The sequence below is a fragment of the Myxocyprinus asiaticus genome, chromosome 25 (assembly GCF_019703515.2).
Source record: "Myxocyprinus asiaticus isolate MX2 ecotype Aquarium Trade chromosome 25, UBuf_Myxa_2, whole genome shotgun sequence".
In the NCBI taxonomy this organism is placed as follows: Eukaryota; Metazoa; Chordata; class Actinopteri; order Cypriniformes; family Catostomidae; genus Myxocyprinus; species Myxocyprinus asiaticus.
Genome location: NC_059368.1, coordinates 26,498,993 through 26,550,599, shown reverse-complemented (window position 1 = coordinate 26,550,599; position 51,607 = coordinate 26,498,993). Strand labels below are relative to the sequence as shown.

Here is a 51,607-nt window from a genome sequence, read left to right as displayed (position 1 = left end):
ATGGCTGAACAGGGAAGTACTTGTGTTGATGATGCAATAGCAGAAGTGCAATTTCCTGAAATGTGTTGGTTTATATTTCTTCCTTGTGGTTAGCAGTAATCCTGCCCTTCATAGATCATTCCTTTCACCATCATCAGTCTGAATTCTACATTAGATCCCTTGTAATACTTATTCATAAGCAGTACTTACTGTTCAATGGAGATACTAATATTTAACCCAGAACTATGTTGAATTCTCATCGACACAAACTGTCATATCTCAAATGTTTCTAAGACAACAAAAGAGATAAACAGAATTAACATCTTCAGTCACAGCTACACTACATTTATAACAAAGGGATATTGTTGTGATACAATGGGTTTTTAAGATGAAACTGATTATATATAGTGGCAAGCACATGACTGAAAACATACAGCCTGCCCCACATTAATTTCCATGGAGGCCAGACATCACTGGAAAATTGTAGTCTTGTTCAGTGGCAGGAGAGTATGTCTGAGAAAACAAGTCAATTTTACGGTAAAATCACTCTGTAAACACTGTTCCAAACAATGTAATCTCACAGAAACTTGTATAATAAAACCCAAGGCTTGCAAGAAGGCCAAAACAAGAACGGAGATGAGCAGAGAATATAATGACAAAAGTGCTGCTCCAGTTCTAAAAATAATATCACAGAATGTTTCTAGTTGGCAGTGGGGAGATAGGGCAGTTGATATTGTGTTTTTCATGAGGATGGCTTTCCTATGGCTAGAGTTGGACCTTTACCTATTTCACCTCCAAACCTACATTTACATTTATTCATTTGGCAGACGCTTTTATCCAAAGCGACTTAAAAAAAGAGGAATAATACATCATAAGCGATTCATCTTGAGACAGCGTTATGAAAAGTGCTGAATTACAAAGTTTCACTAGCATCTGAATAGTAGTATCCAAGGTAGATTAGAGTGCAACAAGAATATATAATTTTTATTTTATTTTTTATCTTTACGAGTGCATGGTTAAGTGCTCATGGAAAAGATGTGTTTTTAGCGGTTTTTTTGAAGACAGATAGTGAGCCTGCTTCACAGATGGAGTTGGGAAGGTCATTCCACCAACATGGTACAGTGAAACTGAAAGTCCAGGAAAGTATTTAGGTGCCTCTTTGTGTTGGTACAACAAGGCGCCACTCATTAGCCGACTGCAGGCTTCTGGTGGGAACGTAGCTCTGCAGAAATGATTTTATGTACGTTGGAGCAGACCCAGTGACTGTTCTGTATTCCAGCATCAGAGCCTTGAATTTGATACATGCATCAACCGGCAGCCAGTGAAGAGAGACAAGGAGTGGTGTAACATGCGCTCTCTTTGGTTCATCAAAGACCAGACGTGATGCTGCATTCTGATTCATTTGCAGGTGCCTAACTGCACATGCAGGGAGGCCTGCAATGAGAACGTTACAGTAGTCCAGTCTAGTTATGACATGTGACTGAACAAGAAGTTGTGTGGCATGTTCAGAGAGGAAGCGTCTTATTTTCCTGATATTGTAGAGTGTAAATCTACATGATTGTGCTGCCTTTGAGATGTGGTCTGTGAAATTGAGCTGGTTATCAGTGGTTACCCCTAGATTTCTGACCATTTTGGAAGACGTTAATGTAGTTGAACCCAGCTGAATGGTGATGCTGTGTTCAACAGCAGGGTTGGCTGGAAAGACGAGGAGCTCAGTCTTCGCTGGGTTAAGCTGCAGGTGGTGTACCTTCATCCAGGCCGAGATCTCTGCCAAACAGACTGAGATTCAAGCAGTCACCGTGGTGTCATTGGGCTGGAAAGACAAACAGAGCTGTGTCATCGGCATAGCAGTGGTAAGAGAACCCATGTGCTTGAATGATGGGTCCCAATGATGTTGTGTATATAGGGAAGTGGCCCAAGCACTGAGCCCTGTGGTACCCCAGTAAGTAGCAGATGTGACTTGGACACCTCTCCAGGCTACCTTGAAGGACCTACCTGAGAGATAGGACTTAAACCGGCCAAGCACAGTACCTGTGATGCCCAGAGTAGATAGGTTGGACAGTAGGATCTGATGGTTGTCTGTGTCAAAGGCTGCAGATAGGTCCAGTAGAATCAGTTTGCTGATGACATGACGGTGGTAGGTCTGATCACTGACAATGATGAAACAGCCTACAGAGAGGAGGTGCACACTCTGACACACTGGTGTCAGGAGCACAACCTCTCCCTCAACGTCAGTAAGACAAAGGAGCTTGTGGTGGACTTCAGAAGAAAAGACAGAGAACACAGCCCCATCACCATCAATGGAGCACCAGTGGAGAGAGTCAGCAGCTTCAAGTTCCTGGGTGTCCACATTACTGAGGAACTCACATGGTCCATCTACACTGAAGTCGTTGTGAAGAAGGCTCATCAGCGCCTCTTCTTCCTGAGACGGCTGAGGAAGTTTGGAATGAACCGCCACATCCTCACATGGTTCTACACCTGCACTGTAGAGAGCATCCTGACTGGCTGCATCTCCGCCTGGTACGGCAATAGCACAGCCCACAACCGCAAAGCACTGCAAAGGGTGGTGCGAACTGCCAGACACATCATCGGAGGTGAGCTTCCCTCCCTCCAGGACATATACACCAGGCGGTGTGTGAAAAAAGCTCGGAGGATCATCGGAGACTCCAGCCACCCGAGCCATGGGCTGTTCTCACTGCTACCATCAGGCAGGCGGTATCGCAGCATCAGGACCCGCACCAGCCGACTCCATGATAGCTTCTTCCCCCAAGCAATCAGACTTTTGAACTCTTGATCTCCCACGATCAAAATACATCAGCACTGCTCTTTATTACTCTTAATCTTATATCTCACACCGGACTGTCATAAATTATATTATTATTATATTATATTCTCTCTTAACAACTTACTATCAACTGACAGCCTGAATGTCAATAAAGTACAATACAACCTACTGTACATTCTATATATACTACTATATATACTCTATTTTTATTTTTATTGAATAATGTGTATCTATATTGTGTGTATTGTATACTGTACAGTGTATGTTATTATTTGTATATTGTTTTGTGTAATTATGTGTATATTAGACTTTAAATTGTGTTGTGTTAATTTGATGTTATTGTAAATTGGTATATGTCTCATCACTGTCACGACTGCTATGTTGATCGGAACTGCACCCAAGAATTTCACACACCATTGCACTTGTGTATATGGCTGTGTGACAATAAAAGTGATTTGATTTTATTTGAATCAGGACGGATGATCTGGATCCAGCTTTCGCCTGTCTCAGCGACTCAGTGACAGACAGCAGGGCAGTCTCGGTGGAATGTCCACCTTTGAAGCCTGACTGATTGTCATCCAGCAGCTTGTTCTGCCAGAGACAGGCAGAGATCTGATTGAAAACTGCCCTTTCAAGTGTTTTCGCCATGACTGGGTTGAGAGAGACTGGTCTGTATGATATAATCAAAAAAGCTGTTGTATCACCAAGGCAGTGGGATATGGACTTTTGTTTAAATTAGTTAAGCATGTGAGCAAAGGTGGAAAAGTGATCAGCCAAACCAAGCAATACACTGGAAAAATGCTGAATACAGTAAAACCCCCTATAGAATTAGCAGAGGCTCCTAATGTAAACACTTCCATTCCAGTAAGACCACATTGTCCACTTGCCAACACCGATTCCTTTGAATTTGAGCTGCTAAAATAACTGTAATACCTTTGGCACATTTTCACTGGAGGAACCCAATGAACTTCTCAGCAGTGCTGACTCAATGAATGGTTTGAGTCACGAAGCCACCTCTCAGCCAGACATGGCTGGTTTTTGGCAGTTGAACACCATAAGGTTTATTGGGGAAAATATCAGACCACCTGACTTACAGGTCTAAATATTTCACTGCACCATCAATGACAATTTAGTGGTGAGAATTTTGTTACATGAACCACAGCAGAATGGCACTCAAAACAATATCAATACTTAAAGGGATAGTTCCCCCCAAAATGAAAATTCTCTTATCATTTACTCACCCTCATACCAGATGTGTGTGGAATTTTTTACTTCTGCATCACACAAACAAATGTTTTAAGATGAACATTTCAGCTCTTTAGGTCCTCACAATGCAAGTGAATTGTGACCATAACTCAGAAGGTCAAAAAAGGCAGCATAAAAGTAATCCATAAAAGTCCAGAGGTTAAATCCATATCTTCTGAAGCAATATAATAGATGAGGGTAAGAAACAGATCAATATTTTAAATCCCTTTTTACTATAAATCTCCACCTTTGACCAGCCACAACCAGTAGGTGGCTGAATGTGTAAGTGTAGATTTAAAGTAAAAATTATTTAAATATTGATCTGTTTATCACCAACAACTATCATATCACTTCAGACAACATTGATTAAACCACTGGAGTCATATAGATAACTTTTATGCTACCTTTATGTCCTTTTTGGACCTTCTGAGTTCTAGTCACCATTTACTTGCATTGTAAGGACCTACAGAGCTGAGATATTCTTCTAAAAATCTTCACGTGTGTTCTGCAGAAGAAAGAAGTCATACACATCTGGGATGGCATGAGGGTGAGTAAATGATGAGAGAACTTACATTTTTGGGTGAACTATCCCTTTAACTTAACTTGTCCTAAAAATTGCAAATATGTTCATTATTGACCTCAATATCACTGCTACCAGAGCATGATGGCAAAAACTTGTGTCACAGCACAGCCTAAGTGTGTTTTCACACTGGGTTTCCAGTTACAACTGGTTTGGGGCAAGAGTGTAAAAATCCCTGTTCACAACGTCACTCTTTAAACAATAGAATGACTGAATAGAAAACAAGAAATCTTGATTTACTACACCCAAATTTCCCAACAGGCAATTACAGCATGAACAAAAACAAAAAAGGGACATTGAACAATATGCTATGAACAATGTCATTTTAGTCAAGCTGTATGTTGTATAAGCTGTATAGTCACTCACTCACTAAGTTGACAGTGCAGACATGAGCTCTGTTGGGTTAAATAGTATATGTTCATAAAAGCAGATTACTTCCCATCGTCTTTAGCCAACCACTTGTATATAGAGCACTGGTATCATGGTTGCTTCAAACAGAGGTTAAGATCATGCAAATAGCAAATGAACAGAGGGCAGTTAATAATTCATGGGAGGATTAGTGTGTCCACAGAGAAATGTGTCATGACCACAACCTTGCTGTTAATTTAAGGTGTAAATGATATGTTGTTTTTTTTTTTTTCTCATGAAAATTTCATGCTTCTGACTCTTGCCACAGGTTAAGCTCTCCCGATTCATTATTCAATAAACTGGACAGGTGATGCAGTAGCCTATGTCTTCTTAATGCTGGTGTTATCATGAGGTTTAGATAAACACCAAAATTGTCCTTTACAACTCTTTACAAAAGGGTTCTCCTATACAAGATGCGATAGACAAATGTCTCTTTTTGACAGTTTATAACTCAGACTTAAGTTAACAATATGTAACAACTCATAACTTAACAGCTTATAGCATTGATACAGCTCATTCACTGTAAGGTACTCAAGGTGCATTCATTTCCATGCTCATTAAAAAGCTGCAATACAAATCACTTGGCAACTGCATGAAAACATTTACTGTATTATTATCCTAGTATCAAATACAAAATGAACACTGCACAGATATAGCTGTAAAAAATATTTTGTAAGATAAGCTCCTTAAACACTAACATAAATTAAAAAGCTGACTTCCTTTCTGACTTTCCTTATAAACAGATAAGCAGGTAGGAGAAATGCATTATACCACAATAATTGCGATCGAGGGCCTGTAAAGGTGCAAATTATACGTCATCACAAGTGGATCACTTACGCGATTTGGTACGATTGTGTTCGTATCAGCAACTGTACTGGGGTTCACATGAACCGTACCCCAGACCACCTTTTCAAGCAGACCCGGTTGCGGTTCGCGGGTGCGCACCCGAGCGTTCACATTATCCAAATGAACCGAACTTTGACGTCATTCGACCCCGGGTGCGTACCAAGGCTGCGTTCCACTTCAGATTTTGCTGCAACAGCTGGCTGATCACATCACAGACACAGAGCAACAACAGCTGGACTCACTTATTATTATTCTGGGAGATTTTAATAAAGCTAACCTCACCCGTGAACTGCCAAAATACAGACAGCACATTACATGCCCCACAAGAGACAGAAATATACTGTATCATTGCTACACAACAATAAAGGATGCATATCGCTCTGTCCCTAGAGCAGCTTTGGGACTCTCTGATCACTGTCTGGTTCATCTTCTTCCAACCTACAGGCAGAAACTAAAATCAGCTAAACCTGTAGTAAAAACTGTAAAAAGTGGACAAATGAAGCAGAGCTGGAACTACAAGCCTGTTTTGACTGCACTGATTGGAGTGTTTTTGAGGCTGCAGACAACAATCTGGATGAGCTCACATATACTGTGACATCATATATCAGTTTCTGTGAGGACATGTGCATTCCTATTAGGACTTATTTAAAGCTAGGGTGTGTAATCCAGAGAGGCTAGCAGTTAGCAAGCTAGCTTTGAAAGCATAGAGCCCGCCCTCGCTTCAGAGGTGTCTCCAAAGCCACGCCTCCTAATTCGTAAAGGTACACAAACTACATGAGCTAAATACTTCATTACATTAACAAAATATATCAAAAACAAATCAAACCATGTAACTACCTGTCCAAAAGAAAAACATCAACCATGGCGTCATTTTTCAGACCCTTTGAGTCCCGCAGTTCCCTCCAGCGTGGAAAAGCAACGCCAATGTTAATTCTGCTTTTAGCACACTCTTGATCCAGACGTTTTTTTCGCTGTAGAAGTTTCTAACGCGGTCTTTCTTTTCTTGTTTCCTTTTACTGGTGTGTAAAGAGGAGGCGAGAAGCAGCTTTCCTGGTTCAGGTAAGGATTTATTTTTCTCTTTGCAATATTCACTAAGTTGAACTATAATCACACACCGCTTCACCAAAATAAAACTCTCATCATTTGTAATAACAAAACTCTTGCTTCTTGTTCGGGTCTGTGGTGCCCAGGCTCTCTCCCCTTTCTACTTGCGGTTTGGCTCTATTTATCCGCTCTCCCCGTGCTTACTGAAATTAGAGACAGGTGTTAGACATAATTTAGCTCAGGTGTAAGTGCCCTTACCGCTTTCTCTCTCTCCGGAGAGATGCTTGACCACGCCCCCGCTGCCACATGGTGGTTCAGGAGGAACATAAGGTAGCTGCGGTTCGCCTTCCATTCTCACCCTCGCTCTGCACAGCATCACGGAACCTGTGCTGATGACGTGTGATTGTCTGCACGAACAAGTTGCGCGGCGGTATGCAAATATAGACTGACAGACAGGAAGGACATTCGGACCGAATGCAATGATTGGTCGATCATTTTTTAGTCCTGTCCCTTCCACAGGAGATATATATATATTTTTTTTTACATTTAGACCACTTAAATTATTGATTGCTATCAGGATGTGAAGAGACTTTCAACCAGAATAACAAAAATGTTTCTGGAAAAGATTGCACACCCTAGCTTTAACATACAACAATGACAAACCATGGTTTACAGCAAAACTCAGGCAGCTTCATTAAGCAAAAGAGGATGCTTACATAAGTGGGGATAAAATCTTGTACAAGGAGGAGGCAGGAACCGGCTATACAGTCAATGTAAAGTTTAATGGTATAAATTAACTTGAAACAACACAGAACATAAAACATAAGACGAACACACATGCAGCGTGGCCACGTGTGTATCTCTCTCCCTCAAACTGGAGCCTCCGTCTCCCCTTTATCTCACTTTCCCGCTGATCAGCCAATTCAGCGCCAGCCATGCATCATCAAGGCCCGGCCACTCCCTCCTCCTCGTCACACTTGCCCCCTGTTCACTTGTGTTTTCATAGAAGAACTGCCAGCACAGTGCAGTTACACACTGCAAAGCTGGCCAAGACCTTCAAACTAATAGAGTGCATTAGTAAAAAACTCAGAGCTCTTAACTACGGCAATTCTTTGGTTACTCAGAAGTGACTTTATAGGAACCATATTTATAGGACAGAAGTCACAGCTACGGAAGTCTGAGATTTCCCAACATATCCGCCAAAGTCAAGAAACAGTGTTGTGTCCGTGTTTATCAAAAAGTTTAAACAATTAAATATTACAAGTCAGCCAAATGGAAAGTCTGTAAAAAATGGATTTCATTCAAGAGGTGTCTGTGCTTAATTTAATCAGATGAGGAGTGTTTTTTGACCACATATCTAGAATGAAAAATCTAAGGATACAAGTTCTTAAAAGTGACCAGTGTGTGCGGCTTTTAGAAAGCAAACATGCATCTTTATTGTACTTTATATACATATGTTGTTTCTTTATTTCTTTCATATTATTTTCTTATCCATATACAGCTGTGGAAAAAATTAAGAGACCACAGCAAAATTATCAGTTTCTCTGGATTTACTATTTATAGGTATGTATTTGAGTAAAATGATTTTTTTTTTTTTTAATTCTATAAACTACTGACAACATTTCTCCAAAATTCCAAATAAAAATATTGTCATTTAGAGCATTTATTTGCAGAAAATGACAACTGGTCAAAATAACAAAAAAGATGCAATGTTTTCAGACCTCGAATAATGAAAAAAAAAAAAACAAAGTTCATATTCATTTTTAAACAACACAATATTAATGTTTTAACTTAGGAAGAGTTCAGAAATCAATATTAGGTGGAATAACCCAGATTTTCAATCATAGCTTTCATGCGTCTTGGCGTGCTCTCTACTAGTCATTCACATTGTTGTTGGGTGATTTTATGCCACTCCTGGCGCAAAAATTCAAGCAGCACGGCTTTGTTTGATGGCTTGTGCCACCCCCCCCCCCCCCCCCATCTCTGGAGGTCCCGATCATTGCTTTGGTCAGGATAGTCCTGAGGAAGTCTTTAGCAGAGTATGTATTAATAAACTGTTAGTAACTTAGCATATTTATGCTCAAAAAGCAATGATTAAAATAGTATATTTAGGGAAAAGCCTAAACTTTTAACAAAAATATAATCAAAATTTATTAGGGAAAGTAACTAAGAATATATGCAAGCAAAATAAATAAGCCATGGCTGTCTGTTAGCTCCATCGCAGTTCTGGAGCTGTGTAGGTAAAGTCTTTAAAATCATCCTGTTTGAAAGGGAAAAGTCCATCTTCTATGGGTGTAAGAGTGGGTTCCTCTTGGGTGAAATCAGGGTCGAAATTGCTCACATCCTCAATAGATTCCTACAGAACACAACAAAGAACGGTTCTAATGGAGCATTTACTGTGTTTTGATTAATTCACAAATACTTGTGCAGTATGAAACGGTAACAGATGTGAGGTAGGCTTAGCTTACTATTCGAGGTGTGAAAGGTGGTCTGATCTCTCGTTTGTTCAGCTTATCCCAGTCAAGTCCTGAAAAAAACATGTGCCCAATGATGGCCACTTCTCCACTATCTCTTTCAATGCAGCCCAACCGGCATGCCGGATCTCTGGTGAGGAACTGGGGAGACAGCAAACAGCACTCAGTTTAAAGAGAGCCAACCATCTTTCTGCATCATCAACCTTTTAAACTCATACACAAGCTATTGCATAGCAGCCAGAGAAGACTGACCCATACATAAGGAGGATGGCAAGTTTGTATTTGCTTTCAATATTGATAGAACTAAACAGAGTAGTGTAAGTATTTACATAGCATATAATCTCATTTGTTGCACATAAAATTAGTGTATAATTGGCACATTATCAAAATCAAAACACTTGATATTACAATGGCCACAAAAAGGACACTTACACTACATTTGAAAGTGTTTGAATTTAACTGCACAAATAACAAAATATCACAAGTGCCATCTGCAAATGATGCAAGAGTATTGCTCAGAACTGTTTTTTTTTTTTTTTTGCATTGTCAATTTTGTAATCTGGTTCTAAGGTAATCTTTAGTTGATTTGTGGAATCATTTCTTCTGAAATTTACAAAGGTGTCCTAACAGGGTGACCATAAGTGTAGTTCATTACACAACCAAAAAGGGTGAATATAGCCTACAATACTGAGAAACAGATCAAAGTCCTTTTTTACTATAAATTCTCCTCCCTGCCCAGGAGGTGGCGAAATGCATGAAGAATGACAATCGGCAAATACAACAGAAGAAGAATTTACAAGTGAAAGTGGATATTTATAGTAAAAAAGGACTATTTATCTGTTTCTTACCTAGACCCATCATAAGAAGACATGGATTTAACCACTGAAGTCATATGGATTACTTTTATGCTGCCTTTATATGCTTTTTGGAGCTTCAAAGTTCTGGCCACCATTCACTTGCATTGAATGGGCAAAAGAGCTGAGATATTCTTCTAAAAATCTTTGTTTGTGTTCTGCATAAGAAAGAAAGTCCCACATCTGGGATAGCGTGAGGGTGAGAAAATGATAAGAGAATTTTCATTTAAGCCTTTAGAAAAGAAAACAGAGTTAGGGATAGTACCCCACTAATGCGAGAAAGAACTCTCTATTCAATCACATGATGTTAATCCCTATTTATACCATGACACGGCTTTTTAACCCTTCATGGGGCAGAATGTAGTCAAATCCCCAGCACAACAAAAATATACACACAATAACGTAAACATTTATAATAATATCACATCAAACAAATCTGGTATCAGCACTCTAAAAATGTCTGAAATATTTTATACTTTATAACTAGATTTAATAGCATATCAACTTTCCAATAAGCAATGTGGTCAAGTACAATGTCCCATATCTCAGGCCTTAGCTAATGTTATGTAAATGTACTGCTCAGAGCATCAGTCTGTGATACTAAGATCCTGTCTTACTGGGGACAGCAGCAATGAATGGTCTGTTTACACTAAGGGTGTGTTCACACTTGGCAGGTTTGGTTTGATTAAAACGAACTCTGGTGCGATTGCTCTGTTAGTGCGGTTCATTTGAACAAGTGTGAACGTTGCCATCCGAACATTGTTGCTCACCAAACAAGTGGACCGAGACCCCTGAATAGCGGTTCGACTGATATACGAATGCAGCATGGACCAAAGATGTCTAAACGGACAAATAACAGGATGTGATGTCACAAGATGCGACCCTAAAAATCACGTGATTTGATAACACAGAAAGAGCGGTAAGAGCAGAGTATGCAAAAATGAGCAGAGGGCAAACATGGAGCAATGAGGAGGTAAAGTTCCTTTTTAACATTTGGTCAGATGAGCATATTTCCAGTATACTGGAAAAAATGCACAAAAATGCTCAGGTGTTCAAAATGTTCAGTGATAGGTTAAGGGAAAGTGGGTCCAACGAGCACATTTAGCCCAGCAGCCAGCATTGTTTTGGATGTTCGACAAGTTCCATCGCAAAATATACATCATAAAAGCTGTCCGATCAGTTTCTGACCTTATCCTTATGCCTTTTGTTTTGTATCTTTAGATTCGGTGTTAAAAATGCCAGTGTGAACGCTAAGCGAACCAGGACTAAATGTATAATTTTCTTTTTTGGTCCGGACCAAGAGAACCAAGAGAACCGAACTACAAGTGTGAACACACCCGTATCAGTCTGTGATACTAAGATCCTGTCTTACTGGGGCCAGCAGCAATGAATGGTCTGTCTACACTAAAGGTGCTTTTATCCTTGGTTCGACTGCTTGGACCAAACCCGAGTTCGTTTCCTCCCCCCTCCTCCTGCCCCTGCTGGTCTCTGTTCACATCATATTTTTTGGGTTCATATCATATTACGTCATCAACGTGAGTATAAGCGGCAGCTGTTTACCACTGTATCTAGGTAACAACTCGAGAAGACGTCACTGTAAAGTATTAAGGTTTGTCTCTTTGGATTTACCATGAAAACTTGCCATGCACAGAACAACACCTGTGTTATCATTGAATGTGCAATGATGTGATGAATATTAGCGTTTGTTTGCCGCGAGCCCGCGGATGCGTTGCAAGAGATGTGAAGAATGAGAGCTGCTCTCTGAAGGCAGTGTATTTGGACACAAGCAGGTAGGAGAAATGCATTATACCACAATAATTGCGATCGAGGGCCTGTAAAGGTGCAAATTATACGTCATCACAAGTGGATCACTTACGCGATTTGGTACGATTGTGTTCGTATCAGCAGCAAACTGTACTGGGGTTCACATGAACCGTACCTCAGACCACCTTTTCAAGCAGACCCGGTTGCGGTTCGCGGGTGCGCACCCGAGCGTTCACATTATCCAAATGAACCGAACTTTGACGTCATTCGACCCCGGGTGCGCACCAAGGCTGCGTTCCACTTCAGATTTTGCTGCAACAGCTGGCTGATCACATCACAGACACAGAGCAACAACAGCTGGACTCACTTATTATTATTCTGGGAGATTTTAATAAAGCTAACCTCACCCGTGAACTGCCAAAATACAGACAGCACATTACATGCCCCACAAGAGACAGAAATATACTGTATCATTGCTACACAACAATAAAGGATGCATATCGCTCTGTCCCTAGAGCAGCTTTGGGACTCTCTGATCACTGGTTCATCTTCTTCCAACCTACAGGCAGAAACTAAAATCAGCTAAACCTGTAGTAAAAACTGTAAAAAGTGGACAAATGAAGCAGAGCTGGAACTACAAGCCTGTTTTGACTGCACTGATTGGAGTGTTTTTGAGGCTGCAGACAACAATCTGGATGAGCTCACATATACTGTGACATCATATATCAGTTTCTGTGAGGACATGTGCATTCCTATTAGGACTTATTTAAAGCTAGGGTGTGTAATCCAGGGAGGCTAGCAGTTAGCAAGCTAGCTTTGAAAGCATAGAGCCCGCCCTCGCTTCAGAGGTGTCTCCAAAGCCACGCCTCCTAATTCGTAAAGGTACACAAACTACATGAGCTAAATACTTCATTACATTAACAAAATACAGGTGCATCTCAATAAATTAGAATGTCGTGGAAAAGTTCATTTATTTCAGTAATTCAACTCAAATTGTGAAACTCGTGTATTAAATAAATTCAATGCACACAGACTGAAGTAGTTTAAGTCTTTGGTTCTTTTAATTGTGATGATTTTGGCTCACATTTAACAAAAACCCACCAATTCACTATCTCAAAAAATTAGAATATGGTGACATGCCAATCAGCTAATCAACTCAAAACACCTGCAAAGGTTTCCTGAGCCTTCAAAATGGTCTCTCAGTTTGGTTCACTAGGCTACACAATCATGGGGAAGACTGCTGATCTGACAGTTGTCCAGAAGACAATCACTGACACCATTCACAAGGAGGGTAAGCCACAAACATTCATTGCCAAAGAAGCTGGCTGTTCACAGAGTGCTGTATCCAAGCATGTTAACAGAAAGTTGAGTGGAAGGAAAAAGTGTGGAAGAAAAAGATGCACAACCAACCGAGAGAACCGCAGCCTTATGAGGATTGTCAAGCAAAATCGATTCAAGAATTTGGGTGAACTTCACAAGGAATGGACCGAGGCTGGGGTCAAGGCATTAAGAGCCACCACACACAGACGTGTCAAGGAATTTGACTACAGTTGTCGTATTCCTCTTGTTAAGCCACTCCTGAACCACAGACAACGTCAGAGGCGTCTTACCTGGGCTAAGGAGAAGAAGAACTGGACTGTTGCCCAGTGGTCCAAAGTCCTCTTTTCAGATGAGAGCAAGTTTTGTATTTCATTTGGAAACCAAGGTCCTAGAGTCTGGAGGAAGGGTGGAGAAGCTCATAGCCCAAGTTGCTTGAAGTCCAGTGTTAAGTTTCCACAGTCTGTGATGATTTGGGGTGCAATGTCATCTGCTGGTGTTGGTCCATTGTGTTTTTTGAAAACCAAAGTCACTGCACCCGTTTACCAAGACATTTTGGAGCACTTCATGCTTCCTTCTGCTGACCAGCTTTTTAAAGATGCTGATTTCATTTTCCAGCAGGATTTGGCACTTGCCCACACTGCCAAAAGCACCAAAAGTTGGTTAAATGACCATGGTGTTGGTGTGCTTGACTGGCCAGCAAACTCACCAGACCTGAACCCCATAGAGAATCTATGGGGTATTGTCAAGAGGAAAATGAGAAACAAGAGACCAAAAAATGCAGATGAGCTGAAGGCCACTGTCAAAGAAACCTGGGCTTCCATACCACCTCAGCAGTGCCACAAACTGATCACCTCCATGCCACGCCGAATTGAGGCAGTAATTAATGCAAAAGGAGCCCCTACCAAGTATTGAGTACATATACAGTAAATTAACATACTTTCCAGAAGGCCAACAATTCACTAAAAATGTTTTTTTTTATTGGTCTTATGATGTATTCTAATTTGTTGAGATAGTGAATTGGTGGGTTTTTGTTAAATGTGAGCCAAAATCATCACAATTAAAAGAACCAAAGACTTAAACTACTTCAGTCTGTGTGCATTGAATTTATTTAATACACGAGTTTCACAATTTGAGTTGAATTACTGAAATAAATGAACTTTTCCACGACATTCTAATTTATTGAGATGCACCTGTATATCAAAAACAAATCAAACCATGTAACTACCTGTCCAAAAGAAAAACATCAACCATGGCGTCATTTTTCAGACCCTTTGAGTCCCGCAGTTCCCTCCAGCGTGGAAAAGCAACGCCAATGTTAATTCTGCTTTTAGCACACTCTTGATCCAGACGTTTTTTTCGCTGTAGAAGTTTCTAACGCGGTCTTTCTTTTCTTGTTTCCTTTTACTGGTGTGTAAAGAGGAGGCGAGAAGCAGCTTTCCTGGTTCAGGTAAGGATTTATTTTTCTCTTTGCAATATTCACTAAGTTGAACTATAATCACACACCGCTTCACCAAAATAAAACTCTCATCATTTGTAATAACAAAACTCTTGCTTCTTGTTCGGGTCTGTGGTGCCCAGGCTCTCTCCCCTTTCTACTTGCGGTTTGGCTCTATTTATCCGCTCTCCCCGTGCTTACTGAAATTAGAGACAGGTGTTAGACATAATTTAGCTCAGGTGTAAGTGCCCTTACCGCTTTCTCTCTCTCCGGAGAGATGCTTGACCACGCCCCCGCTGCCACATGGTGGTTCAGGAGGAACATAAGGTAGCTGCGGTTCGCCTTCCATTCTCACCCTCGCTCTGCACAGCATCACGGAACCTGTGCTGATGACGTGTGATTGTCTGCACGAACAAGTTGCGCGGCGGTATGCAAATATAGACTGACAGACAGGAAGGACATTCGGACCGAATGCAATGATTGGTCGATCATTTTTTAGTCCTGTCCCTTCCACAGGAGATATATATATATATTTTTTTTACATTTAGACCACTTAAATTATTGATTGCTATCAGGATGTGAAGAGACTTTCAACCAGAATAACAAAAATGTTTCTGGAAAAGATTGCACACCCTAGCTTTAACATACAACAATGACAAACCATGGTTTACAGCAAAACTCAGGCAGCTTCATTAAGCAAAAGAGGATGCTTACATAAGTGGGGATAAAATCTTGTACAAGGAGGAGGCAGGAACCGGCTATACAGTCAATGTAAAGTTTAATGGTATAAATTAACTTGAAACAACACAGAACATAAAACATAAGACGAACACACATGCAGCGTGGCCACGTGTGTATCTCTCTCCCTCAAACTGGAGCCTCCGTCTCCCCTTTATCTCGCTTTCCCGCTGATCAGCCAATTCAGCGCCAGCCATGCATCATCAAGGCCCGGCCACTCCCTCCTCCTCGTCACACTTGCCCCCTGTTCACTTGTGTTTTCATAGAAGAACTGCCAGCACAGTGCAGTTACACACTGCAAAGCTGGCCAAGACCTTCAAACTAATAGAGTGCATTAGTAAAAAACTCAGAGCTCTTAAACTACGGCAATTCTTTGGTTACTCAGAAGTGACTTTATAGGAACCATATTTATAGGACAGAAGTCACAGCTACGGAAGTCTGAGATTTCCCAACATATCCGCCAAAGTCAAGAAACAGTGTTGTGTCCGTGTTTATCAAAAAGTTTAAACAATGAAATATTACAAGTCAGCCAAATGGAAAGTCTGTAAAAAATGGGTTTCATTCAAGAGGTGTCTGTGCTTAATTTAATCAGATGAGGAGTGTTTTTTGACCACATATCTAGAATGAAAAATCTAAGGATACAAGTTCTTAAAAGTGACCAGTGTGTGCGGCTTTTAGAAAGCAAACATGCATCTTTATTGTACTTTATATACATATGTTGTTTCTTTATTTCTTTCATATTATTTTCTTATCCATATACAGCTGTGGAAAAAATTAAGAGACCACAGCAAAATTATCAGTTTCTCTGGATTTACTATTTATAGGTATGTATTTGAGTAAAATGATTTTTTTTTTTTTTAATTCTATAAACTACTGACAACATTTCTCCGAAATTCCAAATAAAAATATTGTCATTTAGAGCATTTATTTGCAGAAAATGACAACTGGTCAAAATAACAAAAAAGATGCAATGTTTTCAGACCTCGAATAATGAAAAAAAAAAAAACCAAAGTTCATATTCATTTTTAAACAACACAATATTAATGTTTTAACTTAGGAAGAGTTCAGAAATCAATATTAGGTGGAATAACCCAGATTTTCAATCATAGCTTTCATGCGTCTTGGCGTGCTCTCTACTAGTCTTTCACATTGTTGTTGGGTGATTTTATGCCACTCCTGGTGCAAAAATTCAAGCAGCACGGCTTTGTTTGATGGCTTGTGCCCCCCCCCCCATCTCTGGAGGTCCCGACCATGCCCTCCTCCTCGTCACACAGGGTTAATAAAAAAAAGTGTCGCCTGTCTCTGAATTTCAGACAAAAAAAAATGGAATATATCCTGATAGAGAAAGAGATCTTGTAACCAGTTGGATCTAAACATTGGATCTAACAAGACTCACCCCTTTAAGGATGTCCTCTGCCTCATTACTAAGCCAGGATGAATAAACGACCTCATAACCAAGGATACACTCAAAGAGCTCGTCCTCAGTCTCTGCTTCAAACGGAGCATGACCCGACAGCATCTCATACAGCAGCACGCCGAGAGCCCACCAGTCCACTGATACGCCATATGGCTCCTCCAGGATGATCTGAGAGAGACACACAGCATAAAAACATATATCCACACTGCATTATGGCAAGAGCACAAACACATGCACAAATTAACCACTTTCTTTCTTAAAATTGTCCTATAAAGATGCTCACCTCCGGTGCGATGTAATCTGGAGTCCCACAGAATGTGTTGGTTAGTTTTCCATCAAAGATTTCCTCTTTGCACATGCCAAAATCTGCCAGTTTGCAGTGGCCATCTCTATCCAGGAGCACATTGTCCAGCTTCAGGTCCCTTTGCCAGAAAACACAACATAGGACCATTATTACCATGTTGCGCCATCATTACCTCAACTGCATGGATTTTTCTCAATAGAAAAATGCTAACTAGTCACAGTCATAAAGTTATAAGTCATAGATCACAAGTGGAAAGACAGCCTTTAGTTGCATTCAAACAAGATGACAAAACATGTAAACAAAACATAGCAAACATATAATGGTGAATTACAGATGGAGTTAACAGGGATCAAATGGTGTTATTGACACAATGATAAAATGAGTGTGTAACATGCAAGGGTGTGGAGTAATCAGCATGAGAAGGGGCATTCTATATTGACCCAGTGGAAAAAGACCGACAGAAATTGGATTAATAGCTTCCTTGTGGACATGGCTATCAAGGAAATTGGGTATAATTTCAACAGAATGCAATTAACAGAGAACACGCTAAGAGCTGGCTTTACAATGTTGTTAAAAGTTCATAACTCCATCATTACTCACTGCTTCATCCAATCAGGGTTCACTTGCATCAATATGACTGGCACTGTAAATACAGTAAATACATTTTATGGGCAACCATGGTGTTGGTACTGGGCCTCATTCATGAAAAACGGACAGAACAAATTTCTCTGTTCGCAAAACTGTTATCATATAAATTGTCTCACAATGCAACAATTTACTTAAGAATTCACTGTAAAAAGTGGTAACCTGCAATTGTTACCTTAATGAGCCATTTCCACTTAATCTAACTCTTAAAGATTTTTTGTTGGTATAACTTAATGTAGTCAGGTTGATTCAGTTATGTTTAATAATATTTTAGGTTTTGACCTTGATGTAACCAAATTAAGTAAATTTTTTTAGGTTAACATTTTTTCAGTGTGGTTTTGTGGATTTTCACAGAAATTCTGCTTATGTTTCATGAATGTGGCCCAGTGACACAAATGGTGGAGAGAGAGACAGAGACTGAGAGGACGAGTGTGAGAAATCAAAAAGTTATCTTAACTTGCTGGATTTTATCATGCCTAAAGAACAAGCCCAAAGACATGGTGAGTCTCATGCCTGCAGTGGCATAAACCTGGCACTGACAGCGTGGCACGCTCACCAGCCTGGCCATCAGTCACAGAGAAAATATGCAACTGGAGAATCGTCAGCACTATTACACACAATGCAATCTGGACTATTTTCAGTTCTGCCCATCCAACAGCGAAACGTCTAGAACATGTGATTACTCTTGCAATGTTGCAGCAAATGTTTTTTTGAAAACACTTTACAATAAGGTTGCATTCGTTCAGTTACACTGATGTAAAAAGTGTAATTGTTACCTTAAGGAGCTATTTCTACCTGATCTAATCCTTAAAATGAGTTTTGTTAGTGTAACCTAATATATTCATGTTGAAAACATAATGCCAAATAATAGTTTTGACTTGAACAAAACCAGATTAGATGTTAGATGTTACAACATGAAAATGTTTAGGTTTCCAGACATTTCATTGATGTAACAATTGCAGCTTACCACTTTTTTCCATTGTTGTTAATGCATTAGGTTTCAAACTTACAAGTAAAATTATTTTTTACAGCATTTAATAATCTTGGGTAGTGTCAATTTACAAACCTATATTGCAAAAAAGTGGGAACAGTGTGTAAAATGCAAAAATAAACTAATAAAACATAATTAGCAAAAAAGTTTGACCTGTATTCAATTGAAAACACTACATAGACAATATAATTTGTTTTAACTAATCAACCTTTTTTTTTTTTTTTTTCATAAATATACACTCATTTTATATGTTATGCCTGCAACACATTCTAAAACAGTTGGGACAGGGGCATGTTTACCACTGTGTTATGTCACCTTTCCTTTTAACAACATTCAGCAATTAGTTGAGAACTGAGGACAGTAATTGTTACAGTTTTGAAAGGGGAATATTTTCCCATTGTTTTTTTGTAAATGGCCAAGCCTGTTGTGATGGCATATCAAAATCCTTTTCAAGGCAAGTTAGTCCATTTGGCCTCCATATTGGAAATGCTCCTGGGCAGCTATTTTCTATGGGTCCAAGCAGCATAAAATTACAACTCCTATCTACTTGAATGGGGAAGGACCGAAATCTCCAAACAGTTGGTCAAGATTACGTTCAAAGAACATATTTCAAATATTTCAGCAGTACAATCTGACAAAAATGGTATCATAAAGTGTGCTTCTTTAGCTCAGATCGTGCGAAAAAACCAAAAAACAAAAACAAAACAACAACAACAACAATTTTCTTTCTTATTATTTTCCAGGCTGATCTCGTGAAATTTACTTTTTTACTTTTCAAAATTTGCGTGCTGTTTAACACGTTTGGCTGCAGTTTTCCAGTGAAATGTCCAACTGGGGACGCCAAAAGCGAGTAAAACTGTCATATTCAGACGAGGTTTTAAGGTGAATTTTTAGATGGATGTTTTTAAAGCATACCTCCCTAACCTTTGCCTGAACCTAACCGGTAGTATTTTAAAATATAAATGAGACATTAAAAAAAGACATCCTTACCTAATCAATGCCTAAACCTAATCATTAGTGTATTAAAATGCAGAAGTGAAATGAAAAGCACATTTTCAGAAGCAATCATGTTATTTCGTGTCGCTTCTATGACTATGTCGTGTCACATGTCAATTTGAGTTCTTGGCTGGTCTTGAACAGTGGTCCTCCAACTCAGAGTCCAATACTCTATGAGGTGAGTTACCGTGCAAGCTAATCACATTTAAACACTTCATTTTCTACACCATATTGGTTGTTCTAATTTCTCCCATTAATTTTAACACCAGTGGTTCATCTTGGGCTAAACTATCAACCTGTTTACTTGTGGAATGTTCCATAAAGGTGATTTTTTTTAAACAATCCTCAACCTTCCTATTCTTTACCCCTGTCCCACAATGAAAAAAGTTTGTAACATGCAATTGTTACCTTAAGTAGCTTTTTCTACCTGGTCTAACCCTTAAAATTAATTTTGTTGGTGTAACCTAACGTATTCAAGTTGATTCAGTAATATTAAATAATCTTTTGACCAATTAATGTAGCACATTTTTTAGGTTAAAACTTTTTTCCCAGTGCAACTAATTTGGAACATGTTGCAGACATCAAATTTAGAATGAGTGTATATTTTCATTGTTAGTTCATGTGAACAATTTTGTAAACTAATGTAAATGTATAAAAATAAAAAAAAATCCTGACAACAAGGGGAAGCCCTTAATTTATGAGGCCCTTTTGCAAACCAGCTGTAATCTAACAACAGTGCAACAGTTTGGGAGGTCAATAAACAACACTGCATTTGCAGTTTTGTCCAGGCCTCAGGGTACAGCAGGCTGGAGTGAGACTAGAAAAGTAAAATCGTTAGTAAAAGCAAGACAGCTCTGTCATGCATTATCACTCCTATTCTTTTGATTGCACCCAGTATAGTACACTCCTCAGATTAGAGTCAGATTAGCACGGCATTACAGCAGAATCTAATAGAAGATCATGGGTAAGTAAGGTCAAGTGGACAGGAACATCTTGACTGACTCAGAGGTCACTGAATCATCCTGTTAGATACAAGGGTGTGGTATAGGTAGTCCTGCAAAATTTTTATCTTTGAATCTATGTGAAATGTCGTGATAAGCGTATGAGAAATCAGGTTTAATATTAATTTTGGAAAAATACAGTACTGTGCAAAAGTCTTAGGCACATAAGATGTTTTAAAAAAGCATTTGTCTTAAGATGGTTATTTATATCTTCAGCTTTAGTGTGTCAATAGAAAATATAAATGTTAGACTCCCAAACATTACTTTTGCAAATAGAGAAGATTAGAATAGAAGAACAGGGAGCCCTGCAACAGATGTCATGGCCCCCACAAAGCCCCCCACTGAGCATCATGTCAGTCTGAGATTACATAAAGAGACAGAAGTAATTGAGACAGCCTAAATAGATAGAAGAACTGTGGCGAATTCTCCAAGAAGCTTGGAACATCCTGTCTGCCAACAACCAAGAAAAACTGTGTCCAGGTGTACCTAGGAGAATTGGTGCTGTTTTAAAGGCAAAGGTTGTGACACCGAATATTGATTTAGCTTTTTTATGTTTACTGGACTTTGTATGACATTAAGTGATAAATGAAAACTATTTATGTCATTATTTTTGAAGACATCCTCAATATGCAATATTTTTCAGAAGTGCCTAAAACGTTTGCACAGTACTGTATATGTGCATGTAATGCTATATTGCACGTGAACTGACTGAAACAGAGTCACTGAAAAAATCAGAGCAGAGTGCAGGGCAGTCTCTCTCACCCTCCCTTTCCCTTTCTCTCTATGTAAACAGCTTATGTTAGAATAGCTCCATGTCATGGCAGGCAGGGAATGAGCAGCCTTGTGATGTCAGCTCAGGTCCACATTCAAAATGTCCCTAAAGTGAATGCTCAAGGACGCAAAGGATTTTCCAACAAAAAGATATCTAAACAACCTTAAAAACAGATACATTTACTTAAGAGGCAAAATTGTGTAAGATATTTAGAGAGAATATATCTACAAATTTTTTGTATTTTTATATATTTGTTTGTGTGCTTTTCATTTTTTATTTTCTTTGCTAATTTTTCTCTCCCCCACTGGCTCACTTAACAGAGACATTATAATTGCCCCAAATTTACTGACTTTAAAGCCCGATAAAAACGGAAGCAAAAAAGAGATGGCAGGAGGTCAGCTAAGTTCGCCGAGGCATTCCCGAAAAGGCCCTGGCAGGAAAGCTTGTAAACACCGCAAGCCACATGGGACTGATCTGGATACTGTTTGTCAGATCTTTTTATATTTGTGTTTGGCTTGGCTCTATCACAAGAGTGATTATAAAGCTTATCTAGGTAAGCAGAGGCCATGTGATTAGAGGCAGGAAGTATATATGGTACAGGCGTAGAAAGGAGGACTAAGCCAGGGGTGAAAACTGTCTGTATAATCTAATCTGTATAATCTAATCTAAAAAAAGTTCTAAATGGCCAAGAGAAGGTATACTGTTTCCGAACATTCAGAAACCCACGACACTGCTGTGGGAGGCGTTTAGAAGAGCATTTAAATATGAGGACGCTGAGTAAAACCTAACTAATGTGACATTAAAATGTGTTTTCAATTACTTTAAGCCTAATTATATGAGTAGAATTCACATGAGGTCAGTAAAGAAGTTGTTTTAACCACTTGATGATGATTTAAGGTAATATATATGCAGAAGAAAATGTTTAATTTGTCTTGTTTACATTCTGAATTCATGAAGCTAATGCGATAACACGCTATATGCGGCCATAATATGCGTCGATTACGCTCTGTTATTGTGATTTATGATGACACTGATACTACTGCAAATCTGAGTGTATGAAAGTGTAAATGTGCAGAATAAAGAAAAAAGAATAATGATAGAGGGATATCTTACTTTAGACAGATGTTTGAATGGCTTTTGCTGCAGATGGCACATGAGTGAATGGGCACTTGATAGTATTTGAGACTATTTGATTCCTTTAGTAGACAAATTAAAACAAAAAAAATCACATGTCTTTAAGCAAACGATTGTACAGATGTAGGTAAATTTGCACCAGTTCGCTAATAACTCTACACACTGATGTGTTCCTGTTGACTGATTTTGACTGACTGAACAACTTAAACAGAATGAGCTGTTGGCCTCAAGGTTGGTGGAGCTTCAGGTCACACCTAACAATGACATCTACCAATGACAGTAAGAAGGTGCTTTGCAGCCGGTAAGAATTTTTCCTAAAAGTTCGCCCCAGCAAGCTGTTACGAACCACCGAAACGAACGCAAAAACACCTTCTTTTTGGCCAAATTTTGTTCTAAATGACGTCACACCCATTTGTTCTTGTTGAATATCGAGGCCTTAACTGTGCCAGGACACGCGCAGACAAGAACATTTTCAGAGTGAACACATGAACAGTATGCCAAAGCAAAGCACTGGGGTGTGAACATCAGCAGTAAATTCAGATGCACATTATAAATTTCAAACATTCTTTCCTTTTGACAAAGACAATGAGGGGTACTGAACATTTAAACAATGGAGAAATATAAGCCAGCTTGGACAGCTGGCGTCAATGTAATGCAGCAAACTTTACAAACAACAGAGCTGTTCAGTCATGATGTCAATTTGTAGGCAAACTTGAATTTGCCTAAGGTTCCCTTGGAATTTACAATGGGTTTTTAGAATAGTGTTTTTACTTTATGAGTAAAATAAGGCTGTGGTTAATATTACTTGAAGAGACTTTGACGCTTTGTTTTACAGCATATATTACAGTCATACCTCAACTGTTTTTGCAGTTTGGCAAGCATGTAAACTGGCAAATTTGTGATGGTTGTTATTTAACAACTTGATAGCAACTTCCTTAAAAATAAATAAATAAATAAATAATAATAATAATAAAAAAAGGCTGTGTACTTTAAAAAAAAACTTGACATTTTCTTCAAGTAATGTTAGCCACAAACCTTATTTTACTTATAATTCCAAAAAATGCTATTCTAAAAATCCATTAGAAATGCCCAAAAATGCTTGAAAATGCACATTTTCCATCAGGGTTTTAGGACTACAAACTGAACATCATTAGAGGGATATACATCTTTTTGGACACCTGGCACTTAAACATGTGTGGACACCATTCCGTTTCATGACACACAGAATCACTAACCTGTAAATTATCCCTTTGGAATGAAGGAACATAAGGGCTGAAGTGATCTCTGCAGCATAAAACTGTGCTCGTGGCTCTTCAAAACGCCTGACCTTCTGGATGTGGAACATGAGGTCACCACCATTCACAAACTCCATGACAAAGTATAACCTCTCCTGAGAAATGAAGAACAAATATGAGCAAATTTGTAGGTCATACAAATGAAAAAGCAGTGTTGAAAATCACATTATTATGTACATAGAACAAAAGTACATTTTCAAGGGAATAATACTACAGGTACACCAAATTCCAGTCCTTTTTTCATCAGTTTTAAACACTGTAAATCTTTAAGATCTGTGTGAATTTGTGTTCTCTGATAAAGTGCTGTTTTTAATGTACAAAAATATATGATTCAATACAATAAAGATCTATAGCTTCACCTTCAATAGTCAAAAGCTAGCGAGTATTGACGCTGACTACCACCCCTGGAGTCGCAAGTTCGAATCCAGGGCATGCTGAGTGACTCCAGCTAGGTCTCCGAAGCAACCAAATTGGCCCAGTTGCTAGGGAGGGTAGAGTCACATGGGGTAACCTCCTCGTGGTCACGATTAGGGGGTTCTCGCTCTCAATGGGGTGCGTGGTAAGCTGTGCGTGGATCACGGTGAATAGCATGAGCCTCCACGTGCTGGGAGTCTCCACGGTGTCATGCACAACGAGCCACGTGATAAGATGCACGGACTGACGGTCTGAGAAGCGGAGGCAACTGAGACTTGTCCTCCGCCACCCGGATTGAGGCGAGTAACTGTGCAACCACGAGGACTCAATATTCAAAACTTTTTAAAAAAAAAATTCATGAGGTAAAAAATTATGCACCCATTCACTTGCATTTCATAGACCCAAAGAGCCGAAATATTCTTCCAAAAATCTTTGTTTGTGTTCTGCCGTTGAAAGACATTCATACACATCTGGGATGGCATGAGGGTGAGTAAATAGAGAGAATTTTCATTTTTGGGTGAACTATCCCTTTAAGGACTGACAGACTCTGTCACCATTCACTTTCAAAAAAAGTAATGAGAGAGAATGGTAACTGAGACTAACATTCTGCCTAACATCTCTTTTTGTATTCCACAGAAGAAAAAAAATGTCATACAGGTTTGAAACAACATGAGAGTGAGTAAATGAGGAAATAATTTTCCATTTTTGGTTAACTTTCCCTTTCAAAACCAGTAGTGTTTGTGGTCAAGGCCGGTAATGAGTAGGTTGACAGAGGTCTTGCATCACTTCCCTCTAACAGTCCTCCACTTTCACTGTTTGTGTGGTTGTCTGTCTGGCTGCACAGACTTGCAGCTCTGTTTTGCAGATGACATAATGCACGTCTCCTCAGCAGGAAGAACTAATCATGTGCTTCCCTCTACTGTGTACATGTGGTATTGCAACGTGACTACTTTGATTACTGCCAAACTGCCATTTTTGGGTGGCTTTCACTCTGAATGATCCTCAGAGGTTGTATCATTGAAGCAAATTATTTAAAGGTGCACTCAGTAATATTTGTGTTTATAACACGCTGACACCTAATGGTGTAGATGAAATGTCAAGCAAATGCAGTTAGTTGCTGTAATTTTGGCAGCCCTGGAACTGCACCCTGTGATAAAAAAGACATCTAATGCAAAAGATTAAAGATAAAAACCAAGGCAGCTCAGGAATTTCAAACTTTTTCTTTTATCAAGATGTCAAGGAGGTTTTTGCTTAAGAGTTTCCTGGTTGAGTGAGTCATTATTCAACAACACTTGTTTCCTGTTTGTCAGTCAATGGCGGCAGTGGAGACCATATGGCAAATCAATTCTAATTCAGCATGTTCTGGTATGTCTAGAGTGATTTATTCTGGGCTCATGTTTCAGATTATCCACCTGCAACCCTCAGCATAGTAAATTCTGGTGGAATCGAAATCTGTTTATTTTTGTTTTCCTCTACTTTGTGTGGAAGTGCATCCTAAGAATGAACTTAAATGGATAGTTCACCCTACTGAATGAAAAATCTGTTATCATTTACTCATTCTCATGTTGTTCCAACCCATTTGACTTACCTTCTTCGCTTAAACACAATTGGAGATGATAGGCAGAAGGACAGCTTCAGTCATCATTCATTTTCATTGTATGGAAAAAAGTGATTGGTGATTGAGGCTTACATTCTAACATCTCCTTTTGTGTTCCACTGAAGAAAGAAAGTCATATGGGTTTGGAACAATGTGAGGGTGAGTAAGAATTTTACATTTTGCGTGAAATACCCCTTTTAAGGGATCACATAATGAGAAATCAAATCATTGATCTTTTAATTTAAAAGAGTTCAATATACTATGAAAACATATTATGTAATTTTCAGAATTCCTGTCCGAAAACATTATTTATTGAAACGAAGCTGCAGAATGGTTCATACTTTCACAACTTTGTAACATCAGACAGATGAATACTGAAGTCAAGGTGAAGTAACACGCAAGCCCAGACAGAATCTGCGGACAGATATATGTTTTTTTTTGTGTGCAAAAAACTTTACTAATATTATAAGTGAACCTCAAGGAACATTTTAAATAATAAAAAAGGCATGCCATGACCCCTTTAATGAATGACAAATTTCACAATTTTGCAGAAATCTGCAGAGTGCTTTGCATAGTTCTGTGTGCGCAGATTCCATCTGGGCCTGGTAATAAGGACGAAGTAGGATAGATACTATTATTCGTAACACCAGAACAACTAATGATAATAGTCAAATGTGAGAAAGTCCCCCAAATTTTCCCACTACTTTCCAACTTTTTCTGGCTGTGTGTAACACCTGTTGCTCTACATATCATTAAGAAAGAGTGGCTGAAGAGTATTTTAACAAGGTCTCGATCATTTCAGTCTGACCATAATGGAATATGTGAACTGTGTTCAACACAAGTTAAGCTCAATCGACAGCATTTGTGGCATAATATTGATTACTACCAAAAAATGTTTGACTCATCCCTCTTTTTCGTAAAAAACAAAAAACAAAAGCATAAATCGAGGTTACAGTGAGGCACTTACTATGGATTATTTAGGGTTTTAGGGTTTTTTGACATTACATCAACATGGCAATGAAGTTAAATAATTGGCTGTAATTTTACTCAGAAAAGGTTTGTAAGTAATTTTATCACACTAAAATCATGTTAACATGCATATTGTTTATGTCTTGGCTATAATTTTGAAAAAGTTAGAATTTTAATTTTCACAAATTGGCCCCCATTCACTTCCATTGTAAGTGCCTCACTGTAACCCAGATTTTTGCTTTTTTTAAAGAAAAGGAGGGGCAAGTCAAAATAAATTTTTGTGGTAATCAATATTATGCCACAAATGCTGTCAATAGAGCTTAACTAACCTAACCCGGAATATTCCTTTAACAGTTTGTGTGGCACATTTCAACACAATCTTTTGTAAACTTGTCACAAAGTAATGTAGGCGTTGCTAAAAGGTTGTTATTGTAGAATGGCAACAACAACTATAGTTAATTTGACAGCAAACCCACTGCCTGTAAGTAAGTGCAGCAAAGCACAATGACGTATTTCAAATACAAAGAGGGTGCTTACTCTCTTAAGGCCGAAGTATACTTTGGTTGTCCGCATCGCCGAAAGCTCCTCGCACAGTATGCTGACGCAAATTTCTTCATCAACACAGTCTGCAGGCATTTACTGACATTTCTTGTCTGTGCGCATCATTGGCGCATTTGCCTGCCGCTGACTGTACTAAAAGAGTATCACAAAGCAGTCGTATTGTGTATGTGTTGAATGCACTCGTAACATGGTCGACCGTGAAAAATGAAAAACATGACTTCTTTAAAGCCACTTAAACAAGCAATCTTTGACATATGGAGATGTTATAATAAAGTAACTGCTAATGTGATATTACAGACAAATAAAGCTTAATATAAAGGCATTCAAAGTTGCTAATTACCTGTTTACTAGATATTATTTGATAATAAGCTCCGTGAACCTATCTGTGGTTGTGTGTTTGTAAGTGTAAACTCTTACGGCAGTCTGAAAGCAATAGTAGAGCTGTGTGAGGAATGGGTTCTGGTGGGCCAAAGTCAGCACTCTCTTCTCAATCATGGTTGATTCGACATCTTCATCCTGCAGTATGACATCCTTCTTCAGTATTTTCACAGCAAACACCATGTGGTCACTTTTTAGACGGGCCAGCATCACCTACAGACACATATATAACACATCATACATTTCTGTGTTTTGAAAAAGCATGCTTGTTTATGTTTGTTTGGTAACTGGCTTTGAAAAGTCTGACTGAGCTGCTATTGAGATGAAAGTTCTGTAGATATGCTTACACGCAACACTTGCTGATTATCAAACAGTAGTATAGGTCATCTCAGTAGCATTAATGAGATATAGCAGCATGGGTGATACCAGTATGTCTAACCTTGCCAAAGCTGCCTTTCCCCAGCACATGCAAGAAATTGAAGTCCTTCAGACCCACTTTAACAGTCTCTTCCTCAGCCTCATCAAGCATTGTTGGTATCTTTTTACTAGGATCTCGATGCTTTGGTTCGGTAATGTGCATCTGTGAAAAGATATAAAGAAATGTACCCAAAAACAAATTTGCACACATAAACATACAAAAAAGTACATGTAAAAATAATTATCAAAATATTTCAAATAAAGCACTTATTCCCTGATTACAAGGCCTTTTGAGACAATTCTTATGAAGTTACCTTTTGTTTGGAGAGCCTGTCTGCTTGCAAATCAATTTCAGCCAATTTGCTGGCCAGCTCTGCACTGTTCACCCCGCAGTTTGGTGCAACATTCTGTTCACAACGTTTGTGAATGTTCATCTTGCAACCTGGAAAAATCCACACAAAACACAGATGAAAATAACAGTCTTTTAACACAAAGCTACTGTGTTGCATGTAAACCAACGATTCAGGTAAATATATGCTTACTCTTGCAATGGAGACCCTGTTTCATAAGCCCATAAAGGAGAGATCCGCAGTGGTTACAGTATGTCGGAACTCTGTAGTTGTGCTCTTGAAACTGGTGGGGTATGTTGATGCTGAAGCCCTGGCTTGTGCCCTGTGGACAGATGAGTAAGTGGGCAATTGGTCCAGGTGACCAATGACATCATTTTGTTATTACACACATAATGCAAATTTGCATAAATGCAAATTATGGAATCTTACCTCATTCGAAGTTTTCTTCATACGTGGACACTCACTTACAACCAAATCATGGCACTTCTTATGGACCACACATGTGCACACTAATAAGTAATGACACATAAAAGAAGTTAATTTGACAAGCAAAGTTGTGTATGTGTGAATGTTTACATTTTATTACATGGCCCTCTGGAATACTCATAATATTTTGATTGGTCAGTGGCGCCATCTAGCGACCTGATATCTCTGAGTAACAACCGCACATCCGGGGATTAAGATGTATTAGACCGGTCATCTGGGTATTGTGAGTCATCTTTCCTGCTTCTCAGATCACTGTGCGATCTCTACAAGTAAGCTAATAAAATAATTTCAACTCAAATACATTTTTCATGTTGTGCATTTATTTACAAGTAGTCTTGTAATTGGCTGGATAATGAGGAGTCAGATGGTAATTAAAAAAAAAAAAATACAGACAGAATGCTGATGCAAACCGGAGATGGATTTCAGCTGTTTAGCGATTTATTTCTTCTAACAAAATTACATAATTTCAGTGCAAATCAATATTTTATGTCCATTTATGTATTTATTTGCATCATAGCCATGTAATAAGCATCGGGTCTGACTGTACATTATCCCTACTTATTCCTTGTATGTGCCAAAATAATTAAAGAGTAGCTATTTGCACTAAGTGCAAACAGCACTGGCTACATAGCGCAGCTATTTTGCACCTCTATATTCTGATGGAATCAGACAAAACGACAACAAAAATACAACTCTGTCAAAGAACTGGCTTGAAAAATTGCAAAAAACAAACATTTGGGGCAATATTATGCCACTGCCAACCTTACTCACCCTGGCATTGATATCCTTGCTTTCCAAATACACCCCTAGGAAAAAATTTAATTTAAGTTAAATATGCAGAATAAATATAACCACGTGCCAGATAATGAATGTGGCTGACTTTATTAGTTTGCTTGTATGTGCATGAAGGCATGCTCTCTGTGTAAGCCTCACCAGATGAAGTTTTTGCAATGACAGCAAAAAGTGGGCTGGGGAAGGAAGGTTGCCATAAATTTATGTCCATTGACTTGGTGGACCTTTCTTCTTTTTAAAGCTTTTTGGTGTTTTCTAGTAAACCGTTTATGGTTCCTCAAACGATTTTCTACAGCTTCATCTGAAATTCACAGCAACACACTGTAAAAATGTTTGTCAGGCAACCTAAACATTGTGCTTTATGTGGTAACATCTAAATTGATTGTTTTTACTTGGTTTTCAATAAAATAAAATAAAATATTGTTTAATAAGAAAGAATCAACCTGATTACATCAGGTTACACCAACGAAAGAAATTTTAATGATCAAATCAGACTAGTTTCTTAAAGGGATAGTTCACCCAAAAATGAAAATTCTCTCATGATTTACTTACCTTTAAGCCATCCCAGATATGTATGACTTTCCTTCTTCAGCAGAACCAAAGTGAAGATTTTTATAAGCAGATCTCAGCTCAGTTTGTCCATACAATGCGTGTAAATGGGTGCCACTGCTGACTGTTTGACGGTCCAAAAGGCATATTAAAAGTAATCCACATGACTACAGATGATTAATTAATGTCTTCTGAAGCAAACTGATAGGTTTGTGTAAAAAATAAATCGATAATTAAAACTTTATTAACTTTAAAATATTTGCTTTTTTGCAATGGCGCATTCACGTGAGAAGTCAGAAGCACGCGCTTTGTATACAACAGAGGAACAAACCTCTGTTAGTTCATTGCAAACAGCAATCCAGCGCTGGCCAGAAGCATCGATTTAAAGTCAAAAATGTTTTAATTATCGATTTGTTTCTTACACCAACCTATGGGTTTGCTACAGAAGACATTAACTGATCGATCGGAGTCGTGTGGATTAAATTTATGCTGCCTAAATATGCCTTTTGGACCATCAAACAGCCAGGATCTTGATGGCACCCATTTACATGCATTGTATGGACAAACTGAGCTGAAATCTGCTTCAAAAAATCTTCACTTCGGTTCTGCTGAAGAAGGAAAGTCATACATATCTGGGATGGCTTAAGGTAAGTAAATCATGAGAGGATTTTAATTTTTGGGTGAACTAACCCTTTAAGGTAAAACAGCACATTCTCAATTTTATATAAGCACAGTTAAACTGCAAACTAAATTAAGCATAAAGTTATTTTGTTGTTAAGTGTTAACACATTAACAAGAAGAGTTAATTGTTGTAGGGAAGTAGTGCAACAGGGAAATAAATACAGGATAAAATCTGAATAAACTATTAATAGCATATGAAAAACAGCTAACCATCTGTAAAGGAGCCGGTGAGAGAGATGGAGATATACACACTTCCCTCTGGTTCCAGATTCACCTAAAGAGGAGATGTCCAGTGAGTTATTACTTAACACTTTATTTGAGCTCACTACAACAACTGTAAACTGATAAACACAGACCTGACAAAGGGCACAAAAAAAAAAAAAAAAAAAATTTCAAAAGAAGCATCAGACATTCATGTCTATTAGCTAAATTTATATATTTTTTAAAAATGTTTTGTGAGTGGAAAGAAGGATGTGGTTACTTGAAAACTATGACAGGTCACAGCAGACAACTGATTTGGAATAAAAGAAAAATGATGTGAGCTTTTATTGATTCTCTGTACAAGCGAATGCTTATTTGGTACAGAACATCAAATTTAACTGCAGCACACTTACCCAGACAAAATGCCACGTCTCTGTGTATCTCTTTACATCTCACTATCTCAGTCATTCTACTGTATTTTGGAATCTCAGTAATTTTCTCTGTCTATCATATAGCTTGCGCAGCAATGTGGGAGGAATTCCCGAAACACGAGGTAAGACAAGGAAAGCAGGACAAGCTGGTTAAGGGAGTCAAGTTTGTAGCACGCACCACAAAGCACAACAAACACTTAAGAGACCCAAGCAACCAACAGAATCAAAGTATAATTGTTTTTCCCGATTAATATTTTTTATTGATTCGTACATATAACAAAGAAAAATAAAAAATATATACACTGAATTAACATTTAACCCCCACTATTACCCCTCCCCAATCACCAACCCCACACTGACCCTCAACGAACATCCCTGTGGTCACATATAAATACACACACACACACACACAAAATTATATATATATATATATATATATATATATAATAATCATACACATTTAAAACTATACTTCTCTCTCCACAGCCCCTCCCTGAGAGTCCCCCAGAAATGTCAAATAACTGCCCCATTTCCCATCAAACAAATCCCAGATTCCCAGCCTTCTACATGACACCACCTCGAAAGGTGCTACCCTCCCCATCTCCGCGCACCACTGAGGGCGCTCCAGCTGACTTCCCTCCCCTTAAAATAATCTGTCTGCCTATCATAACACTGGTCAGGACCCAATTTTGTATGTGTTTATCCCCTATATTGATGACCGCTCCATCGCCTAAAATACAGAGTCTAGGGCTAAATGAAATTTGAGTGCCCAATACGTCACACATAAAACTCTGAACCTTCAACCAAAATTCTTGGATCTTAACACACCACCAAAAACCATGGGTTGTGTCTCCATCTTCTGATTGGCATCGCCAGCAGGTGGGTGTGTCTTTAAGACCAAGCCTATACAATCTAGAGGGGGTCCAGTAGAATCTATGTAAAATCTTGAATTGCATAAGGTGCACCCTTGCATCTCTAGATACAGACTTGACATTTTTTAGAATCCTAGTCCACACTCCCTCCTCCAATACCAAGTTTAAATCTTTCTCCAATAATCTCTTGATAGAAGTTAAAGCTCCGTCCCCCAGACTCTGAATTAGCAGGGAGTTATACACTGATGTCTTATGACCTTTTCCAAAAGCAGTAATCACCACTCCCGGAGTATCTGCCACTTTAGCGAGGTGTATGCTACTCCCAAAAATAGTACAGAGCAGATGGTGCAGCTGTAAATACCTAAAGAACTGACATCTGGGAATCCCAAAATGTTGAACCAAATTTTCGAAGGATCTCAACACTCCACTCTCATATAGGTCACTGAGCATATTAACCTCCCTCACAATCCACTCTGACCAGCAAAAAGGGGACTTATTAATACATAATTTTAGGTTCGAGGCAACATTTAAATAAATGTCCGACATAAACACTGGACACTTTTGTCCATACCGAGTGCAAATGCGAGATAACGGGGTATAACTTAACTTCTCCGATTAGTTTGACAGAAAGGCTTTGCAATGGCGAAATAGGGGCAAGAACTTCCTGTTCAATACAAAACCAGGGAGGGGCTCTCTCGGGTGGAAGCGACAAATGAGCCAAATGTCTGAGACTGAATGCATAATAATAAAACTAAATCTTGGGTAGGCCTAGTTCACCTTTGTCAATCAGCCTATGTCATTTATTGAAATGTAATCTGGGACGCTTACCATTCCAAATGAAGGACTTCGCTATGCTATCAAATTGCTTGAGATAAGAGAGGGGGACATCTACAGGAAGAGACTGTAGCAGGTAGTTGAATTTTGGAATACAATTCATTTTAATAACATTAACCTTCCCAATCATAGATACATGTAATGAAGCCCACCTGCCCACATAGCTCAAAAACCTTTTTATTAAGGGGTCAAAATTAACTCTAACTAAATCACACAAATTTGCTGGGAATAAAATGCCCAAATACTTAATGCCCTGTTTGGGCTACTGGAAGGTGCCCAGCTGAAAAGCCGTTACTTGGCAGTACGCTGTCAGAGCCAAAGCTTTGGATTTAAAACAACTGACTCTCTATCCTGAGAACTTAGAAAAGGAATGAATAATTCTGTGGAGGCAAGGCATAGATCTAGTGAGGTCGGAGACGAATAATAAAATATGATCTGTGTAAATCAAAAGCTTTTGCGCCATACCTCCTGCCACCACCCCTGGAAAATCATCTTCCTTTCTTATCACGGATGCTAATAGTTCCAGGGCAAGACAGAACAATAATGGGGAAAGAGGGCAACCCTGCCGGGTGCCCCTATCCAGAGTAAAATAATCTGAAATTAATAAATTTGTTTGTACTGCCACTAACGGGTGTCTCTAAAGTAACTTAATCCCTCCAATAAAAATATTCTTGAACCCATATATTTCCATATAATCTTAAAAAGATAATCCCATTCTACCATATTAAACGCATTTACGGTGTAAAGTGAGATGGCAGCGACTAGAGTCTGATCATTTGCTACTGACCACATGATATTGATGAAACGCCTAATGTTATCAGAAGAGCTGCGGCCCTGAATAAACCCCACCTGATCTATATGTATAAGAGATGTCATAACTTTACTTAATCGGTTAACCAAAATTTTGGACCATATTTTTATGACTAGATCGATCAGGGAAACTGGCCGGTAACTTTTACACTCACTTGGATCTTTATCCTTTTTTAAGTATCAGACTGATCCGGGCTTGTGTCATGGCTGGCAGAAGATTTCCATTCTTTAATGATTCTGTATAAAATTCTAACAAAAGTGGAGCCAGTTCTGTAGCATAAGATCTACAAAAAATCAGCGGCAAAGCCGTCTTGCCCCGGAGCCTTACCTGTAGTCAAGGCTTAATTACCTCGCCAAGCTCCTCCAAGTTAACTCAGAATAGAGAATTTCTTTGCTCAGTCATCAGTTTAGGGGGTTCTAATGGTTCCACAAAGTTTCTAATATCTTCAAAAGTAGACGAAGATGTGGAACTATAGAGATCAAGATAGAATTCTTTAAAAGCATTATTAATATCAATGGCCGAGGTAAATATTTTTCCACCAACAGATTTCACTGAGGGAATGGTAGAAAAAGACTCTCTTTGCTTTATATATCTAGCCAAAAGCTTCCCTGCATTGTCCCTTGACTCAAAGTATGATTGTCTTGCCCGGAATAGCCAAAACTCCACCTTCCGCAACAAAATAGTATTATATCTGTATTTCAATCGGGTCAATTCTCTGAGGCCATCAGACGACATTCTGCACTTCAGCACTGCTTCTGCACTTTTAATATTCCCTTCCAACAGATTAAATGAGGGAGTTAGATATATATAAAAAAATCTATTCTAGAATAAATCTTATGGACTGATGAAAAAAATGTATAGTCCCTACCAGATGGGTTCAAAAGTCTCCAAATATCTGTAAGACCACGATTTTTACACATCCTGTGAAGCATCAATGTTGCTCTAGGGCAGGGGTGTCAAACTCGGTTCCTGGAGGGCCACAGTCCAGCAGAGTTTAGCTCCAATCCTAATTAAACACACCTGAAGCATTTAATCAAGGTCTTCAGGAGTGCTTGAAGATTACAAGGAGGCATTTTGGAGCAGGGCTGGAACTAAACTCTGCAGAGCTGTGGCCCTCCAGGAACTGAGTTTGACAACTGTGCTCTAGGGGGCTTACACACTTTTGCTTCACTATGATCAAGGACCATCAATAGATTAAAGTCTCTTCCCAATATTATATCATGAGGTGTGCCAGTGGCTTGCAAAATCCCTTCAAGATCTATAAAAAAGCCCTGATCATCAGCGTTAGGTACGTAAATATTAGCCATAAATCAAAGTTTGCCCCTGAATTTCTGCTAAAACAATAATGACTCTTCCTAATTTATCTTTAATCTGTTTGAGACATTTTAATTGTAGGTGCTTACTTATCAGTATAATGACTCCCCTGCTCTTACTTGAGCCAGCACTAAAGAAAACATGTCCACCCCATATCTTCCCAAATTTATCAGCTGCCTGCGGGGAAAGATGTGTTTCTTGAAGAAACACTATATCATATTTCTTACGTTTGAGAAATAACCTTCCTTCTTTTTATGGGGTGCCCCAACCCATTCACATTCCACGTGGAGAGAGACAATCCACTCATATTAACATTTGACATTTTGACATATAAAATAAAAATAGATTGTGTGTCAAAAATAAAATTATAAAGACCACATTCCAACATAAGTGTAACAATCAAACCCCAAACTTCCCCCCAAACCAAACAAACAGAAAAAAGAAAAACGTGCGCATTAACCCCACGCACGATAGCGCCAACTGGCGTCCATCCCTCTAAACTCCAACAGTCCATGTACAGTGCATCCGGAAAGTATTCACAGCGCTTCACTTTTTCCACATTCTGTTATGTTATAGTCTTATTCCAAAATGGATTAAATTCATTATTTTCCTCAAAATTCTGCAAACAATACCCCATAATGACAATGTGAAAGAAGTTTGTTTGAAATCTTTGCAAATTTATTAAAAATAAAAACAAAACAAAAATCACATGTACATAAGTATTCACAGCCTTTGCCATGACACTAAAAATTGAGCTCAGGTGCATCCTGTTTCCACTGATCATCCTTGAGATGTTTCTACAACTTGATTGGAGTCCACCTGTGGTAAATTCAGTTGATTGGACATGATTTGGAAAGGCACACACCTGTCTATATAAGGTCCCACAGTTAACAGTGCATGTCAGAGCACAAACCAAGCCTTGAAGTCCAAGGAATTGTCTGTAGACCTCCGAGACAGGATTGTATTGAGGCACAGATCTGGGGAAGGGTACAGAAAAATGCCTGCAGCATTGAAGGTCCCAGTGAGCACAGTGGCCTCCATCATCCGTAAATGGAAGAAGTTTGGAACCACCAGGACTCTTCCTAGAGCTGGCCGCCTGGCCAAACTGAGCGATCGGGGGAGAAGGGCCTTAGTCAGGGAGGTGACCAAGAACCCGATGGTCACTCTGACAGAGCTCCAGCATTTCTCTGTGGAGAGAGGAGAACCTTCCAGAAGAACAACCATCTCTGCAGCACTCCACCAATCAGGCCTCTATGGTAGAGTGGCCAGACGGAAGCCACTCCTCAGTAAAAGGCACATGACAGCCCGCCTGGAGTTTGCCAAAAGGCACCTGAAGGACTCTCAGACCATGAGAAACAAAGATTGAACTCTTTGGCCTGAATGGCAAGCGTTATGTCTGGAGGAAACCAGGCACCACTCATCACCTGGCCAATACCATCCGTACAGTGAAGCATGGTGGTGGCAGCATCATGCTGTGGGGATGTTTTTCAGCGGCAGGAACTGGGAGACTAGTCAGGATTGAGGGAAAGATGAATGCAGCAATGTACAGAGACTTCCTTGATGAAAACCTGCTCCAGAGTGCTCTGGACCTCAGACTGGGGCGAAGGTTCATCTTCCAACAGGACAACGACCCTAAGCACACAGCCAAGATAACAAAGGAGTGGCTCCGGGACAACTCTGTGAATGTCCTTGAGTGGCCCAGTCAGAGCCCAGACTTGAACCCGATTGAACATTACTGGAGAGATCTGAAAATGGCTGTGCACCGATGCTCCCCATCCAACCTGATGGAGCTTGAGAGGTCCTGCAAAGAAGAATGGGAGAAACTGCCCAAAAATAGGTGTGCCAAGCTTGTAGCATCATACTCAAAAAGACTTGAGGCTGTAATTGGTGCCAAAGGTGCTTCAACAAAGTATTGAGCAAAGGCTGTGAATACTTATGTACATGTGATTTTTTGTTTCTTTTTTTCTTTTTAATAAATTTGCAAAGATTTCAAACAAACTTCTTTCACATTGTCATTATGGGGTATTGTTTGTAGAATTTTGAGGAAAATAATGAATTTAATCCATTTTGGAATAAGGCTGTAACATAACTAAATGTGGAAAAAGTGAAGCGCTGTGAATACTTTCCGGATGCACTGTACACCTACGAGAGCCCCCATGACAACTTTGCCATCGGATTGCTCAAGTCTGGGGTTTCTATACAAATTTTGTGAGACAGAATTACCCAACAGAAGATAATCTTTAAAACAAACTCCAGCCAATAGGTGGAATAAACACAAAGAACATGTAGATTCATCCACATAACTGTCCCGAAGGTGTGTTCCTCCAAAAAGCAAGCTCCAACCGCTAGCGGAACCAGCAAAAAAATTAAAAAATGCCGTTCAGTTTCCTCGGGCAGTCAAATGAATGTTCAGTGAGCCGGCTCATTCGACTGCTACATGAGTGCAACAAATGACCTATTCACTCCAATGTCCTGCAAGAAATCCTCCACAAAACAAACTCCAACCAATTGGAGGCATAAGCACAAAGAACATGCAGATTCATCCACAACACTGTCCCGAAGGAGTGCCACTATACAAAACAACTCCAGCCACTATGCGGAACCAGCACAAAAAGAAACAAAAAAGTGAATGTTCAGTGAGTCGGTCCACTTGGCTGCAACATGAGTACCACAAAATAACTTACTCAGTCCATTGACTTTATGAAGGACATTGCTTGCTGGGGACATGTAAATATTTTGTGGCCATCCTTAGAATCTATTATCAATTTGGCTTGGAACATCAGTGCAAAAGCGACCTTCCGTTGATGTAAGAGTTTCTTGCATTCCTTGAATCGATCACGTTCCTCTCTTGTCGAATTCGCAAAGTCTGGGAACAAGAAAATACTGTGGTTCTTCCAAGAAAGCCTTCCTTTACTCCTCGCCTCGCGCAACATGAGATCTTTATCGGATGTTTTATCTCTTATCGGAAATTTGGCCAGAATTGATTGGGGCCTGTCTCCCTCAGCGGATCGCCGAGCCGGAACCCTGTGAGCTCGCTTGATTTCCAGCTTATGGCCTGCAATGTCGAGCAGACTCGGGAAGAGCCCGTCCAGGAATTTCACCATATCCTGACCATCTTCGTCCTCAGGAATTCCAACAATTCGGTTGTTATTCTGCCTGTTACGGTTCTCCAAGTCCTCCAACTTCTCCCAGATGTGCTCCAAATCCACCTTTGTCGCTAGCAGATTAGCAGCTAATTCCCTCTCCGATGACTCCAGATAATCGATCCATTTCTCAACATCCCCCACTCTTGTAACCACCTCAGTGAATTTCATCTCCATAGCAGTGATCGATTGACATATTACAGCAAGATCCTCCAAGTCAGCAACGGCCTTCATCAGCATTGCCAACATGTTCAACAATTCTCGCCAAAATTCCCTCACTTCTCTGGCCAAATCGGCTCCCGGGCTTGCGGCCTGCTGCTCAAGGGAGTCAGCTTGAGCATGTGTCTTTTAATGTCTCCAGAGCCCGAGGATTTTGAATTCTTTGACATATTGTCTTCCTAGAACAGTTAAGGATCAGGGTGTGTTGAATCTCACTGGTTTATGATATAAAAAGTATTAAAACTAGCAAAATGCGCAGAGCTCACCATTCACATGTCCGAACCTCGCATGCCGTCAATCCTGTCTCATCAAAGTATAAAATTAAGACAAACATAGAATCTCATAAGGCACTTATAATCATCTAAAATATATGACTAAAAAAAGGTTAAGTAAACTTGGAACTATGCTACACAAAACATACATTTTATGTTGACTAAGCAACATATAGTATACAGTATGTAATTCAGAAGGAATGCAAACATTAATAATACTTTCTTTACAAATATCTTAGCTATGAAGCCCGTTCATGACAGCCACACCAGCCACCCCAAAACAGTTATGTTTGACAGCTGCCTTTAAAATCACACATCAAACCACACAACCATTATAAAAACATTATGTCAAGATACTTAGTCATACTACATTGTAGTGACATAGGGGGAAATTGATACTGTATGTACAGTATAGGACATGAAATGAAAGATTTAACGGGAGATATAAGGGGTGAAGACAGGACTTCAGTTAGTGTTTTTGAGCAACATGTCTCAAGTACAAAGTGAGAGAATCACCCTAGCAAACTAGTTCAGTGTAATTTAACATTTCCACTGACAACAACTCTCATCTATTCATCATGTTATTCTAAATATGTATTAGTAAGTCATGGAATGACAAATGGTTAAATGGTGAGATAATCCACAGGTCAGGTGTACTGTAGTAAAAGTTACATAACATAAATACACGTTAACTTTCCTTACTGTTCTAAAGAAGCAAAGCTAAAGAATCACCAACACATTTTCTGTAATCTAAATGTAAATGTAAGTTTAAAATGTGCAGTAAAAGTGACTTGAAACTGCTTAGCAGAATATTCTAAAGTTCTAACACAAACCAAATAAGGCCTTCACTGTAAAAATGTTTTTTTTTTTTTTTTTTTTTTTTTGTATGTGATTTTTGTGGTAACATTTAAATTAACTAATCTGATTCCAGTGAAAAACCTTAATCTGAACAAATCAACCTGACAAATTAGTTTAAAAAAATAAATTGAAAAAAAGTAATGGGTTAGATCAAGTGAAATACAGTTGAAGTCAGAATTTTACATACACCTTAGCCAAACTTAAACTCAGTTTTTCACAATTGCTGACATTTAATCGTAGAAAATTTTCCCTGTCTTAGGTCAGTTAGGATCACTAATTTATTTTACTTTATTTACATACACTTTGTTAATATATGGTAGAATTGCCTTTAAATTATTTAACTTGGGTCAAATGTTTTGGGTAGCCTTCCACAAGCTTCTCACAATAACTTCCAGAAATGTTGGCCTATTGCTCCAGACAGAACTGGTGTAACTGAGTCAGGTTAGTAGGCCTCCTTGTTTGCACACGCTTTTTCAGTTCTGCCCACAAATTTTCAATCGGATTGAGGTCAGGGCTTTGTGATGGCCACTCCAATATCTTGACTTTGTTGTCCTTAAGCCACTTTGGAGGTATGCTTGGGGTTATTGTCCTTTTGGAAGACCCATTTGCGACCGAGCTTTAACTTCTTGGCTGATGTCTTGAGATGTTGCTTTAATATATCCACATAATTTTCCTTCCTCATGATGCCGTTTATTTTGTGAAGTGCACCAGTTCCCCCTGCAGCAAAACACCTCCACAACATGATGCTGCCACCCCCATGCTTCACAGTTGGGATGGTGTTCTTCGGCTTGCAAGCCTCCCCCTTTTATTTCCAAACATAACGATGGTCATTATGGCCAAAAAGTTACATTTTTGTTTCATTAGACCAGAGAAAATTTCTCCAAAAAGTAAGATCTTTGTCCCTATGTGCACTTGCAAATGGTAGTCTGGTTTTTTAAGGCAGTTTTGGAGCAGTGGCTTCTTCATTGCTGAGCAGCCTTTCAGGTTATGTCGATATTGGACTCATTTTACTGTGGATATAGATACTTGTCCACCTGCTTCCTCCAGCATCTTCATAAGGTCCTTTGTTGTTGTTCTGGGATTGATTTGCACTTTTCACACCAAACTACGTTCATCTCTGGGAGACAGAATGCATCTCCTTCCTGATGAACGTGGTACCTTCAGGTGTTTGGAAATTGCTCCCAAGGATGAACCAGACTTGTGGAGGTCCACAATTATTTTTTCTGAGGTCTTCGCTGATTTCTTTTGATTTTTCCATGATGTCAAGCAAAGAGGCACTAAGTTTGAAAGTAGGCCATCCACAGGTACACCTCCAATTGACTCCAATTAGCCTATCAGAAGCTAATTGGTTAATTGTCTAAAGGCTTGACATAATTTTCTGGAATTATCCAAGCTGCTTAAAGGTACAGTTAACTTAATGTATGTAAACTTCTGACCCACTGGAATTGTGATATATTCAATTAAAAGTGAAACAATCTGTCTGTAAACAATTGTTGGAAAAATTACTTGTGTCATGCACAAATAGATGTTTTAAAAGACTTGCCAAAACTATAGTTTGCTAATATGAAATCTGTGGAGTGTTTAAAAAGTGACTTCAACCTAAGTGGATGTAAACTTCTGACTTCAACTATAGATCCTTCAGGTAACATTTGCACTTTTTATCTTTTTCACCAAACAGTTTCATAAATGTTAATGGATTCCTAATCCATGTGTAATTTTAAGCGTGTTTTTGCATTAAGCACAATGACTTTATTGACATGCACCATCATTGTGGCCTGCATCCCCAGCATTTTTAGAAAAAACAAACTCTATAATCAGATATATATATATATATATATATATATATATAATCATTCCTTTACAAAGGCTTGTGCAAATTGAGCCTGTCAGAAACTACATTTGAGTACTTGGACTGCAGGAAAAGCAAACATATCAAACAACACATCACAGTTTAGCATTTCACCAAAGATCAAACTGGCTCTCAGAGTTTCCGTGATGCATGGTGGGGTGCAGCGTGTGGTTTTGTGCATGGCCTACTTAATGCACAAGTGAAAGAGACAGGACCCTCAAACATTCAAAGTAACAGACCTGCATGTATTACAGCAGTATCAGGAAAGAGAAAAAAAAGGATGTTCTTGTGGCATTGATGGTTTACACATCTCTCATACTCATTTCATCTGCAAATGTATCTCATACAGTAGGATATTGAATGTTAAAGGAATAGTTCACCCAAAAATGAAAAATCTCAAATTTACTCACCCTCATACCATCCCAGATGTGTATGGCTTTCTTTCTTCTGAAGCAGAAACAAAGATTTTTAGAAGAATATCTTAGCTCTGTAGGTCCATACAATGCAAGTGAATGGTTACTAAAACTTTAAATCTCACATCTTTGACATGCACAGAGCGTTAGATGGCACTAGGAAGTGTAATCAAGCTTGAAATCATGATCACCAAGGAGACTGCTGATGTCGTGATTTACAGTGAAATAGTAGTTACATTTTAGTCTGTTCTCATCCACACCTATCATATCACTTCTAAAGATGTGCGCTTCGTCCCCACATACAGTATGACAAAAAGAGTATGTCAATGGAGTAGTATGTCCGAATCCTAAGGAGTCAAAAAGCAGTAAGCGAGAAATACCTGGATGACCTACTGCACTATTTCCGGCGAGATTCTGATGTGCGGATCGACTGGACACTTTACGATCACATAATAATCCCTCGGGAGCTGAGGCAATGTCACATTCAAATGCTGGATTTAAAAGAATGGAAGTGAACTGTGAGTCAGATGGCTCTCCTCAACAATAAATGATATACAGTATACTGTTTAAACACCACAACATTCATCTGAGATGATATCCTTCTCACCACAGTTGTACAGAGCAGTTATCTGAGTTACCATAGACTTTGTCAGTAGAACTGCCGCTAACTGGATGTTTTTTATTTTTGGCACAATTCTGAGTAAATTCTAGAGACTGTTGTGTGTGAAAATCCCAGGAGATCAGCAGTTACAGAAATACTCAAACCAGCCCATCTGGCACCAACAATCATCCATGCGATTGTGTAATCAGTCAATCGTGTAGCAGCAGTGTATAAAATCATGCAGATACTGGTCAGGAGCTTCAGTTAATGTTCACATAATCAATCAGAATGGGGACAATATGGACCTTGGCATGATTGTTGGTGCCAGACGGGCTGGTTTGAGTATTTCTGTAACTGCTGATCTCCTGGGATTTTTACGCACAACAGACACCAAATGGTGCCAAAAACAAAAAACATCCAGTGAGCGGCAGTTCTGTGGACGGAAACGCCTTGATGATGAGGTCAACAGAGAATGACCAGACTGGATCAAACTGACAAAGTCTACTTTAACTCAGATAACTGCTCTGTACAATTGTAGTGAGAAGAATATCATCTCAGAATGCTATCCTGAGATGCAGGTTGGTGCTGTTTTGTCAGCATGAGGGGGACCTACACAATAGTAGGCAGGTCGTTTTAATATGGTGGCTGATCGGTGTATATATAAAGAAAGTTGTTCTTTGTGCTTAAATGGTACTTGGTTATTGGTTATTGTTATTACACCATATATTCAGGTCATGGGTCAATACCCACGCACCCAAATGAAGTATGTTCGAAATCGATTCTTCTCGCATCCACACCTAAAGTACATACTGTTTTACCAGACGAGAAGTGTGCCCTTCATCAAATACAGGACATATTGTCACAGTACATGGTTTCAGATTGTAGTCGTATGGATTACTTTTGTGCTGCCTTTATGTGCTTTTTGGAGCTTCAAAGTTTTGGTCACCATTCACTTGCATTGTATGAACCTACAGAGCTGAGATATTCTTCTAAAAATCTTAATTTGTGTTCAGCAGAAGAAAGAAAGTAATACACATCCGGGATGGCATAATAATTATAATGGTATAACCATAATTCTATTATAGAGTAAAACTCACCCATCCCTCAAATGTTTGTCTTGTGTTTGATGTCTTTATTAGCTCCTCAAGATGGATTCTGCAATTAGCCACAAAATCGTCATATCCTATTGGGGTGCTGTGGAAAACAGCTAATTCCATCTCTTTGCCATTGGAGATGTATGGGCAGAATTCATTATTGAAGGTCGGTTTGCTTGTCTTCGATTGTGTGGCAGTTTGTCCAACTTTCACATCGTCTACTTTCACGATTATGTAAGGATCCAGGTGGGCTTTCCTTTGAAAGGTGTGCCGAGTTGAAAAAGTAGTTGGTTTCAAATCCACCGCCTCCCTTATAATAAGCCTCAAGTACCCATTGAATTTCATAGTTGCAGCTCCAATCTTCAGTATTCGATACACGTAATCGAAACAAAATAGCAAATATGTGCAGTTCTTATTTAAATGAACTAATAATAAGGGTCAACACGACGTTCCAGAAGAGATCATTTCAATTCACGATAAATATGCTGCTCAAATATAGATGCGCATCGAATTTTGTGTGCAACATAAAACAAGTCTAGGAACATAAAACAAAATCTCTCTCTCTCGCTCTCTCTCTCTCTCTTGCGCTCTCTCTCTCTCGCTCTCTCAATCTCTCTCTCTCTCTCTCTCTCTCTCTCTCTCTCTCTCAATCTCTCTCGCTCTCTCAATCTCTCTCGCTCTCTCTCTCTCAATCTCTCTCTCTTGCGCTCTCTCTCGCTCTCTCAATCTCTCTTGCGCGCTCTCTCTCTCGCTCTCTCAATCTCTCTCGCTCTCTCTCTCTCAATCTCTCTCTCTTGCGCTCTCTCAATCTCTCTTGCGCTCTCTCTCTCTCGCTCTCTCAATCTCTCTCGCTCTCTCTCTCTTGCGCTCTCTCTCTCTCGCAATCTCTCTCGCTCTCTCTCTCTCAATCTCTCTCGCTCTTTCTCTCTCTCTTTCTTGCGCTCTCTCTCGCTCTCTCGCTCTCTCTCTATCTCTCTCTCTCTCGCTCTCTCTCTCTTTCTTGCGCTCTCTCTCTCTCTCTCGCTCTCTCTCTCAATCTCTCTCGCTCTCTCTCTCTCTCTCTGTGTGTGTAGTAGTTAGTATGCGCTGAGCATGTAGAGAAGAACGTTAGACTCGCATGAGTTCATGCCTCATTCCGTCTCTATACCGTCACCTTGTATAAAAAGTATGCACACAATGCGAGCTTCACACAGACAAAGCTGCTGATTAGACTTTCTCAACTCAATAAAGAGAATGGTTTCACCAACGGTGTATATTTTATTCAAGGCTGTTGTTGACCACAGCATGATCGTCCAGGAGAGGGCAGTGCCGCTGTTTAGGTCGAGACGGAGCACTTGTATTTCAATGAATGGGAGAAAATGACCCTATTCACATTTCCGTAATTTGGAACGCGGAAGTAAACGATTGCAGGCAAAACTTCGATAGCGGTGAATGGGAGACCACGACAAATACAATTTTTGCTTACTCAATTGCTCCAACATCAAAAGAAAACAGCCACTTTAATTACGTTTCCACAACTTTCCAAATTAAGAAGAAAAAAAAAATAGAGAATCTCTCTGCAGCTGTATTAGAAACCTTATCACATCTGTTTATTTATTTATTTATTTTTAATGTTTTTTATAACTAATTCCAGGGTAAACATTATACATGTAAATAATTTCAAAATTAAGCTAGATTTACACTGCTAAATAAGGCGGACATGCATCATCATGCATTTCACTTTTTGACTTCAAATATACATACATACATACATTATATATATATATATATATATATATATATATATATATATATATATATATATATATATATATATATATATATATAATGCATAAGTTCTGCTTTTTGAAAGAGTGAAAGAACTGTTTGAATGTGCTGCCTTTCTGTTGCTAAGGACAATTTGGCCCATCCATTTTTATTGAGGCCCACCCAAAAGTAATTTCCTGGCTACGCCCTTTCGCATGATGAAGAGCCATTCACCTTTCAAATAGAGACAGTTACCTCAAAAACGCGCGTCAGTTCTCGGATCAGCCTGAAAAATAGCATTTTTAAGCGTGATGCCATTGATACCACTGTTGTCAGATTTTAAATATATAAATTGATTTATCTTGACCAACCATAATTTTGGTCTTTTCCTATTCAAGTAGATATGAGCTGTACTTTTAAGCACAAAGTGTACTTCGGTTTTTACGCAAACACTTAGCGTCTGTGTACAGTCGAATGGTAGCCTTTCAATGTATGCTTCATTTGACTTTTGGTGCATACACAGATGAGATACTGGACTATTTCTTTCAGGCGTTTAGACCCATAAAGAAACTCTTTATATTCCTTCAGACTCAAGATAAACAAATACAGGTATCTCCTAACCTACACACACACACGTGTTCTTGACGTGCAATTCCAATGTTGTTTCCACCTTTATATATTCTTCTAGCACTTCTTCTTGACAGCAACGTCTTAACTGTGAATGTTGCCACCTTGTGGACCAATTAATTAGTGCAACTAATTCCAGGCGCATGTGCATTCAGCGCTTTCAGAGTACGTGTGGTTAGAAAAATCAGGCTGCATGCATTCAGTGCTGGAGTACTCTGCCCGTGATGAAATTTGCATCACGGGTCCGCGCATGACTGAAGTACTTTGGGCTTTATGCCACTTCTATCCATAGAAAATACCTGCCCAGAAGCGTTCCCAAGATGGCCACAGAGTGGACTGACTTGCCTTGAAAAAGACTTTGGTTTAGCTTGTGAACCAGATAATGTAAGTCTGATTCGTGAATGAATCATTTAGACTGGTTTTATGAATCGGATCAACGATTCATTGACAAGCTCTGACTCAAAACAGCGATTTGTTCATGAACCGGACATCGCCAAGGGAAAGCAAGGGAGGATGTCAAGATTTTCTATGAATTACATTTTTAATGACTTCAATTTTTGTCTGTTCTTCACACAAAGTCAAACTCAACACACAAGTCGAATGGATTACTTTTATTGTATTGTATAGTGCTTTTGCATCCTTTTTCTTTGACATCTCCAGTCCCCATTCTTTGCAAGTGCATGGAAATAATGACCAGTAGGCCTATATTCTCCAGCATTTCTACTTTTATGTTCAATGGAAGAAAGTATTAGAGGTTTGGAATGACAAATGGGTGAGTAAATGATGACAGTTTCCATTTTTAGGTTGCTAGCTTGTAAAGTTGACTAAACACAGGTGTTACAGTAATACGCCAAGTAAAAAAGGGATTTGTTATTCATTATTGGGTCAGAGCCATGTAATTATTAAATAACTATGCCTATCTTATCACAAAAATGGCAGTTTCGAAAGGACTTTTCTCATGATTGCTGAAATAATTACTGATATTCATGCTAAATAATGAATAATGAAAGTATAGATAGATATAACAGAGAGCACTAGATGTCACTGCAGCTCAAGAAACACTGATATGTGAGTTTGGCTCCCCTTAATCTATAGGGGTTAGCATGTTGTAACCACATGACCAGCCAAATACTACTAATTATATCTCTGTAATCGAACACATTTTTGCTCACAAAATAAAGTAATCATGGCTAAATGTGAATAGGTATTTCTAGAAATAGCGTAAGAGATAGAACGGTGGCAATGCATTGTAATACCTGCAACAGAGGAATTCTTGCATATACACTATATTGCCAAAAGTATTCGCTCACCCATCCAAATAATTGAATTCAGGTGTTCCAATCACTTCCATGGCCACAGGTGTATAAAATGAAGCACCTAGGCATGCAGACTGCTTCTAGAAACATTTGTGAAAGAATGGGCCGCTCTCAGGAGCTCAGTGAATTCCAGCGTGGTACTGTGATAGGATGCCACCTGTGCAACAAGTCCAGTCGTGAAATTTCCTCGCTACTAAATATTCCACAGTCAACTGTCAGTGGTATTATAAGAAAGTGGAAGCGATTGGGAATGACAGCAACTCAGCCAGGAAGTGGTAGGCCATATAAAATGACAGAGCGGGGTCAGTGGATGCTGAGGCGCATAGTGCGCAGAGGTCGCCAACTTTCTGCAGAGTCAATCGCTACAGACCTCCAAAGTTCATGTGGCCTTCAGATTAGCTCAAGAACAGTGCGTAGAGAGCTTCATGGAATGGGTTTCCATGGCCGAGCAGCTGCATCCAAGCCATACATCACCAAGTGCAATGCAAAGCATCGGATGCAGTGGTGTAAAGCACGCCGCCACTGGACTCTAGAGCAGTGGAGACGCGTTCTCTGGAGTGACGAATCACGCTTCTCCATCTGGCAATCTGATGGACGAGTCTGGGTTTGGCGGTTGCCAGGAGAACGGCGCTTGTCTGACTGCATTGTGCCAACTGTGAAGTTTGGTGGAGGGGGGATTATGGTGTGGGGTTGTTTTTTAGGAGCTGGGCTTGGCCCCTTAGTTCCAGTGAAAGGAACTCTGAATGCTTCATCATACCAAGAGATTTTGGACAATTCCATGCTCCCAACTTTGTGGGAACAGTTTGGGGATGGCCCCTTCCTGTTCCAACATGACTGCGCACCAGTGCACAAAGCAAGGTCCATAAAGACATGGATGAGCGAGTTTGGTGTGGAAGAACTTGACTGGCCTGCACAGAGTCCTGACCTCAACCCGATAGAGCACCTTTGGGATGAATTAGAGCGAAGACTGCGAGCCAGGCCTTCTCGTCCAACATCAGTGTCTGACCTCACAAATGCGCTTCTGGAAGAATGGTCAAAAATTCCCATAAACACACTCCTAAACCTTGTGGAAAGCCTTCCCAGAAGAGTTGAAGCTGTTATAGCTGCAAAGGGTGAGCCGACGTCATATTAAACCCTATGGATTAAGAATGGGATGTCACTTAAGTTCATATGCGTCTAAAGGCAGATGAGCGAATACTTTTGGCAATATAGTGTATGTCTTCAAAGTGACAGCGAAAGAGAGATATTTGTAATAATATTTTTGACATTACACAAAACCCTTAAAATTAAGATAGCAAATGAAAAAACAACTAGAGGTCCACCGGATTTTGCTTATACTGATATCTAAGGTGGTGAAAAGGCTGATAACTGATTAATGGGCCAAAATTTAAATCTACAGTATTTATAGTATGTTAAAAATATTTTCTTTCCTTACTATGAAACAGACACAGAGGTTTCAGAGTCCAAAATGAATAAAATCCCAAATGCAATATATTATGCAACTACAATCCCAATGACCAGAAAAAAATAAATAAAAAAATATAAAGATTTGGTGCATAACACCAGACTTGAATCTATAAACAAGCCCTTTTTTCTATAAAATAAGTCATTATTTAAAAAAAAAAAAAAAAAAAAAAAAAATATATATATATATATATATATATATATATATATATATATATATATATAAAAACAAATGACAGAGACTTTGCTCCATTACTCTATATGTAAGTATTTACCTAATTAAGATTTTTAAAACCAATATATTCACCAGTTTTGTGTAAATATATTTAATCAGATAAGGTTTAATGAGTAATAAGGTTTATTATTATTCACAAGAAATAAAGTAGGAGACATGATGTATGTGTATGAGGTATATGTATGATGTATGTGATGTACAGTTGTGCTCAAAAGTTTGCATACCCTGGCAGAAATTGTGAAATTTTGGCATTGATTTTGAAAATATGACTGATCATGCAAAAAAAACCCTGTCTTTTATTTAAGGATAGTGATCATATGAGGCCATTTATTATCACATAGTTGTTTGGCTACTTTTTAAATCATAATGATAACAGACATCACCCAAATGGCTCTGATCAAAAGTTTACATACCCATGAATGTTTGGCCATATTTTCAAAATCAATGCCAAAATTTCACAATTTCTTCCAGGGTATGCAAACTTTTGAGCACAACTGTATGTGTATCCTCACGTGATTTTTTTTTATTTCACCTCTAGAGGCAGCTGTTATACTGTTGAACCAAGCCGTTCTAACAGTAGCAGTGGCGGCCACAGAGGAACACAGCAGAATAAAAATCTGCAACTATCACCACAGATTTGTGAAAATAACGATTGTTCAAAAATGCAACTATCAGCACCAATTAATTGATAAAACCGAGATATTGGTCTAACTCTTAACACAATACCTGCTGTGTTACTGGGCTACTGAGTTACTATTGGCAGATGAATGACTCAAACTGTGAATAGCACCTCATTCATCATGCTCTGTAAAGAACCCCAGGGAACAGGTGCACCATAACCACAGGCATAAAAATAGACACTGCAGATTTACAAAGCCTCTCTCAAACACCTCCATATTCATATCCGGTAATATTGATTTGAGGAATTGACTGTGTTTCTTAAGTGGCATGAGAGCAGACCGTTCGGCTACTCATGCCTAAAAACCATCCGATGTGTTTTTTGAGTGTGGTTCTTAATTGTGCCATATGGTGTTTGAAACCGAACCCAAGCTTTAGTGGATACTTCTATTTGTTGAGAGGAATTTTCCAGCATATCCAATGTATGTCACCTGGTTTGCCTACAAATATACTGCCCTACAAAGCCAAAATACAGTAACTAATACTTCACGAACACTGTACCTGAGAAAAATAACTTTGAAGTTTTTTGATTGTCCATCCAAATGTGGATTATAAAATATTTGAGCCAAATCTATCTATCACAGGACTGATCATGGTCAAAGACACCCAATTTCAGTCTACTATTTAATTTCGCCTTTTGCTTGCTATTCCTTTGTGGACACCCATGCATACACTCACTGTACCTTCTGGATTACATAACAGTAAGTGGTATTTAAAGGAATATTCTGGGTTCAATACAAGTTAAGATTGACAGCATTTGTGGCATTATATATATATATATATATATATATATATATATATAAAAAAAGCAATGGGTTACAGTGTGGCACTTACAATTGAAGTGAATGGGGGCCAATTTTTGAACGTTAAAAGACTCACTGTTCAAAAAGTATAGCCACAAGACATTAGGGATATGTGTGTAAACATGATTCTAGTGTGATAAAATCACTTATTAACCTTTTCTGTGCAGTTATAGCCAATTTTACAACTACATTGCCATGACTTTGTAATGTCAACAAACCCTAAAATGACTGTAAAAATGACAAATTAAACAACTTTATAGCTCAAATAATACATGAGTTTTAAAAGACGAATGAATGTAAGTGCTTTTATAAAATTATAAGCTTCACATTTCTGTCTTTAAACTCTCCAAAAATTGGCCACATTCACTTCCAGTGTAAGTGCCTCACTGTAACCTCGATTTAAAAAAAAAAAAAAAAAAAAATTAAGAAAAGGAGGGACGAGTCAAAATAAATTTTTATGGTAATCAACATTATGCCACAAATGCTGTCGATTTAGCTTAACTTGTATTGAACCTGGAATATTCCTTTAAGTGACAATAATTTTTGTCACATTATGGCCTTTAAAGGTGCACTCAGTTTTTTTTATACATGTCGTCTTGGACTTA

General features: G+C 39.0%; 1 protein-coding gene across 2 annotated transcripts; it reads right to left on the bottom strand.

Moving 5' to 3' along the window:
* Window positions 1-8,208: 8,208 nt before the first annotated feature.
* Window positions 8,209-44,691, bottom strand: LOC127416410 (protein kinase C eta type-like). 2 transcript variants are annotated; one of them, XM_051655765.1, is made up of 15 exons: window positions 44,137-44,691; window positions 31,703-31,732; window positions 31,432-31,495; window positions 30,133-30,292; window positions 29,971-30,005; window positions 29,143-29,222; window positions 28,906-29,035; window positions 28,678-28,805; window positions 28,386-28,526; window positions 27,986-28,159; window positions 23,968-24,122; window positions 17,173-17,311; window positions 16,869-17,057; window positions 9,356-9,502; window positions 8,209-9,243 (listed from the first exon to the last, which is right to left on the bottom strand). In XM_051655765.1, the coding sequence occupies exons 1-15, from the start codon at window positions 44,476-44,478 to the stop codon at window positions 9,097-9,099; spliced, it is 2,061 nt and encodes a 686-aa protein (XP_051511725.1). In that variant the 5' UTR covers window positions 44,479-44,691; the 3' UTR covers window positions 8,209-9,096. The 2 variants fall into 2 exon arrangements, with proteins under 2 accessions (XP_051511725.1, XP_051511726.1); XM_051655766.1 differs by lacking the exon at window positions 31,703-31,732.
* Window positions 44,692-51,607: the final 6,916 nt, after the last annotated feature.

What these genes read in the sequence shown, in the direction of transcription:
- LOC127416410 (XM_051655765.1), bottom strand. Translation starts at nt 44,478, where the DNA reads ATGAAATTCAATGGGTACTTGAGGCTTATTATAAGGGAGGCGGTGGAT. An exon ending in TGACCTGTCATAGTTTTCAA is followed by an intron (nt 31,496 to 31,702) that starts GTAACCACATCC and finishes TCTCCTCTTTAG; the next exon opens with GTGAATCTGGAACCAGAGGG. An exon ending in CACCTTTCACACCTCGAATA is followed by an intron (nt 9,244 to 9,355) that starts GTAAGCTAAGCC and finishes TGTGTTCTGTAG; the next exon opens with GAATCTATTGAGGATGTGAG.